Genomic DNA, 70,347 nt, shown 5'->3' on the forward strand with positions numbered 1-70,347 from the left:
CCTTCTCTTCCTCTTACTTTTTTTTCACGTTTTTTTACGTTTTTCTCCTTTTCGCCTCTTTTCTGGGCGTATTATTCTTCTTTTTCTTCTTTTTTTTCGTCTAATGCATACCCCATCAGTGCAGCAATGCTTATTCAATACCGCCAGCAGATGGAGACACTGGGGGATAATTTTCTAAGGATTTATACTGATTTTTCCTGTCTGAATTTGTCGCACAGAAAGTTGCAGGCCAAATATGTGTGACATTTCTGCGACTTTAGCTTCTAGAGCATTTTTACAACATTATACATAGGTGCTGAATACATAAAAAGCGACTGTTCAGCGACAGACAAGTCGCATCGGCTGAAAGTAGGCCAGAATGTCAGTCCATGTTGGAGCAGGTTTAGATACAGTCTAAAGTATAGATCTCAAAGTCTGTGCACAGAATTTAGCAAGGGCCTCGCACCTTCTGATGCATCAGGTAGGTGCACAATAGCATAGCCTAACCCTCTGTACTTTGGTCTATATTGATGCGGGACATAGACAGCCAGCTGATGACCAATCCATTAGTGCAATGGATGGCTGGAAGCATTTGTCTTTGCCTTTGCAATACCACAGAAGCAATGCATGGTCAATGTACAGCAATGACACACCTGTGTGAACAGCCAGGAGACCCCCCCCCCCCCCCCCCATGTTATGTTACATAGTTACATAGTTAGTACGGTCGAAAAAAGACATATGTCCATCAAGTTCAACCAGGGAATTAAGGGGTAGGGGTGTGGCGCGATATTGGGGAAGGGATGAGATTTTATATTTCTTCATAAGCATTAATCTTATTTTGTCAATTAGGAACATTCAGCACCCACCCGCTATCAAGGCAGCTGCCTATCATGTCATGCCCTACCTGCACAGGTGTGCTGGCTACTCAAATGATCCAATTAAGGAGGCCATTTAGTCAGCAGCAGCAGAAGTCCTGTGCCTGGACGCTCCAACAGCGGCCAGACACAAGCAGAAGCAGAAGCAGCAGAAGCAGCAGCAGCACCACCTTTTGTTTTTTGGCTGCAGCAGCAGCAAGGCCCACAGGGCTGGCTAGCTGGCTAGCCAGCAAGCAGGTAGCAATGAAAGTAGGAATCTTTCTTTTTAACCCTGTAAGGGGGTGGTGCACTGTACCCGAAGATACTGCCATATCGGGTCAATGCATAGGGCGACGGAAGCAAGCTTCGAAATCGGCCCCCGTTCTCAAAAATCCATTTAATATATGGTCCCCAGATAGGGGACGTATCAGATATTAAACTGATAAGAACAGATTTTTTTTTTTTTTTTTTTTCCTCAGTTACAGACTATTGTTCAAGCGATCATCAGGTCACCTACCAAAACTCATCACTTCTAAACAAAGTCTGAAAAAACATCATGCGGAAAAATATCTCAATAAGAAAACTATAAGAGAAGCACAAATTCAAAACCTTGATCAGGATACTTACAACTTTCTCCATTCCTTGTATCTCCAAATCTTTTCAGCCTCTTCCTCTCCCATTCTCTTCTTGTCAAATAGAAAAATAATAAACAACCTTCCAAAAAAAAGTCTCTTCAACTCCCTTGGAGAAATACACACATTTTTAAAAACAAGCAGGTTTCTAGAATCCCATAAAACTTCTTTAAAAACAGAAAATACAATCCAGCTTTCACGTGTGTCCTCTCTCCTGCTAAAATCCTGACCAATAAAAATCTTCTCAAAATTAAAATCAACATATCCCGTGATTGCAGAAAAAAACCTCTGTAGAAGCATAAAAAATTCTCTTGCATAAAAACAGTTCCAAAATAAGTGCACTGTATCCTCCCTGCCTCCACAACCCTCTCTTGGACATTTCTCACTCACTCTTATTCCTCGTCCATTCAGGAAAGCTCTGGTTGGGAGGCAGCCATGAAAAGTCATCCAGTTTACATCTCTCTGTCTATTCGATAATCCTCTAACATTAAAAAGATTCCAGATCTTCACAGACTGAGCAGTAGTGCAGAATGGTACTTCATATAATCTCTCATTTTTTCTTATTTCATTTTCAATTTTCTTTTTCTCAGGTTTTCCCAGGGAACTCAAACCAAATTGATCACTGAAAGACCTGAGAACCACATAGAAGGTAGGTATAACTTGCGCTATTGGTCTCCTCAGATCCTTCTCACACCAGCCCCATTTGGAAAACAACCATCCTGCCAAATACCTGCTCATGTCTGCCACCCAATTATTACACTGAGACACTTTATAAATTAAAAGAAAGTAATGAGTCTTTAAAAACAGATTAATATCCGGGAAATTATATCCGCCTTTCTTCACGCTCTTCATCACTTCCTCCCTCTTCATCTTTTCCATCTTTGAACCCCAGAAAAAAATAAACAACTTCCTTGTCATCCTTCTGGTCCATAATTTGCCGGGTGGGAAAACCATTGCAGTATATAATAGTAGTGGCAAAATTACTGCCTTTAAAATCAGAACTTTACCTTTAAGGGACAAGTTTCTCAATTTCCAAAAAGATAATTTCTTCTCTATCTTCTCCTCCAACTTCTCATAACTTTTCCCTCCTTTTAGATTTTTTTCAAAAACAACCCCTAACACTTCAATATCTTCCTTCTCATCCACGCCATCCACCACCACTTTTCCTTGCTTTCCAAAATTACTCAATTGGCACTTCCCCCAATTGACTTTCATACCAGCAATACAACAAAAAATCTTTACATGCAAATTCACTCTATTAAGATCAGCTTGGGAAGTGCAAGTAAAAACCACATCATCCATGTAACTTAAAACCTTCAAATTCCTTCCATTACTTCCCGGGATAAAAACACCACTCACACATTTGTCCTTCTGTACATTTTTGAGCAAGGCCTCAATGACACAAATGAATAAAATTGGGGAGAGTGGGCATCCCTGTCGTACTCCTGATAAAATATTAAAACCCGGCCCCACATGTCCATTGACTAAAATCTGACTTGTTGCCCCATAATAAAAACTTTTAATCACAAACAGTAGCTTCTCAGGAATACCCATATGCTTTAAAACCATAAACATAAAATCATGAGCAACTCTGTCATAAGCTTTTTCAAAATCAATGGATTCCACAAAAAGTGCATTCTTATTAAAATTACTATAATAAATAGAGTCTCTTAAAACTAATAAATTATCAGTTATTCTCCTATTTGGCACTGCACAAACTTGGTATTCTCCAACAAGGTGCTCAACTATGTCACTCATCCTGTTCGCCACAATCTTTGCAATGATCTTATAATCTGTATTCAATAATGTGATCGGCCTCCAGTTTTTCAAATCTCTTTCATCACCTTTCTTATGTATCAAGGTAATAACTCCTTTCTTCATAGACTCCGCTAAAATACCTGAGTTAAAAACATATTGCACCACCCGTGTAAAATCTTGCTTTAAAATATGCCAAAAAACTGAATAAAACTCAAAGGGGAGGCCATCACAGCCCGGTGTCTTCCCTTTCGCTGTCTTGTCCAGAGCCTGCTTGATCTCCCCTTCACAAACTTCCTCAATTAAAAATGCACTTTTTCCTTCAGGGACATTATTCTCTAAAATATTACAATAATCATTCATCTCCGTCTCACTGGCTCTGCTCTTATTACTAAAAAGTGTTTCATAAAATCTGCCAATCTCCTTCACCATCTCATCACCAACAACTTCCCCTGTAGGAGTTAAAACAGACTTAAAAACACCCCTAGCATTAAAACATTTTTTAAAGAAATATCTTGTACATTGTTCATTTTCCTCCAAATGTTGAACTTTGGATTTAAAAACAATATTTCTACCTCTTTCCAACAACCTGTTCTTCATCTCAATTTTCACCTTCTCAATTTCCTCCTCCACCTCCACACCAACATGTTTAAACTTAAAGAGAGTTTCTAAACGTGAGATAAGCCTTTCATAACCCCTCCTCTTTTCTTGTGCCCTCCTTATGCAAATGAACTTAAAATACTTAGCAAACTCACTTTTTGCCCAATCCCACCAAGCTAAAACATTACTAAAAACAGATTGTTTAGAAGTACAAGATAAAAAAAAATCTTTAAAACCGGCCATTACTTCTTCATCTTCTAATAGACTTACATTTAATTTCCAGAGCCCTCTACCAAAATGAAAGGACTCTGCAATACTTATTTCTGCCGACACCATCTTATGATCTGAGAAAGTTGACATCATTTGATTGCACCGGACCACCTTAATCCCCTCAGAGACAAGAATGTAATCAATCCGAGATTTACAGCGGCCACTATCTGATATATAGGTGTATCTTTCATCAGTGCTAACCATCAGTCCCACATCAGAATAATGTAAGTCTTGAATAATTTGGTTTAAAACATTTGAAGTAATATCAGTTCTAACCTTAGCAGAGCTCTCACGATCATTGACGGATCTAATGCAGTTAAAATCACCAACAATAATAGTACCATCACGACCAGGAATAAAAAGTTTAAGAGACTCTAAAAATAACACACGTGCCTGTTTTTCTGCTGGCGCATATACATTAAAAACTCTCATTCTCTGGCTTAAAACTCAAAATTTAAAACCATACAACGACCTGGTACTAAAACTTGGCAATTTAAAACTTTAATGTCCCTGTTACACAATAAAATCCCCACACCTTCATTTTTATTCTCTGTGCATGTAGACCAAAAAGACTGCCCTCTCTTCCATTCATCTACATAAGGTGCAGACTTAATTGCACACTCCTGTAAACAAAATATATCTCCCTTCACATTCTCCAAAAAATCAAAAACTGCTGCTCTTCTGATAGTTGTTCCTATACTCCGAACATTAAGAGTAGCCACAATCAATGCCATTAAAAAGGAAAGAAGGCAATCCATTTTCTTAACATCCATTTTAACTAGAAGTTAGTATTCTGACCTTCAACCTTCCTTAGCAGCATCCCATAGCAATCAGGCGACCCCACTTGAGAGTCCCTGTCCATCATTTTCTCACCTCCATACACAGGATCCGTCTGATCCCCTGACCAACTCCCTTTCTTACACCTTTTACTTTTACCTTGAAAGCCTCCATTTGCATCTTCATCTTCATCTTCCCCCTCCTCCTCCTCCTTCTCCTCCTCTTCAGATGTTACATTCTCCTCCCCACTAATCACCCTCTGCCCAGGTGTTAGGGATCTCTCACTCTCATTCTCCTGAAACTCCATCCCCTCCTCCTCCCCCACCACTGGGTTTGGGCATTCAAAATTCTCAATTGTTTCTTCACATGGGGGAACCTCCCTACACACAGTCTCCACACTCTCCACCACTTTCTCTTTTTTCCCTTTACGTGCTTTCTTCTTACTGACCTCAGTAAACTCTTCACCAACACCAGTCTCCTCACAATGCACACCAGTGGAGTCACCCTCCTCCCCTTTTCCAGATTTTTCCTGAGTATTCATGTGCTGCACTGTCACACCTGCTGCACTCCCTTTTACAGAGTTCTCGTCAATCACCTGAGTCACCTCAGCATTCACACCAAAAACACGTGGAAATGGCCTTTCTCCTCTTTCCTCTCTTCTATTTCCTGCTGCGTCAGCATAGCTCATTTTCTTTCTATACCATAAGCTGCATCCTCTAGCCAAATGCTCCTCACTACCACAGATATCACACGTTTTCTTCTCAGTACATTCACCCGAGTTGTGACCTGATTTCCCACAATTCCTGCAGCATACTCCTTGCTCAGGGCAAGACTCCTGTACATGTCCATAAGCGTGACAACGTCTACAGTACTGCAACTGTCCTTCATAAAAACAAAAACCTCTTTCTCCTCCAATAGAAAATACCTGTGGTATACTCTTCCTTCCCTCTTCCATTCCTTCGTCCTTTTTAAATTTTACAACAAATTTCCTTTTACAATTAAAGTACCCATGTCTGTTCTTGAGTCTTCCAAGAAATTTAACTTCATCACAATATCGGTACAAAAAATTGGTCACCATCTCATCCGAAACCTTCGGGTTGTACATATGGACTATAACAACCTTAGACATATTCATGAATAATGGCTCCACTTTCACCTTACTCATTATAGCTGGCTCATTCCTCCTCTTCATCACTTCTAAGTCCATGTAGACCCTCTGGCAAACCTCAGAATCATAAAAGGTTATATCGTAAATCCCTTGCCTAGGGAAGTCTTGCATAGCGATTACATGCCATACCTGAAGGTACTGGAGCTTGCGAAGAATCTCCAGCACAACTTGATCCAATCCAATCGTCCCCCGGTGTTCGCCAGGAACGTAAATTCGCACCGTATCCTCGAGTCCTCGAGTCCTCTCTCCGCTCATTTTTGCAGGTTAAGATACCCACTATCGCAACCCAGTAACAATCCAGGGCCCCCCGCAAAAGAGGGCCCCGATCACCACCCCTTCCGACTCCTACCCTGCCCGGTAAACCGCACAGGATCGAAGCCAAAAGGCCGAGAAGCGATAACCGTGAAAGGGGCGGGCCCAACAAGGTGCCCTTCATGGGCACTATCACTGCTTGCTGTCAGGGAGGCTGCCAGACAATTTTCCATGCACACTCTGGGCTGGGGGGCAGTCAACCACCAGTACACACAGCAGAACCTAAACCCATACCATTATTGCTAAGCAGCAAGACAGGGGCCCATTGCACTCCCACGGGGCCTTTTTAAATGCAATCCATAACCCGGATTTGCCAGGAACCCTTCTTACTCCCCCTACTTGCATGTGACACTGGGCTTAGGATCTGCATAGGAAACACACACACAAGCACACACCTACCTTTGTTGCCTGCAGATGCCTCCTTGGCTGTCCCCAAACGGTATCAAACCAACACCCACGGGAAGCTGTAAGCATAGAGGACATGCCTGCACCCCATTGGACTTACCTGTGTGGGTTAAATCCGGGTTATTTGACAACCTATGGCGGTGATGGTTCTGCTCAGGCAGAGCAGTGCTGATGCTCCTCATAAAGCTGTCGCTGCTGTGAAGGTTCTAGGTGACATCACAAATCCCTATGGTTACATACACAACAAAGCTGGGTTGTTGTTGTTTACACTCTGCAAGGCCTGTGGAAGTGAGTGACATCATAGCACTGTAGTTCTGAGGGTTCTAGATGGATGCAACAATCTCCTGTTGCTTCTATGAAGGCCATAATAGACGACATCACCAAACAGCTCCATAGTCACATACACAGCAAAGGAGAGATGTTGTTTACACCTAGTGATGTCAGTGGTATTGAGTGACATCACAGCACAGTGCTAAGGCTCCTGGGCCTGGACACAGCAGCGGCTGCAATATCTCAACGGAGAATACGTTTATATATATGTGTGTGTGTGCGCGTATATATATATATATATATATATATATATATATATATATATATTTCTCCGCCGAAATCACTTTTAAACCCATTTCCACCTTTTTTTCCCTTCTCTTCCTCTTACTTTTTTTTCACGTTTTTTTACGTTTTTCTCCTTTTCGCCTCTTTTCTGGGCGTATTATTCTTCTTTTTCTTCTTTTTTTTCGTCTAATGCATACCCCATCAGTGCAGCAATGCTTATTCAATACCGCCAGCAGATGGAGACACTGGGGGATAATTTTCTAAGGATTTATACTGATTTTTCCTGTCTGAATTTGTCGCACAGAAAGTTGCAGGCCAAATATGTGTGACATTTCTGCGACTTTAGCTTCTAGAGCATTTTTACAACATTATACATAGGTGCTGAATACATAAAAAGCGACTGTTCAGCGACAGACAAGTCGCATCGGCTGAAAGTAGGCCAGAATGTCAGTCCATGTTGGAGCAGGTTTAGATACAGTCTAAAGTATAGATCTCAAAGTCTGTGCACAGAATTTAGCAAGGGCCTCGCACCTTCTGATGCATCAGGTAGGTGCACAATAGCATAGCCTAACCCTCTGTACTTTGGTCTATATTGATGCGGGACATAGACAGCCAGCTGATGACCAATCCATTAGTGCAATGGATGGCTGGAAGCATTTGTCTTTGCCTTTGCAATACCACAGAAGCAATGCATGGTCAATGTACAGCAATGACACACCTGTGTGAACAGCCAGGAGACCCCCCCCCCCCCCCCATGTTATGTTACATAGTTACATAGTTAGTACGGTCGAAAAAAGACATATGTCCATCAAGTTCAACCAGGGAATTAAGGGGTAGGGGTGTGGCGCGATATTGGGGAAGGGATGAGATTTTATATTTCTTCATAAGCATTAATCTTATTTTGTCAATTAGGAACATTCAGCACCCACCCGCTATCAAGGCAGCTGCCTATCATGTCATGCCCTACCTGCACAGGTGTGCTGGCTACTCAAATGATCCAATTAAGGAGGCCATTTAGTCAGCAGCAGCAGAAGTCCTGTGCCTGGACGCTCCAACAGCGGCCAGACACAAGCAGAAGCAGAAGCAGCAGAAGCAGCAGCAGCACCACCTTTTGTTTTTTGGCTGCAGCAGCAGCAAGGCCCACAGGGCTGGCTAGCTGGCTAGCCAGCAAGCAGGTAGCAATGAAAGTAGGAATCTTTCTTTTTAACCCTGTAAGGGGGTGGTGCACTGTACCCGAAGATACTGCCATATCGGGTCAATGCATAGGGCGACGGAAGCAAGCTTCGAAATCGGCCCCCGTTCTCAAAAATCCATTTAATATATGGTCCCCAGATAGGGGACGTATCAGATATTAAACTGATAAGAACAGATACTACACTTGATCTTAGCCAAAAGGCCGAGAAGCGATAACCGTGAAAGGGGCGGGCCCAACAAGGTGCCCTTCATGGGCACTATCACTGCTTGCTGTCAGGGAGGCTGCCAGACAATTTTCCATGCACACTCTGGGCTGGGGGGCAGTCAACCACCAGTACACACAGCAGAACCTAAACCCATACCATTATTGCTAAGCAGCAAGACAGGGGCCCATTGCACTCCCACGGGGCCTTTTTAAATGCAATCCATAACCCGGATTTGCCAGGAACCCTTCTTACTCCTCCTACTTGCATGTGACACTGGGCTTAGGATCTGCATAGGAAACACACACACAAGCACACACCTACCTTTGTTGCCTGCAGATGCCTCCTTGGCTGTCCCCAAACGGTATCAAACCAACACCCACGGGAAGCTGTAAGCATAGAGGACATGCCTGCACCCCATTGGACTTACCTGTGTGGGTTAAATCCGGGTTATTTGACAACCTATGGCGGTGATGGTTCTGCTCAGGCAGAGCAGTGCTGATGCTCCTCATAAAGCTGTCGCTGCTGTGAAGGTTCTAGGTGACATCACAATCCCTATGGTTACATACACAACAAAGCTGGGTTGTTGTTGTTTACACTCTGCAAGGCCTGTGGAAGTGAGTGACATCATAGCACTGTAGTTCTGAGGGTTCTAGATGGATGCAACAATCTCCTGTTGCTTCTATGAAGGCCATAATAGACGACATCACCAAACAGCTCCATAGTCACATACACAGCAAAGGAGAGATGTTGTTTACACCTAGTGATGTCAGTGGTATTGAGTGACATCACAGCACAGTGCTAAGGCTCCTGGGCCTGGACACAGCAGCGGCTGCAATATCTCAACGGAGAATACGTTTATATATATGTGTGTGTGTGCGCGTATATATATATATATATATATATATATATATATATATATATATATTTCTCCGCCGAAATCACTTTTAAACCCATTTCCACCTTTTTTTCCCTTCTCTTCCTCTTACTTTTTTTTCAAGTTTTTTTACGTTTTTCTCCTTTTCGCCTCTTTTCTGGGCGTATTATTCTTCTTTTTCTTCTTTTTTTTCGTCTAATGCATACCCCATCAGTGCAGCAATGCTTATTCAATACCGCCAGCAGATGGAGACACTGGGGGATAATTTTCTAAGGATTTATACTGATTTTTCCTGTCTGAATTTGTCGCACAGAAAGTTGCAGGCCAAATATGTGTGACATTTCTGTGACTTTAGCTTCTAGAGCATTTTTACAACATTATACATAGGTGCTGAATACATAAAAAGCGACTGTTCAGCGACAGACAAGTCGCATCGGCTGAAAGTAGGCCAGAATGTCAGTCCATGTTGGAGCAGGTTTAGATACAGTCTAAAGTATAGATCTCAAAGTCTGTGCACAGAATTTAGCAAGGGCCTCGCACCTTCTGATGCATCAGGTAGGTGCACAATAGCATAGCCTAACCCTCTGTACTTTGGTCTATATTGATGCGGGACATAGACAGCCAGCTGATGACCAATCCATTAGTGCAATGGATGGCTGGAAGCATTTGTCTTTGCCTTTGCAATACCACAGAAGCAATGCATGGTCAATGTACAGCAATGACACACCTGTGTGAACAGCCAGGAGACCCCCCCCCCCCCCCCCATGTTATGTTACATAGTTACATAGTTAGTACGGTCGAAAAAAGACATATGTCCATCAAGTTCAACCAGGGAATTAAGGGGTAGGGGTGTGGCGCGATATTGGGGAAGGGATGAGATTTTATATTTCTTCATAAGCATTAATCTTATTTTGTCAATTAGGAACATTCAGCACCCACCCGCTATCAAGGCAGCTGCCTATCATGTCATGCCCTACCTGCACAGGTGTGCTGGCTACTCAAATGATCCAATTAAGGAGGCCATTTAGTCAGCAGCAGCAGAAGTCCTGTGCCTGGACGCTCCAACAGCGGCCAGACACAAGCAGAAGCAGAAGCAGCAGAAGCAGCAGCAGCACCACCTTTTGTTTTTTGGCTGCAGCAGCAGCAAGGCCCACAGGGCTGGCTAGCTGGCTAGCCAGCAAGCAGGTAGCAATGAAAGTAGGAATCTTTCTTTTTAACCCTGTAAGGGGGTGGTGCACTGTACCCGAAGATACTGCCATATCGGGTCAATGCATAGGGCGACGGAAGCAAGCTTCGAAATCGGCCCCCGTTCTCAAAAATCCATTTAATATATGGTCCCCAGATAGGGGACGTATCAGATATTAAACTGATAAGAACAGATACTACACTTGATCTTAGCCAAAAGGCCGAGAAGCGATAACCGTGAAAGGGGCGGGCCCAACAAGGTGCCCTTCATGGGCACTATCACTGCTTGCTGTCAGGGAGGCTGCCAGACAATTTTCCATGCACACTCTGGGCTGGGGGGCAGTCAACCACCAGTACACACAGCAGAACCTAAACCCATACCATTATTGCTAAGCAGCAAGACAGGGGCCCATTGCACTCCCACGGGGCCTTTTTAAATGCAATCCATAACCCGGATTTGCCAGGAACCCTTCTTACTCCTCCTACTTGCATGTGACACTGGGCTTAGGATCTGCATAGGAAACACACACACAAGCACACACCTACCTTTGTTGCCTGCAGATGCCTCCTTGGCTGTCCCCAAACGGTATCAAACCAACACCCACGGGAAGCTGTAAGCATAGAGGACATGCCTGCACCCCATTGGACTTACCTGTGTGGGTTAAATCCGGGTTATTTGACAACCTATGGCGGTGATGGTTCTGCTCAGGCAGAGCAGTGCTGATGCTCCTCATAAAGCTGTCGCTGCTGTGAAGGTTCTAGGTGACATCACAAATCCCTATGGTTACATACACAACAAAGCTGGGTTGTTGTTGTTTACACTCTGCAAGGCCTGTGGAAGTGAGTGACATCATAGCACTGTAGTTCTGAGGGTTCTAGATGGATGCAACAATCTCCTGTTGCTTCTATGAAGGCCATAATAGACGACATCACCAAACAGCTCCATAGTCACATACACAGCAAAGGAGAGATGTTGTTTACACCTAGTGATGTCAGTGGTATTGAGTGACATCACAGCACAGTGCTAAGGCTCCTGGGCCTGGACACAGCAGCGGCTGCAATATCTCAACGGAGAATACGTTTATATATATGTGTGTGTGTGCGCGTATATATATATATATATATATATATATATATATATATATATTTCTCCGCCGAAATCACTTTTAAACCCATTTCCACCTTTTTTTCCCTTCTCTTCCTCTTACTTTTTTTTCACGTTTTTTTACGTTTTTCTCCTTTTCGCCTCTTTTCTGGGCGTATTATTCTTCTTTTTCTTCTTTTTTTTCGTCTAATGCATACCCCATCAGTGCAGCAATGCTTATTCAATACCGCCAACAGATGGAGACACTGGGGGATAATTTTCTAAGGATTTATACTGATTTTTCCTGTCTGAATTTGTCGCACAGAAAGTTGCAGGCCAAATATGTGTGACATTTCTGCGACTTTAGCTTCTAGAGCATTTTTACAACATTATACATAGGTGCTGAATACATAAAAAGCGACTGTTCAGCGACAGACAAGTCGCATCGGCTGAAAGTAGGCCAGAATGTCAGTCCATGTTGGAGCAGGTTTAGATACAGTCTAAAGTATAGATCTCAAAGTCTGTGCACAGAATTTAGCAAGGGCCTCGCACCTTCTGATGCATCAGGTAGGTGCACAATAGCATAGCCTAACCCTCTGTACTTTGGTCTATATTGATGCGGGACATAGACAGCCAGCTGATGACCAATCCATTAGTGCAATGGATGGCTGGAAGCATTTGTCTTTGCCTTTGCAATACCACAGAAGCAATGCATGGTCAATGTACAGCAATGACACACCTGTGTGAACAGCCAGGAGACCCCCCCCCCCCCCCCATGTTATGTTACATAGTTACATAGTTAGTACGGTCGAAAAAAGACATATGTCCATCAAGTTCAACCAGGGAATTAAGGGGTAGGGGTGTGGCGCGATATTGGGGAAGGGATGAGATTTTATATTTCTTCATAAGCATTAATCTTATTTTGTCAATTAGGAACATTCAGCACCCACCCGCTATCAAGGCAGCTGCCTATCATGTCATGCCCTACCTGCACAGGTGTGCTGGCTACTCAAATGATCCAATTAAGGAGGCCATTTAGTCAGCAGCAGCAGAAGTCCTGTGCCTGGACGCTCCAACAGCGGCCAGACACAAGCAGAAGCAGAAGCAGCAGCAGCACCACCTTTTGTTTTTTGGCTGCAGCAGCAGCAAGGCCCACAGGGCTGGCTAGCTGGCTAGCCAGCAAGCAGGTAGCAATGAAAGTAGGAATCTTTCTTTTTAACCCTGTAAGGGGGTGGTGCACTGTACCCGAAGATACTGCCATATCGGGTCAATGCATAGGGCGACGGAAGCAAGCTTCGAAATCGGCCCCCGTTCTCAAAAATCCATTTAATATATGGTCCCCAGATAGGGGACGTATCAGATATTAAACTGATAAGAACAGATACTACACTTGATCTTAGCCAAAAGGCCGAGAAGCGATAACCGTGAAAGGGGCGGGCCCAACAAGGTGCCCTTCATGGGCACTATCACTGCTTGCTGTCAGGGAGGCTGCCAGACAATTTTCCATGCACACTCTGGGCTGGGGGGCAGTCAACCACCAGTACACACAGCAGAACCTAAACCCATACCATTATTGCTAAGCAGCAAGACAGGGGCCCATTGCACTCCCACGGGGCCTTTTTAAATGCAATCCATAACCCGGATTTGCCAGGAACCCTTCTTACTCCTCCTACTTGCATGTGACACTGGGCTTAGGATCTGCATAGGAAACACACACACAAGCACACACCTACCTTTGTTGCCTGCAGATGCCTCCTTGGCTGTCCCCAAACGGTATCAAACCAACACCCACGGGAAGCTGTAAGCATAGAGGACATGCCTGCACCCCATTGGACTTACCTGTGTGGGTTAAATCCGGGTTATTTGACAACCTATGGCGGTGATGGTTCTGCTCAGGCAGAGCAGTGCTGATGCTCCTCATAAAGCTGTCGCTGCTGTGAAGGTTCTAGGTGACATCACAAATCCCTATGGTTACATACACAACAAAGCTGGGTTGTTGTTGTTTACACTCTGCAAGGCCTGTGGAAGTGAGTGACATCATAGCACTGTAGTTCTGAGGGTTCTAGATGGATGCAACAATCTCCTGTTGCTTCTATGAAGGCCATAATAGACGACATCACCAAACAGCTCCATAGTCACATACACAGCAAAGGAGAGATGTTGTTTACACCTAGTAATGTCAGTGGTATTGAGTGACATCACAGCACAGTGCTAAGGCTCCTGGGCCTGGACACAGCAGCGGCTGCAATATCTCAACGGAGAATACGTTTATATATATGTGTGTGTGTGCGCGTATATATATATATATATATATATATATATATATATATATATATATTTCTCCGCCGAAATCACTTTTAAACCCATTTCCACCTTTTTTTCCCTTCTCTTCCTCTTACTTTTTTTTCACGTTTTTTTACGTTTTTCTCCTTTTCGCCTCTTTTCTGGGCGTATTATTCTTCTTTTTCTTCTTTTTTTTCGTCTAATGCATACCCCATCAGTGCAGCAATGCTTATTCAATACCGCCAGCAGATGGAGACACTGGGGGATAATTTTCTAAGGATTTATACTGATTTTTCCTGTCTGAATTTGTCGCACAGAAAGTTGCAGGCCAAATATGTGTGACATTTCTGCGACTTTAGCTTCTAGAGCATTTTTACAACATTATACATAGGTGCTGAATACATAAAAAGCGACTGTTCAGCGACAGACAAGTCGCATCGGCTGAAAGTAGGCCAGAATGTCAGTCCATGTTGGAGCAGGTTTAGATACAGTCTAAAGTATAGATCTCAAAGTCTGTGCACAGAATTTAGCAAGGGCCTCGCACCTTCTGATGCATCAGGTAGGTGCACAATAGCATAGCCTAACCCTCTGTACTTTGGTCTATATTGATGCGGGACATAGACAGCCAGCTGATGACCAATCCATTAGTGCAATGGATGGCTGGAAGCATTTGTCTTTGCCTTTGCAATACCACAGAAGCAATGCATGGTCAATGTACAGCAATGACACACCTGTGTGAACAGCCAGGAGACCCCCCCCCCCCCCCATGTTATGTTACATAGTTACATAGTTAGTACGGTCGAAAAAAGACATATGTCCATCAAGTTCAACCAGGGAATTAAGGGGTAGGGGTGTGGCGCGATATTGGGGAAGGGATGAGATTTTATATTTCTTCATAAGCATTAATCTTATTTTGTCAATTAGGAACATTCAGCACCCACCCGCTATCAAGGCAGCTGCCTATCATGTCATGCCCTACCTGCACAGGTGTGCTGGCTACTCAAATGATCCAATTAAGGAGGCCATTTAGTCAGCAGCAGCAGAAGTCCTGTGCCTGGACGCTCCAACAGCGGCCAGACACAAGCAGAAGCAGAAGCAGCAGAAGCAGCAGCAGCACCACCTTTTGTTTTTTGGCTGCAGCAGCAGCAAGGCCCACAGGGCTGGCTAGCTGGCTAGCCAGCAAGCAGGTAGCAATGAAAGTAGGAATCTTTCTTTTTAACCCTGTAAGGGGGTGGTGCACTGTACCCGAAGATACTGCCATATCGGGTCAATGCATAGGGCGACGGAAGCAAGCTTCGAAATCGGCCCCCGTTCTCAAAAATCCATTTAATATATGGTCCCCAGATAGGGGACGTATCAGATATTAAACTGATAAGAACAGATACTACACTTGATCTTAGCCAAAAGGCCGAGAAGCGATAACCGTGAAAGGGGCGGGCCCAACAAGGTGCCCTTCATGGGCACTATCACTGCTTGCTGTCAGGGAGGCTGCCAGACAATTTTCCATGCACACTCTGGGCTGGGGGGCAGTCAACCACCAGTACACACAGCAGAACCTAAACCCATACCATTATTGCTAAGCAGCAAGACAGGGGCCCATTGCACTCCCACGGGGCCTTTTTAAATGCAATCCATAACCCGGATTTGCCAGGAACCCTTCTTACTCCTCCTACTTGCATGTGACACTGGGCTTAGGATCTGCATAGGAAACACACACACAAGCACACACCTACCTTTGTTGCCTGCAGATGCCTCCTTGGCTGTCCCCAAACGGTATCAAACCAACACCCACGGGAAGCTGTAAGCATAGAGGACATGCCTGCACCCCATTGGACTTACCTGTGTGGGTTAAATCCGGGTTATTTGACAACCTATGGCGGTGATGGTTCTGCTCAGGCAGAGCAGTGCTGATGCTCCTCATAAAGCTGTCGCTGCTGTGAAGGTTCTAGGTGACATCACAAATCCCTATGGTTACATACACAACAAAGCTGGGTTGTTGTTGTTTACACTCTGCAAGGCCTGTGGAAGTGAGTGACATCATAGCACTGTAGTTCTGAGGGTTCTAGATGGATGCAACAATCTCCTGTTGCTTCTATGAAGGCCATAATAGACGACATCACCAAACAGCTCCATAGTCACATACACAGCAAAGGAGAGATGTTGTTTACACCTAGTGATGTCAGTGGTATTGAGTGACATCACAGCACAGTGCTAAGGCTCCTGGGCCTGGACACAGCAGCGGCTGCAATATCTCAACGGAGAATACGTTTATATATATGTGTGTGTGTGCGCGTATATATATATATATATATATATATATATATATATATATATATATATATTTCTCCGCCGAAATCACTTTTAAACCCATTTCCACCTTTTTTTCCCTTCTCTTCCTCTTACTTTTTTTTCACGTTTTTTTACGTTTTTCTCCTTTTCGCCTCTTTTCTGGGCGTATTATTCTTCTTTTTCTTCTTTTTTTTCGTCTAATGCATACCCCATCAGTGCAGCAATGCTTATTCAATACCGCCAGCAGATGGAGACACTGGGGGATAATTTTCTAAGGATTTATACTGATTTTTCCTGTCTGAATTTGTCGCACAGAAAGTTGCAGGCCAAATATGTGTGACATTTCTGCGACTTTAGCTTCTAGAGCATTTTTACAACATTATACATAGGTGCTGAATACATAAAAAGCGACTGTTCAGCGACAGACAAGTCGCATCGGCTGAAAGTAGGCCAGAATGTCAGTCCATGTTGGAGCAGGTTTAGATACAGTCTAAAGTATAGATCTCAAAGTCTGTGCACAGAATTTAGCAAGGGCCTCGCACCTTCTGATGCATCAGGTAGGTGCACAATAGCATAGCCTAACCCTCTGTACTTTGGTCTATATTGATGCGGGACATAGACAGCCAGCTGATGACCAATCCATTAGTGCAATGGATGGCTGGAAGCATTTGTCTTTGCCTTTGCAATACCACAGAAGCAATGCATGGTCAATGTACAGCAATGACACACCTGTGTGAACAGCCAGGAGACCCCCCCCCCCCCCCATGTTATGTTACATAGTTACATAGTTAGTACGGTCGAAAAAAGACATATGTCCATCAAGTTCAACCAGGGAATTAAGGGGTAGGGGTGTGGCGCGATATTGGGGAAGGGATGAGATTTTATATTTCTTCATATGCATTAATCTTATTTTGTCAATTAGGAACATTCAGCACCCACCCGCTATCAAGGCAGCTGCCTATCATGTCATGCCCTACCTGCACAGGTGTGCTGGCTACTCAAATGATCCAATTAAGGAGGCCATTTAGTCAGCAGCAGCAGAAGTCCTGTGCCTGGACGCTCCAACAGCGGCCAGACACAAGCAGAAGCAGAAGCAGCAGAAGCAGCAGCAGCACCACCTTTTGTTTTTTGGCTGCAGCAGCAGCAAGGCCCACAGGGCTGGCTAGCTGGCTAGCCAGCAAGCAGGTAGCAATGAAAGTAGGAATCTTTCTTTTTAACCCTGTAAGGGGGTGGTGCACTGTACCCAAAGATACTGCCATATCGGGTCAATGCATAGGGCGACGGAAGCAAGCTTCGAAATCGGCCCCCGTTCTCAAAAATCCATTTAATATATGGTCCCCAGATAGGGGACGTATCAGATATTAAACTGATAAGAACAGATACTACACTTGATCTTAGCCAAAAGGCCGAGAAGCGATAACCGTGAAAGGGGCGGGCCCAACAAGGTGCCCTTCATGGGCACTATCACTGCTTGCTGTCAGGGAGGCTGCCAGACAATTTTCCATGCACACTCTGGGCTGGGGGGCAGTCAACCACCAGTACACACAGCAGAACCTAAACCCATACCATTATTGCTAAGCAGCAAGACAGGGGCCCATTGCACTCCCACGGGGCCTTTTTAAATGCAATCCATAACCCGGATTTGCCAGGAACCCTTCTTACTCCTCCTACTTGCATGTGACACTGGGCTTAGGATCTGCATAGGAAACACACACACAAGCACACACCTACCTTTGTTGCCTGCAGATGCCTCCTTGGCTGTCCCCAAACGGTATCAAACCAACACCCACGGGAAGCTGTAAGCATAGAGGACATGCCTGCACCCCATTGGACTTACCTGTGTGGGTTAAATCCGGGTTATTTGACAACCTATGGCGGTGATGGTTCTGCTCAGGCAGAGCAGTGCTGATGCTCCTCATAAAGCTGTCGCTGCTGTGAAGGTTCTAGGTGACATCACAAATCCCTATGGTTACATACACAACAAAGCTGGGTTGTTGTTGTTTACACTCTGCAAGGCCTGTGGAAGTGAGTGACATCATAGCACTGTAGTTCTGAGGGTTCTAGATGGATGCAACAATCTCCTGTTGCTTCTATGAAGGCCATAATAGACGACATCACCAAACAGCTCCATAGTCACATACACAGCAAAGGAGAGATGTTGTTTACACCTAGTGATGTCAGTGGTATTGAGTGACATCACAGCACAGTGCTAAGGCTCCTGGGCCTGGACACAGCAGCGGCTGCAATATCTCAATGGAGAATACGTTTATATATATGTGTGTGTGTGCGCGTATATATATATATATATATATATATATATATATATATATATTTCTCCGCCGAAATCACTTTTAAACCCATTTCCACCTTTTTTTCCCTTCTCTTCCTCTTACTTTTTTTTCACGTTTTTTTACGTTTTTCTCCTTTTCGCCTCTTTTCTGGGCGTATTATTCTTCTTTTTCTTCTTTTTTTTCGTCTAATGCATACCCCATCAGTGCAGCAATGCGTATTCAATACCGCCAGCAGATGGAGACACTGGGGGATAATTTTCTAAGGATTTATAATGATTTTTCCTGTCTGAATTTGTCGCACAGAAAGTTGCAGGCCAAATATGTGTGACATTTCTGCGACTTTAGCTTCTAGAGCATTTTTACAACATTATACATAGGTGCTGAATACATAAAAAGCGACTGTTCAGCGACAGACAAGTCGCATCGGCTGAAAGTAGGCCAGAATGTCAGTCCATGTTGGAGCGGGTTTAGATACAGTCTAAAGTATAGATCTCAAAGTCTGTGCACAGAATTTAGCAAGGGCCTCGCACCTTCTGATGCATCAGGTAGGTGCACAATAGCATAGCCTAACCCTCTGTACTTTGGTCTATATTGATGCGGGACATAGACAGCCAGCTGATGACCAATCCATTAGTGCAATGGATGGCTGGAAGCATTTGTCTTTGCCTTTGCAATACCACAGAAGCAATGCATGGTCAATGTACAGCAATGACACACCTGTGTGAACAGCCAGGAGACCCCCCCCCCCCCCCCCCCCATGTTATGTTACATAGTTACATAGTTAGTACGGTCGAAAAAAGACATATGTCCATCAAGTTCAACCAGGGAATTAAGGGGTAGGGGTGTGGCGCGATATTGGGGAAGGGATGAGATTTTATATTTCTTCATAAGCATTAATCTTATTTTGTCAATTAGGAACATTCAGCACCCACCCGCTATCAAGGCAGCTGCCTATCATGTCATGCCCTACCTGCACAGGTGTGCTGGCTACTCAAATGATCCAATTAAGGAGGCCATTTAGTCAGCAGCAGCAGAAGTCCTGTGCCTGGACGCTCCAACAGCGGCCAGACACAAGCAGAAGCAGAAGCAGCAGAAGCAGCAGCAGCACCACCTTTTGTTTTTTGGCTGCAGCAGCAGCAAGGCCCACAGGGCTGGCTAGCTGGCTAGCCAGCAAGCAGGTAGCAATGAAAGTAGGAATCTTTCTTTTTAACCCTGTAAGGGGGTGGTGCACTGTACCCGAAGATACTGCCATATCGGGTCAATGCATAGGGCGACGGAAGCAAGCTTCGAAATCGGCCCCCGTTCTCAAAAATCCATTTAATATATGGTCCCCAGATAGGGGACATATCAGATATTAAACTGATAAGAACAGATAAGGTTTCAACAAAATTTTATTGAATAAATAAGAAACCATACAAAATTTAAAATGCAAAATAATAAAAGGTTCACAAAAGTTTTAAAATACAAATAATAAAACCAGTAATAAAAGGAGAAAAAATAAAAATGGCAGGATAAAACATTATACAAATGTCATAAAAACTGATTATACTGTTATTTCGTTCCATAGAGGCAGACACCACATGGATGCTGCCTCGCTGGCCCCCAACTGTTTCTTGTCTCTTAGGTAATAGATGTACATCTCACTCAGGGCCAGCTTTATACAGTTTTTAACATCAATAAAATCATGTTTAAAAAGTAAGATGTTCCTAACTTTCCAGATGGCATTTTTAAAACAATTAATAATCATCCAGCAGATCATCTGCTGTTTAAAATTGGGGCAGTTAAAAAGACCGTAAAAGACACATTCGTGATTAAAATCTTTTAGGCCGCAGGCCCACTTCAAAAGTGGGCCTACCTTCCTCCAAAGCTCCCGTGCAAAAGGGCAGTTCCAAAATATGTGCAGCACCGTTTCGTCCACTCCGCAGCCATCTCTCGGGCACTTGGCTCTCGCCACCAGTCCTCGCCTGTGCTGAAACTCACGAGTAGGGAGGCACTGGTGGACGATTGCCCAGGCAAGATCCCTGTGTACATTCGCCAGAAACTTCCCGTACACGTTCCGCCATACCTTTTTGGATCTTGCCTGTGTGAAATTGGACACTGCCAGGGTAACCTCACTCCGCCTGAGGACCTTTGATACCTTTCTCTGGTCCCCCAGTATGTCAGGCTCCAAATCTTGGAGACCTAGGAGCCTGACTGTCTTTTCCAACACCACATAATGTTTTGGGGGACACAGAAGCACCGGAGCGTTCAGAGGGATGCGCAACCATCTTTTAAAAACCATGCCCGCAGCGTACCTTAAAAAGCAGCTAAAAATGCCATCGGATTTAATAATTTTAAAACAGAAACAGAAATACTTTATGTAAAAGAAAGTAAAAAGGTTAGGAACATCTTTCCCGCCATTATCTTTACTTTTGTACATAAAATCACGCTTTAATTTCTCCATTTTTGAACCCCATAAAAAAGTAAAAACAATTCTAGTTACTTTTTTAATGTATAAAATAGATGGAGGAAATACCATGGCAATGTATAGCATAATAGGGAGTAAAACCATCTTTATTATTAAAATCTTCCCCTCCATGGTAAGGTTTCTAAGATTCCACATTAAAATCTTCTTCTCCATCTTAGCTATAGCTGAATCCCAGTTAGGGCTCCCATCATTGACCTGGTTAAAAACAATACCTAAAACTTTAATTTGATCCTGTTGCATTGTGACTCCTGGGGTGATGGATGAATCCCAGGAGCCAATATAAAAACAGTCACATTTATCTGTGTTTAGCTTAAAACCAGAGACCTCGCAGAAATAGCTGGTGTTCCTCAATGCCCCCCTCATGGATGGAGAGTCCGGGCACAGTATGGTGACATCATCCATGTACCCCAACACCTTTAGATGGGTCCCTCCTCCACCAGGTATCGGTACGCCTCTTACTACCCGGTCTTTTCTGAGGAGGGCCATCAGTGGTTCGATTGCGCAAATAAAAAGGAGTGGGGACAGGGGGCAGCCCTGTTTGACACCTGATAAAAGAGGAACACCGCTGGTTAAAAAGCCATTAACAGAGACTTGACTAAAACAGGATCGGTATAAAAGCATGATTCGGCTTAAAATCGTTTCAGGCACTGCCATCTTTTTAAGAACTAAAAACAGGTATTCATGGGAGACCCTATCAAAGGCTTTTTCAAAGTCTAAGGATAAAATTGCTACAGTTTGATTTCTATCCTTAAAATACCATAAAACATCTCTTAAAATATTTAGGGATTCAGCTATAGACCTTCCAGGTACCCCACAAACCTGATTTGGGTGAATTAATTTATGAATAAAAGGTTTAAAACGGACAGCTAATAACTTGGCTAAAACTTTATAATCAACATTTAAAAGTGTGATGGGGCGCCAATTTTTTAGCATATCCTTTTCACCCTTTTTAAAAAGTAATGATACAATCCCCCTCCTCCAGGAAGGGGGAAGTTCATTAACAATAAAAGTTTCTTTATACAATAAAACCATATCATCCTTTAAAATATCCCAAAAAGCTAAATAAAATTCGATGGGTAAACCATCTTCCCCAGGGGCCTTCCCACTAGAAAAACTTTTAAAAACAAATAAAAGTTCATCTAAGTTAAGATCACGGGATAAAACCTCCTGGTCTAAAACATCTAGCTTAAAATCAAGGGAATTAAGAACATGTTCTAAAAAGGATGGATTAAGATCTTTCTTATTAAAAAGAAGCTGGTAGAAGTTAAAAACTGCATCTAACATGCCTTTTGGAGTGGATTCACCCTCAAGGTTTTGGATGATATCCCTCCTATTCATCACTTTTTTAAAAAAGAAACGGGAACATTTCTCGCCCTCCTCCAGGTGCTGCACATGTGAGTTAAAAATGATTTGTTTCCCTTTCTTTTCTATGGCATGTTTTATTTCAGTTTTAAGGTTTAAAATATCATTTTCTACATCCATACCAGCTTCTTTCAATTTAAAAAGTACATTTAAACGCATGTTAAGAACATAAAACCACTGTTTTTCCATTTTTGCCTTCTTCTTACCTGCTTTGATAAAAAAAAATCTGATTTTAGATTTGGTGCCCTCCCACCAGTGCAGCATAGGCTCGTGGGGTTTTCTTTGTGATTGCCAGCATTGGTAGGTCCGCACAAACTCCTCTTTTATCTCAGGGTCCTCTAGGAGTGTGGTGTTTAATCTCCAGAGGCCCCTTTTTGCTTTTTGCTCCCCCTCTAGCTCCAGGCCCACCAAGAGGAGCTTATGATCAGAGAAGATATTCTGCTCGAGCGTGCATTTCAGGGGTTTAAAAGCTCTAGAGGAAAAAATAAAATCGATTCTGGAGCTCACTCTTCCATTGGACCATGTGGCGCCTGGGTCCTCCGGCAAGAGATCCTTCCAGCAATCTTTCAAATTAAAATCATCAATAAAATTTTTAAGCAGGTAAGAAGTGCGGTCTTTACGATTAATATCCCCACCCTGCCGGTGTTCCCCATCACGTATGCAGTTAAAATCACCTCCCACCAGCAGGGGGGAAGACCCAACACAAAACAGTGGTAAAATTTCAAATAGTTCTGCCCGCTCCTGTTTATCAGGAGGGGCATACACATTTAAAACACGAATTAAAAGTCCATTAAAATATAGATGAATTAAAAGAGCTCTGCCAGGCACAATCTCAGTTACTGTATGAATAGAAAAGGACTGGCCTCGGCAGAGCAGCCCAACACCCACAGAACGACAGTCATTTGCACCGGACCATATGGATGGGCCCAGCTTCCAGTCTTCTTTTAAGTCTTTATAGTCCATTTTACTAGGGATTCCACATTCTTGTAGCAGGCAAAGGTCAAAGTCACATGTCTCTAGATAAGAAAATAAAGCAGCCCTGCGATCAGGGCTCTTTAAGGACCTCACATTGAGTGAGGCAATTTTTACAGGGATAGGCATAGTTTATGGAGAGTCCGTGCTTGGAGAATCAAAGTCAATAATAAGCTGCGTACCGTCATCCCCCGCCTGCGGGGTCATCAGCTCCTTGATGTTCTGAGGGTCGGAGCTTGAGATCGATGATGCCCCGACCCTGAGCTCGCTCTCGTCCGAACTACGGCACGCCGCTTTCCTTTGAATGTCTTCCTCTTCTTCTTCTCTTTGTCTTTTAAATGTCACACTGCTGTCCATATCCTCTGTGTTGCTCTCACTCGATGTAATCTCTGGCCCCCGGCTGATGGATCTGCGTCTTCTTTCATCATTTGACGACTGGAACTGCTGCACAGGGGCCTGTGAGGCCTCTTTTCCGGAACCTTTGCCGCTACCTTGGGAAGTTTTCATCGCTTGTTCCCCAGCAAGCGTTGCTGAGGACTGTTGCTCCAACTTCCCCATCGATCGACGATGGCCAGTTTTACCCACCGGGTCCACTGCTGGCGGGGCAGCAAACCCTGGTTTGGCGCCACTTGTCTTCTTGGCCCTGTCCTGTATAGGCGGAGTAACAGGACCGGGCTCAGACCTGGCCACCTGGCTCCCCTTCCGGCGGGCTTTCACCGGGGCCTCTTCGTCCGGAGCAGGGCGACCCTGGGCCAAGCCAGTACCTGGCTTATGCTGCAATTTTGGGTCCACTTTTGCCCCCACCGAGGCCCGTCGGCTGCCACCCGCCACAGGTGAGCCCCCTTCAGAAGTTTCGGCGGGCTCTTGAGCCAGGTAGGAAGTCGATCGACGTCTTTCAATTTCCCGGGCAGTAAACTCGATCACCCGCCCGGGCTTCGTGGAATCCCCATGGCCTCCCCCTAGCACTACCACCGGTGGGCCCCCCGATGGAGCACCAGAGGTCTTGGGCCTGGACCCATCAGTACCTGCCATCTGGGGTTTGGGCATCTTAAAAAAGGACGTCTTTTGTCCTGTCCCCTCTTTGGGTGGGCCCAGCCTTGACCCACCCATCGTAGTTTTTGCTTTATGGGGACAGGAATTAAAATCGTGATTTTCCTCTCCGCAGAGGTTGCACCTTATCGTATGGCTACATCTTGAGGCTATGTGACCTTCTTGGCCACACCTATTGCAGCGAATCACACGCTCCGCGCCGCAGGTCTCCTGGGTGTGGCCAAACCTCAAGCAATTTCGGCAATACATAGGCATTTGAGGATAGAACAGGAAGCCCCGAACTCTCCCGATGGCAAAATTTGGGGGCGGATGGCAAAGACCCCCAATACCACCGGGATCCTTACGGAGCTTGACCCAGAACTTCCTCTTGCCGTTCCAGAACCGCACGGAGTTCAAGATTTTGTTTGCGAATCGCACCTCTTCGCAGTATCGCCGAAGAAAAGTGGCTATATCCTCCGTGGTCACATGAGGGCTGTGCATAGCCACCACCAACGGTATATGTTCCTCACCATAGAGGAACTGGAACGAAAGACCGTCGAGTCGATCGTCCCTCTGGTCCGCACCAGACAAGGTTGCATAGATGTTATCGCAACACGCCGTGGCCGTGAAAGTGACGGTATACAGGCCACGGCTTTCCTGGTCATTTAGACACAGGATGTCCTCCCTATTGAGGCGGAAGTAGTCAAGAAGAATCACCTCCGCAATGAAGCGGAGGTTCTTCAACTGACGATGGCTCTCCGACACCTCTATGCGGATGGTATTTCGCATCGACATTTCCCCAGAGGGGAAAGCCCAGGAGAACGGCATCTTCCACACCCAGGGACTAAGCCCCTTCCCCAATAGCAGCAGGGGCTCGGAATCCCGCTATAAAAGCGGAACCCTTACCCAAGGCAGAGGTCGGGGGTACCCTAGGTGCTTCCGAAGCTACAGGTAACGCTCAACGTACCGAAAATGCCTTCTGAGACACAAGGTCCCAGAGACAGAGGGATCGCAACCCGTTGTCCGTGGACTAAGCCCGCTCCCCAATAGCAGCAAGGGGGTGAAGTCCCTCCGTAAGGAGAGACAATCCCCCAAGGCCGAGAAGCGGGGTACCACAGACACCTTCCGACCAGACCAAATGCAGATACTACACTTGATCTTAGCCAAAAGGCCGAGAAGCGATAACCGTGAAAGGGGCGGGCCCAACAAGGTGCCCTTCATGGGCACTATCACTGCTTGCTGTCAGGGAGGCTGCCAGACAATTTTCCATGCACACTCTGGGCTGGGGGGCAGTCAACCACCAGTACACACAGCAGAACCTAAACCCATACCATTATTGCTAAGCAGCAAGACAGGGGCCCATTGCACTCCCACGGGGCCTTTTTAAATGCAATCCATAACCCGGATTTGCCAGGAACCCTTCTTACTCCTCCTACTTGCATGTGACACTGGGCTTAGGATCTGCATAGGAAACACACACACAAGCACACACCTACCTTTGTTGCCTGCAGATGCCTCCTTGGCTGTCCCCAAACGGTATCAAACCAACACCCACGGGAAGCTGTAAGCATAGAGGACATGCCTGCACCCCATTGGACTTACCTGTGTGGGTTAAATCCGGGTTATTTGACAACCTATGGCGGTGATGGTTCTGCTCAGGCAGAGCAGTGCTGATGCTCCTCATAAAGCTGTCGCTGCTGTGAAGGTTCTAGGTGACATCACAAATCCCTATGGTTACATACACAACAAAGCTGGGTTGTTGTTGTTTACACTCTGCAAGGCCTGTGGAAGTGAGTGACATCATAGCACTGTAGTTCTGAGGGTTCTAGATGGATGCAACAATCTCCTGTTGCTTCTATGAAGGCCATAATAGACGACATCACCAAACAGCTCCATAGTCACATACACAGCAAAGGAGAGATGTTGTTTACACCTAGTGATGTCAGTGGTATTGAGTGACATCACAGCACAGTGCTAAGGCTCCTGGGCCTGGACACAGCAGCGGCTGCAATATCTCAACGGAGAATACGTTTATATATATGTGTGTGTGTGCGCGTATATATATATATATATATATATATATATATATATATATATATATATATTTCTCCGCCGAAATCACTTTTAAACCCATTTCCACCTTTTTTTCCCTTCTCTTCCTCTTACTTTTTTTTCACGTTTTTTTACGTTTTTCTCCTTTTCGCCTCTTTTCTGGGCGTATTATTCTTCTTTTTCTTCTTTTTTTTCGTCTAATGCATACCCCATCAGTGCAGCAATGCTTAGTCAATACCGCCAGCAGATGGAGACACTGGGGGATAATTTTCTAAGGATTTATACTGATTTTTCCTGTCTGAATTTGTCGCACAGAAAGTTGCAGGCCAAATATGTGTGACATTTCTGCGACTTTAGCTTCTAGAGCATTTTTACAACATTATACATAGGTGCTGAATACATAAAAAGCGACTGTTCAGCGACAGACAAGTCGCATCGGCTGAAAGTAGGCCAGAATGTCAGTCCATGTTGGAGCAGGTTTAGATACAGTCTAAAGTATAGATCTCAAAGTCTGTGCACAGAATTTAGCAAGGGCCTCGCACCTTCTGATGCATCAGGTAGGTGCACAATAGCATAGCCTAACCCTCTGTACTTTGGTCTATATTGATGCGGGACATAGACAGCCAGCTGATGACCAATCCATTAGTGCAATGGATGGCTGGAAGCATTTGTCTTTGCCTTTGCAATACCACAGAAGCAATGCATGGTCAATGTACAGCAATGACACACCTGTGTGAACAGCCAGGAGACCCCCCCCCCCCCCCATGTTATGTTACATAGTTACATAGTTAGTACGGTCGAAAAAAGACATATGTCCATCAAGTTCAACCAGGGAATTAAGGGGTAGGGGTGTGGCGCGATATTGGGGAAGGGATGAGATTTTATATTTCTTCATAAGCATTAATCTTATTTTGTCAATTAGGAACATTCAGCACCCACCCGCTATCAAGGCAGCTGCCTATCATGTCATGCCCTACCTGCACAGGTGTGCTGGCTACTCAAATGATCCAATTAAGGAGGCCATTTAGTCAGCAGCAGCAGAAGTCCTGTGCCTGGACGCTCCAACAGCGGCCAGACACAAGCAGAAGCAGAAGCAGCAGAAGCAGCAGCAGCACCACCTTTTGTTTTTTGGCTGCAGCAGCAGCAAGGCCCACAGGGCTGGCTAGCTGGCTAGCCAGCAAGCAGGTAGCAATGAAAGTAGGAATCTTTCTTTTTAACCCTGTAAGGGGGTGGTGCACTGTACCCGAAGATACTGCCATATCGGGTCAATGCATAGGGCGACGGAAGCAAGCTTCGAAATCGGCCCCCGTTCTCAAAAATCCATTTAATATATGGTCCCCAGATAGGGGACGTATCAGATATTAAACTGATAAGAACAGATACTACACTTGATCTTAGCCAAAAGGCCGAGAAGCGATAACCGTGAAAGGGGCGGGCCCAACAAGGTGCCCTTCATGGGCACTATCACTGCTTGCTGTCAGGGAGGCTGCCAGACAATTTTCCATGCACACTCTGGGCTGGGGGGCAGTCAACCACCAGTACACACAGCAGAACCTAAACCCATACCATTATTGCTAAGCAGCAAGACAGGGGCCCATTGCACTCCCACGGGGCCTTTTTAAATGCAATCCATAACCCGGATTTGCCAGGAACCCTTCTTACTCCTCCTACTTGCATGTGACACTGGGCTTAGGATCTGCATAGGAAACACACACACAAGCACACACCTACCTTTGTTGCCTGCAGATGCCTCCTTGGCTGTCCCCAAACGGTATCAAACCAACACCCACGGGAAGCTGTAAGCATAGAGGACATGCCTGCACCCCATTGGACTTACCTGTGTGGGTTAAATCCGGGTTATTTGACAACCTATGGCGGTGATGGTTCTGCTCAGGCAGAGCAGTGCTGATGCTCCTCATAAAGCTGTCGCTGCTGTGAAGGTTCTAGGTGACATCACAAATCCCTATGGTTACATACACAACAAAGCTGGGTTGTTGTTGTTTACACTCTGCAAGGCCTGTGGAAGTGAGTGACATCATAGCACTGTAGTTCTGAGGGTTCTAGATGGATGCAACAATCTCCTGTTGCTTCTATGAAGGCCATAATAGACGACATCACCAAACAGCTCCATAGTCACATACACAGCAAAGGAGAGATGTTGTTTACACCTAGTGATGTCAGTGGTATTGAGTGACATCACAGCACAGTGCTAAGGCTCCTGGGCCTGGACACAGCAGCGGCTGCAATATCTCAACGGAGAATACGTTTATATATATGTGTGTGTGTGCGCGTATATATATATATATATATATATATATATATATATATATATATTTCTCCGCCGAAATCACTTTTAAACCCATTTCCACCTTTTTTTCCCTTCTCTTCCTCTTACTTTTTTTTCACGTTTTTTTACGTTTTTCTCCTTTTCGCCTCTTTTCTGGGCGTATTATTCTTCTTTTTCTTCTTTTTTTTCGTCTAATGCATACCCCATCAGTGCAGCAATGCTTATTCAATACCGCCAGCAGATGGAGACACTGGGGGATAATTTTCTAAGGATTTATACTGATTTTTCCTGTCTGAATTTGTCGCACAGAAAGTTGCAGGCCAAATATGTGTGACATTTCTGCGACTTTAGCTTCTAGAGCATTTTTACAACATTATACATAGGTGCTGAATACATAAAAAGCGACTGTTCAGCGACAGACAAGTCGCATCGGCTGAAAGTAGGCCAGAATGTCAGTCCATGTTGGAGCAGGTTTAGATACAGTCTAAAGTATAGATCTCAAAGTCTGTGCACAGAATTTAGCAAGGGCCTCGCACCTTCTGATGCATCAGGTAGGTGCACAATAGCATAGCCTAACCCTCTGTACTTTGGTCTATATTGATGCGGGACATAGACAGCCAGCTGATGACCAATCCATTAGTGCAATGGATGGCTGGAAGCATTTGTCTTTGCCTTTGCAATACCACAGAAGCAATGCATGGTCAATGTACAGCAATGACACACCTGTGTGAACAGCCAGGAGACCCCCCCCCCCCCCCCATGTTATGTTACATAGTTACATAGTTAGTACGGTCGAAAAAAGACATATGTCCATCAAGTTCAACCAGGGAATTAAGGGGTAGGGGTGTGGCGCGATATTGGGGAAGGGATGAGATTTTATATTTCTTCATAAGCATTAATCTTATTTTGTCAATTAGGAACATTCAGCACCCACCCGCTATCAAGGCAGCTGCCTATCATGTCATGCCCTACCTGCACAGGTGTGCTGGCTACTCAAATGATCCAATTAAGGAGGCCATTTAGTCAGCAGCAGCAGAAGTCCTGTGCCTGGACGCTCCAACAGCGGCCAGACACAAGCAGAAGCAGAAGCAGCAGAAGCAGCAGCAGCACCACCTTTTGTTTTTTGGCTGCAGCAGCAGCAAGGCCCACAGGGCTGGCTAGCTGGCTAGCCAGCAAGCAGGTAGCAATGAAAGTAGGAATCTTTCTTTTTAACCCTGTAAGGGGGTGGTGCACTGTACCCGAAGATACTGCCATATCGGGTCAATGCATAGGGCGACGGAAGCAAGCTTCGAAATCGGCCCCCGTTCTCAAAAATCCATTTAATATATGGTCCCCAGATAGGGGACGTATCAGATATTAAACTGATAAGAACAGATACTACACTTGATCTTAGCCAAAAGGCCGAGAAGCGATAACCGTGAAAGGGGCGGGCCCAACAAGGTGCCCTTCATGGGCACTATCACTGCTTGCTGTCAGGGAGGCTGCCAGACAATTTTCCATGCACACTCTGGGCTGGGGGGCAGTCAACCACCAGTACACACAGCAGAACCTAAACCCATACCATTATTGCTAAGCAGCAAGACAGGGGCCCATTGCACTCCCACGGGGCCTTTTTAAATGCAATCCATAACCCGGATTTGCCAGGAACCCTTCTTACTCCTCCTACTTGCATGTGACACTGGGCTTAGGATCTGCATAGGAAACACACACACAAGCACACACCTACCTTTGTTGCCTGCAGATGCCTCCTTGGCTGTCCCCAAACGGTATCAAACCAACACCCACGGGAAGCTGTAAGCATAGAGGACATGCCTGCACCCCATTGGACTTACCTGTGTGGGTTAAATCCGGGTTATTTGACAACCTATGGCGGTGATGGTTCTGCTCAGGCAGAGCAGTGCTGATGCTCCTCATAAAGCTGTCGCTGCTGTGAAGGTTCTAGGTGACATCACAAATCCCTATGGTTACATACACAACAAAGCTGGGTTGTTGTTGTTTACACTCTGCAAGGCCTGTGGAAGTGAGTGACATCATAGCACTGTAGTTCTGAGGGTTCTAGATGGATGCAACAATCTCCTGTTGCTTCTATGAAGGCCATAATAGACGACATCACCAAACAGCTCCATAGTCACATACACAGCAAAGGAGAGATGTTGTTTACACCTAGTGATGTCAGTGGTATTGAGTGACATCACAGCACAGTGCTAAGGCTCCTGGGCCTGGACACAGCAGCGGCTGCAATATCTCAACGGAGAATACGTTTATATATATGTGTGTGTGTGCGCGTATATATATATATATATATATATATATATATATATATATATATATTTCTCCGCCGAAATCACTTTTAAACCCATTTCCACCTTTTTTTCCCTTCTCTTCCTCTTACTTTTTTTTCACGTTTTTTTACGTTTTTCTCCTTTTCGCCTCTTTTCTGGGCGTATTATTCTTCTTTTTCTTCTTTTTTTTCGTCTAATGCATACCCCATCAGTGCAGCAATGCTTAGTCAATACCGCCAGCAGATGGAGACACTGGGGGATAATTTTCTAAGGATTTATACTGATTTTTCCTGTCTGAATTTGTCGCACAGAAAGTTGCAGGCCAAATATGTGTGACATTTCTGCGACTTTAGCTTCTAGAGCATTTTTACAACATTATACATAGGTGCTGAATACATAAAAAGCGACTGTTCAGCGACAGACAAGTCGCATCGGCTGAAAGTAGGCCAGAATGTCAGTCCATGTTGGAGCAGGTTTAGATACAGTCTAAAGTATAGATCTCAAAGTCTGTGCACAGAATTTAGCAAGGGCCTCGCACCTTCTGATGCATCAGGTAGGTGCACAATAGCATAGCCTAACCCTCTGTACTTTGGTCTATATTGATGCGGGACATAGACAGCCAGCTGATGACCAATCCATTAGTGCAATGGATGGCTGGAAGCATTTGTCTTTGCCTTTGCAATACCACAGAAGCAATGCATGGTCAATGTACAGCAATGACACACCTGTGTGAACAGCCAGGAGACCCCCCCCCCCCCCCATGTTATGTTACATAGTTACATAGTTAGTACGGTCGAAAAAAGACATATGTCCATCAAGTTCAACCAGGGAATTAAGGGGTAGGGGTGTGGCGCGATATTGGGGAAGGGATGAGATTTTATATTTCTTCATAAGCATTAATCTTATTTTGTCAATTAGGAACATTCAGCACCCACCCGCTATCAAGGCAGCTGCCTATCATGTCATGCCCTACCTGCACAGGTGTGCTGGCTACTCAAATGATCCAATTAAGGAGGCCATTTAGTCAGCAGCAGCAGAAGTCCTGTGCCTGGACGCTCCAACAGCGGCCAGACACAAGCAGAAGCAGCAGAAGCAGCAGCAGCAGCACCACCTTTTGTTTTTTGGCTGCAGCAGCAGCAAGGCCCACAGGGCTGGCTAGCTGGCTAGCCAGCAAGCAGGTAGCAATGAAAGTAGGAATCTTTCTTTTTAACCCTGTAAGGGGGTGGTGCACTGTACCCGAAGATACTGCCATATCGGGTCAATGCATAGGGCGACGGAAGCAAGCTTCGAAATCGGCCCCCGTTCTCAAAAATCCATTTAATATATGGTCCCCAGATAGGGGACGTATCAGATATTAAACTGATAAGAACAGATTTTTTGATTGAAAGAGCTTTATTTTCCGTTCAGTCATTACAAGTCGTACAATAAATTACAGTCACACAAAGCATGATAGTACAATACACAGCAAAGGTTCCCTAAGCTATACATCGCACACCATGCTACTCTAACATTCAGCTCAATCCTGCAATAGAAAAGCACAAGAGATCAAACAAAAACCAAATAATACAATCTGTGATCGGGGTAGGGGTGTGGGCGACTATGTGGGGGTAGGGAGGGGGCGGATCACAGGGCCAAACTGTTGGGCTGTATCTTCAGGGAGACATGGGAGAAGGAGAGGGGTCTTCACTCCTCTTCTTCCTCATCAACGGCCGAGCTGTCCAAGATGGAATAGTCTCTAAGCAGGTTCTTGATGAACCTGCGGCAGTCCCGGACGGACATGTTTTCCCTGTTGATCACGAGGCGGTTCCTGGCAAGCCACACTGCATCCTTAAAACAGTTCATAAGGCGCCAGGCCTCCTGGATGGCCTCCACGTCGTGGGTCCCAGGGAACAGGCCGTAAAGCACCGAATGGTACGATAGGCAGCTCCTGGGCACTGAGTCTCTGAGTTCCTGTTCTAGGGCGTCCAACAGACCCTGTGCAAAGGGGCACTGCCAAAACACGTGGAAAGAGGTTTCCTCCACGTAGGGGCAACGGGGGCAGTACCGGGTCTTGCACAGGTTGCGGGCATGCATGAATGACCTGAGAGAGAGACCTCCCATGACGGCCATCCACGACAAGTCCTTGTGTCCATTGGTAAGCCGCTTTGAGGCCACATTGTTCCAAACTGTCTCTGCAGTGGCTGCGGGGAGTCCCGGAACCAGCTCGGTCGAGTCCTTAGCTCGGATGAGCTTGTGGATTGTCTTTGGCTTCCATAGGTCTGGTTTCAGTCCTTCCAGCTGGTGCTCCCTCACAAACCGGACAACATCCCCATAGAACCAGGGAGTGTTCCAGTTGTAAGGGATGGAGCTGTCCCACTTGTCCCAGCCCAGCTGTCTCCAGAGGGGCATGAGAAGCAAGCGAGACATGGACCTGCCCGCTGAGCCAGTCTTTTCTACAAGAGTCCGCTGCACCGTGACGCATGCAAAGGAGGCCCTCAGCAGAGCGGGGATGTCGGGTATTCCCTTCCCACCCTTGCGGGGTTCCTTGTACATCACGGTCCTCTTGACTCTGTCCATTTTGCCCCAGACGAAGCCAAACACTGTCCGGGTGATGGCCTTGCAAACGGTGGTATGGGGAGGCCAGGCCTGTGCGGTATATTGGAGCACAGGCAAAACTTCACTCCGCAGGACAAGTGCCTTGCCTTCCATCGTGAGCTTTCTGGAGCTCCACAGTCCGATCTTCGAGTTTATCCTTCCTAGTCGGTCTTGCCAAGACTTAAGGGCCGCTCCTTCCTTCCCGAACCAGACTCCAAGAATTTGAATGAAGTCCGGCTTAATAGTAAAGGGGAAGGGGGCGGAAGAAGCCAGGTGCCATTCCCCGAAGAGCATGGCCTCCGACTTCCCGCAGTTGACTTTTGCCCCCGAAGCTCTGCCGAAGTCCTCGCAGGTCTGGACGAGTGCAGTCACCGAACGCTGGTCAGCGCAGAAGACGGTCACGTCGTCCATGTAGAGCGAGCACTTGACCTCGTGGCGATCTGGTCCTGGTGCGGTGATCCCTCTGATCTCTCCATTCTGCCGGATAGTCTCAGCGAAGAGCTCTATAACACAAACAAAAAGGAGAGGTGAAAGAGGGCAGCCTTGTCTAACCCCTGAAAGAATAGGAAAGGGGTCAGTCTTCCAGCCGTTCACCAACACCGTGCTGTAAATGTCAAAATACATAACGTTAACAAAAGAGCAAAACATCTTCCCCAGACCCAGCCTGCGCAAAACCTTGTCCATGAATGCGTGGGAGACACGGTCGAACGCCTTCTCCTGATCTAAGCTGACCAGGGCGGCGCGGCCCCCGCGGTCCTGGATGTAATGGACCGTGTCTCTCACAAGGGCAAGGCTGTCGGCAATCCTGCGGCCAGGAATGCTGCAGGTCTGGTCCGGATGGACGATCTGCCCCATGACAGGTTTCAGCCTGTTGGCCAGCACCTTGGCGAGGATCTTGTAGTCCACGTTCAGGAGAGAGATGGGACGCCAGTTTTTCAGGTCACATCTCTCCCCCTTCCGCTTATACAAGATCGTGATCATCCCTTCCCTCAACGACGGAGGCATTCTGCCCCCCACCACCATCTCCTCGTACACCTCCAACAGGTCCGGACAGATCAGGTCACCCAGCGCTACGTAGAGCTCGGCCGGGAGACCGTCACTGCCCGGGGTCCTGCCGGGCTTAAAGGATTTAGCGGCAGAGAGCAGCTCCCCCACCGTCAAGGGATCGTCCATAGCCGCCGCACCTGCGGGATCAACAACGTTAGTGACACCTGACAGGAACCTCTCGGCGGCTTCGGGGTCGGATGACTTGGGGGCGTAGAGGTTGCTGTAGAAGTCGTGGACGACCCCCATCACTTCCTCCTTGCCGCTCCTCATGTGTCCGGTCTCATCTCGTAGCTCAGTCAGGGGCGTGTGGCCGGCATGGAGCTTCCTGAAAAAGAAAGAGTTACATTTCTCACCCTTCTCCAGGTTCTCCACCTTGGAACGAAAGACGATTCGCTTGGATTCCTCCTCAAAGTGCCTTTTCAAGCTCTTTTTGGTCTCCTCCAGCTCCTCCCTGACGTCCCAGCCACACTGGAGCAGGTCCTGCAGGGACCGCAGCTCGCGCTGCAGTTTCCTCAAGTCCCACTTCTTCGCACACGCCTGTTGTCTGCCTTTTGCCTGAAAGAAACAACGGAATTCGACTTTAACATATTCCCACCAATCGCTGATGCACTTGAACAGACATTTGTCATTTCGCCATACAAGGTACGCATCCCTAAGTTCCTCCATGACCTCCCTCTGCTCCAACAGGGCACAATTCAACTTCCAGGAGCCCGGGCCAGGTGGGAATCCATGGCCCAGAGTCCCCCGGAATCGAATGGCCCTGTGGTCAGAGAAGAAGCAGGGGACCATAGAGTACGACACCTTTCTGACTGCTCTCGAAGTGAAGATGAAGTCTATCCGAGAACGGAGCGAGCCATCGGGGCGGCTCCACGTATAGTTTACGGAGCCGTTCCCGACGGACCCGACAACGTCCTGCAAGGATGCCTCCGTCACCATCTCAATCAGCAGTTTAGACGTCACGTCCAGGTTGGCGGATGTGCCAGAACTGCGCCCGTCCACCTCAATGGGGCAGTTGAAGTCACCACCCAACACTACTGCCCTAGTGGTGGCGAGTTCAGCCCGCAGGGCCTGGAGAACCTCCAGTCGGACATCCCTCTCAGGGGAGGCGTACACGTTGATGAGCCGCACGGGCTCACCCGCCCAGGAACCGTCTGCGACAAGAAGTCTGCCACAGACGAGCTCCCGGACGGAATCAAGTGCAAAGTTACCTCCCCTGATCAGGATGGCCACCCCCGCAGACCTATTGTCGCCCCCACCAGACCAGTAGGAAGGGCCGTGAGGCCACTGCCTGGCCAGATGGTTGTAAGACCTAGAAGCAGACAAAGCACATTCTTGCAACATGTAAACATCACACCTCTGGGAATCTAAGAACGTAAGAACAGTCTGAAATCTAAACCAAGCTCTAATACTCCTCACATTAATGCAGAAGATGTTGAGATCAGCCATGGGAATAAAAAGAGAGGTTAGTTCTGATACTAGTTACCAGTCTGGTCGGACGGGTCCTCTTCTCTGGCGCCTGTCGGCTCCTGTGGCTTCTCGTAGCGCCCTTCCAAGAACTCGTCGTAGACCGTGTTGGACGGAGTGTCCAGGATTTTCTTAACCTCTGGGTCCTGCAGCAGCTCTTCCATAGATTGAGCTTGGACTGGCTCTGCTTGGACCTGCTCCACTTGGGCCTGCTCCATCACCTCCTCTCCTTCTGAAGCTTCAAGGCTCTCGCAGACCTGCTCCATCTCCTCCTCCTCATCTGAAGCTTGAGGGGTCTCGCAGGTCTCGATTATCTTTCTTTTGTGGGACTCTTCTGATACGTTGTCCCTTCCTTTCCTCTTCCTCTGTATGGTACCTGGGGGAGGAAGCACAGGAAAGTCCTCCGAAGGGCGGGCACCAGCAGCTGGAGGGGGGGTTAGGTGCTGCTGGGCCAGGAGAGAAAGGAGGCTGGGTGGGGCGGGGGGCAGGAGAGAGTGCCCGGGCAGGGGAGGACGGGGCAGGGGTGGGCCGGGCAGGGGAGGACGGGGCAGGGGTGGGCCGGGCAGGGGAGGACGGGGCAGGGGTGGGCCGGGGTGGGGTACGGGGGGCAGGGGTGGGCCGGGGTGGGGTACGGGGGGCAGGGGTGGGGCGGGATGGGGCAGGAGGGGCGGGGGTGGGACGGGATGGGGCAGGAGGGGCAGGGGTGGGACGGGATGGGGCAGGAGGGGCAGGGGTGGGACGGGATGGGGCAGGGGTGGGACGGGATGGGGCAGGGGTGGGGCGGGATGGGGCAGGAGATGGGGCGGGAGGGGCAGGGGATGGGGCGGGAGGGGCAGGGGAGGGGCGGGACGGGGCAGGGGTGGTGGCTTTCGCCTTCTTACCCTCCTTGGTCGGCTTGGCCATCCGTGGTGTTGGCTCCGGAGCTGGGGCTGGCTTCGGTGCTCTCGCTGCCACAGATGCCCATGTTCTCTCCCTCTGGGGGCAGTCCTTGTAGCTGTGGGCTGCCAGTCCGCAGAGGTTGCAGGTCTTGCTCTTGGGGCAGTCCTTGGTCGTGTGACCTGTCACACGGCAATACCTGCAGGCATCCTCCGTACAGTCCTTGCCCTCGTGGCCCATCTTGCCACATCTCCTGCAGGTCTGCGGCATGTCCGGGTAGAAGATAAGTCCTGTGGAGTTGCCCAAGGAAAATGTCGTTGGCAGGTGCTGTAGTCCGTCTGGAGAAGCAGGGTTCTTGTTGAGTCTGACGACCACAGACCACTTGCAGGTCCAGTATCCGAGTGAGTTCAGGATGCGGGTGGGCTCCCTCACCACGGTGCAGAAGCGTTTCAGGAAGGTCGAGATGTCCGTGCCTGGGGTGTGTGGGTTCCGCATTGAGACCGTCACCCGCCTCTCCTCTCTTTGAATAAGGCAGTTGCCCACAAAGCGAGAGAAAGGGGATTCGGGACTCGCCGCTTTCACCACCTCCCAGTATCTTCTACAGGTCCCAATGGTGGCAAAGGTGATGTAGAAGATTCCCGAAAAGAAGGTTGCTATTCCCAGGGTGTCAGCCGTGGGGAAGCCTTGATCCGCCAGCATCTTCTTGCAGAACACGTCGTGGGACATGTCCGGCACCCTTCCGTCCACGGGCTTGAGCTTCAAGGCAACAGTCTGCCTCATCCAGGGCTCCAGGGTTGGAGCTTCCAGGTTAGGAATTCTGCCGCCCTTCTGCCTTGCCGTGGTGGAGGTTGAAGCTTGCTGTGGTTGGGGCTGGACCTCCAGGCCTTGCCCTGCAGCCTCCTGGGTGGACTTGCTGGTTGAGGCCATGGCTTCTTCCAGCAGGCTCTTTTCCGCTTCCTTGCTTGCTTGTGGAGAGAGGCTTCGCAAAGTCTTCTTTCCCGGGTGGGAGGAGCTATGCAGATCCGGTCCCGGTGGGAGGAGCTATGCAAATCCTTCTCCAGAGGCAGCGAGTTTCTTCGAAAAGATTCTGCGCCGCCTTCCTCTTCGCCGCTGTTCCGGAATTCACCGCCGATTCCCTTCTTCCAGGTTCTTCGTCGGCTTCTTCCGGAGCTGCAGTCTTCAAGATCTTCTCCTTCTTCAGATGTTCCGAGGCAGGCAGGAGACGATCTTCAGGTGGTATGCTCTAGAGAAATGCGGTTCTAATAAGAACGAAAAGTACTGCAATCGTACTACGCAAAATCTCTACCACAATGCTTGGAGTTCTTCAGACCGTAGCGATCATGGTATCTCCCCTGCCAGGTTTTTTTTTTTTTTTCTAAAGCCGAGGAACGTGCTTTCGATTCACCCAAAGTGCAAGAAAAAGTGCAAACGTGTTACACTAAAAAAAACGTGCACAAAGGATGCGGTCTATCGCAAGCCTTTCTCCGATAGGAGAGAGGCCCCCCAACAAACCTTACCCTTCGCCTCCGGACCAAAAGGTACCTGCGAGGTTCCAGGTTCGATGTCCCTTTTCGCCGAAGCTACTAGGGGACCACAAATGCTCCCGGCATCCCCCTTGGCGTTAGCCAAGGTATCTGCCCGCAGAGCCGATTACGGTAGGTACCCTGCCAAGCAGGAGTACCCGGGGTGTTTGCAGGGAGGTGCGGAACCTAATGGTCACACACACCTCCCCTAGACCGCCAGGAGGGACACCCAGAAGGGCTACCGCATCCTGACAAATCCTGTGAACACACAACACGCAAAAAGTGACACAGTGAGACAAAAAAGAAATAAATAAGTGAATGTGTGCAGATATACTGCCCGGGCATCCGGCCGGATCTATAAAAATTTCTCTGATCCTAGCCAGAAGGCCGGGAATCAAGAGGTGAGTGCCACAAGGTGAAGAGATTATGGTGCCCGTGCTTCAACTCAGTGAGTCTATCCTCCCAGTGAGTTTCGGCACCTCGGGGTCACCACTCCCCGAGGCACAAAAGTACCTCGGCTCTAGACCCTCTCAGCCTCATGGCGAGACCCGCCAGGTACTACACTTGATCTTAGCCAAAAGGCCGAGAAGCGATAACCGTGAAAGGGGCGGGCCCAACAAGGTCCCCTTCATGGGCACTATCACTGCTTGCTGTCAGGGAGGCTGCCAGACAATTTTCCATGCACACTCTGGGCTGGGGGGCAGTCAACCACCAGTACACACAGCAGAACCTAAACCCATACCATTATTGCTAAGCAGCAAGACAGGGGCCCATTGCACTCCCACGGGGCCTTTTTAAATGCAATCCATAACCCGGATTTGCCAGGAACCCTTCTTACTCCTCCTACTTGCATGTGACACTGGGCTTAGGATCTGCATAGGAAACACACACACAAGCACACACCTACCTTTGTTGCCTGCAGATGCCTCCTTGGCTGTCCCCAAACGGTATCAAACCAACACCCACGGGAAGCTGTAAGCATAGAGGACATGCCTGCACCCTATTGGACTTACCTGTGTGGGTTAAATCCGGGTTATTTGGCAACCTATGGCGGTGATGGTTCTGCTCAGGCAGAGCAGTGCTGATGCTCCTCATAAAGCTGTCGCTGCTGTGAAGGTTCTAGGTGACATCACAACCCCTATGGTTACATACACAACAAAGCTGGGTTGTTGTTGTTTACACTCTGCAAGGCCTGTGGAAGTGAGTGACATCATAGCACTGTAGTTCTGAGGGTTCTAGATGGATGCAACAATCTCCTGTTGCTTCTATGAAGGCCATAATAGACGACATCACCAAACAGCTCCATAGTCACATACACAGCAAAGGAGAGATGTTGTTTACACCTAGTGATGTCAGTGGTATTGAGTGACATCACAGCACAGTGCTAAGGCTCCTGGGCCTGGACACAGCAGCGGCTGCAATATCTCAACGGAGAATACGTTTATATATGTGTGTGTGTGTGCGCGTGTGTGTATATATATATATATATATATATATATATATATATATATATATATTTCTCCGCCGAAATCACTTTTCAACCCATTTCCACCTTTTTTTCCCTTCTCTTCCTCTTACTTTTTTTTCACGTTTTTTTACGTTTTTCTCCTTTTCGCCTCTTTCCTGGGCGTATTATTCTTCTTTTTCATCTTTTTTTTCGTCTAATGCATACCCCATCAGTGCAGCAACGCTTATTCAATACCGCCAGCAGATGGAGACACTGGGGGATAATTTTCTAAGGATTTATACTGATTTTTCCTGTCTGAATTTGTCGCACAGAAAGTTGCAGGCCAAATATGTGTGACATTTCTGCGACTCTAGCTTCTAGAGCATTTTTACAACATTATACATAGGTGCTGAATACATAAAAAGCGACTGTTCAGCGACAGACAAGTCGCATCGGCTGAAAGTAGGCCAGAATGTCAGTCCATGTTGGAGCAGGTTTAGATACAGTCTAAAGCATAGATCTCAAAGTCTGTGCACAGAATTTAGCAAGGGCCTCGCACCTTCTGATGCATCAGGTAGGTGCACAATAGCATAGCCTAACCCTCTGTACTTTGGTCTATATTGATGCGGGACATAGACAGCCAGCTGATGACCAATCCATTAGTGCAATGGATGGCTGGAAGCATTTGTCTTTGCCTTTGCAATACCACAGAAGCAATGCATGGTCAATGTACAGCAATGACACACCTGTGTGAACAGCCAGGAGACCCCCCCCCCCCCATGTTATGTTACATAGTTACATAGTTAGTACGGTCGAAAAAAGACATATGTCCATCAAGTTCAACCAGGGAATTAAGGGGTAGGGGTGTGGCGCGATATTGGGGAAGGGATGAGATTTTATATTTCTTCATAAGCATTAATCTTATTTTGTCAATTAGGAACATTCAGCACCCACCCGCTATCAAGGCAGCTGCCTATCATGTCAAGCCCTACCTGCACAGGTTTGCTGACTACTCAAATGATCCAATTAAGGAGGCCATTTAGTCAGCAGCAGCAGAAGTCCTGTGCCTGGACGCTCCAACAGTGGCCAGACACAAGCAGAAGCAGCAGCAGCACCACCTTTTGTTTTTTGGCTGCAGCAGCAGCAAGGCCCACAGGGCTGGCTAGCTGGCTAGCCAGCAAGCAGGTAGCAATGAAAGTAGGAATCTTTCTTTTTAACCCTGTAAGGGGGTGGTGCACTGTACCCGAAGATACTGCCATATCGGGTCAATGCATAGGGCGACGGAAGCAAGCTTCGAAATCGGCCCCCCGTTCTCAAAAATCCATTTAATATATGGTCGCCAGATAGGGGACGTATCAGATATTAAACTGATAAGAACAGATACTACACTTGATCTTAGCCAAAAGGCCGAGAAGCGATAACCGTGAAAGGGGCGGGCCCAACAAGGTCCCCTTCATGGGCACTATCACTGCTTGCTGTCAGGGAGGCTGCCAGACAATTTTCCATGCACACTCTGGGCTGGGGGGCAGTCAACCACCAGTACACACAGCAGAACCTAAACCCATACCATTATTGCTAAGCAGCAAGACAGGGGCCCATTGCACTCCCACGGGGCCTTTTTAAATGCAATCCATAACCCGGATTTGCCAGGAACCCTTCTTACTCCTCCTACTTGCATGTGACACTGGGCTTAGGATCTGCATAGGAAACACACACACAAGCACACACCTACCTTTGTTGCCTGCAGATGCCTCCTTGGCTGTCCCCAAACGGTATCAAACCAACACCCACGGGAAGCTGTAAGCATAGAGGACATGCCTGCACCCTATTGGACTTACCTGTGTGGGTTAAATCCGGGTTATTTGGCAACCTATGGCGGTGATGGTTCTGCTCAGGCAGAGCAGTGCTGATGCTCCTCATAAAGCTGTCGCTGCTGTGAAGGTTCTAGGTGACATCACAATCCCTATGGTTACATACACAACAAAGCTGGGTTGTTGTTGTTTACACTCTGCAAGGCCTGTGGAAGTGAGTGACATCATAGCACTGTAGTTCTGAGGGTTCTAGATGGATGCAACAATCTCCTGTTGCTTCTATGAAGGCCATAATAGACGACATCACCAAACAGCTCCATAGTCACATACACAGCAAAGGTGAGATGTTGTTTACACTTAGTGATGTCAGTGGTATTGAGTGACATCACAGCACAGTGCTAAGGCTCCTGGGCCTGGACACAGCAGCGGCTGCAATATCTCAACGGAGAATACATTTATATATATGTGTGTGTGTGCGCGTGTATATATATATATATATATATATATATATATATATATATATATATATTTCTCCGCCGAAATCACTTTTAAACCCATTTCCACCTTTTTTTCCCTTCTCTTCCTCTTACTTTTTTTTCACGTTTTTTTACGTTTTTCTCCTTTTCGCCTCTTTCCTGGGCGTATTATTCTTCTTTTTCTTCTTTTTTTTCGTCTAATGCATACCCCATCAGTGCAGCAACGCTTATTCAATACCGCCAGCAGATGGAGACACTGGGGGATAATTTTCTAAGGATTTATACTGATTTTTCCTGTCTGAATTTGTCGCACAGAAAGTTGCAGGCCAAATATGTGTGACATTTCTGCGACTTTAGCTTCTAGAGCATTTTTACAACATTATACATAGGTGCTGAATACATAAAAAGCGACTGTTCAGCGACAGACAAGTCGCATCGGCTGAAAGTAGGCCAGAATGTCAGTCCATGTTGGAGCAGGTTTAGATACAGTCTAAAGTATAGATCTCAAAGTCTGTGCACAGAATTTAGCAAGGGCCTCGCACCTTCTGATGCATCAGGTAGGTGCACAATAGCATAGCCTAACCCTCTGTACTTTGGTCTATATTGATGCGGGACATAGACAGCCAGCTGATGACCAATCCATTAGTGCAATGGATGGCTGGAAGCATTTGTCTTTGCCTTTGCAATACCACAGAAGCAATGCATGGTCAATGTACAGCAATGACACACCTGTGTGAACAGCCAGGAGACCCCCCCCCCCCCCCCCCATGTTATGTTACATAGTTACATAGTTAGTACGGTCGAAAAAAGACATATGTCCATCAAGTTCAACCAGGGAATTAAGGGGTAGGGGTGTGGCACGATATTGGGGAAGGGATGAGATTTTATATTTCTTCATAAGCATTAATCTTATTTTGTCAATTAGGAACATTCAGCACCCACCCGCTATCAAGGCAGCTGCCAATCATGTCATGCCCTACCTGCACAGGTGTGCTGGCTACTCAAATGATCCAATTAAGGAGGCCATTTAGTCAGCAGCAGCAGAAGTCCTGTGCCTGGACGCTCCAACAGCGGCCAGACACAAGCAGAAGCAGAAGCAGCAGAAGCAGCAGCAGCACCACCTTTTGTTTTTTGGCTGCAGCAGCAGCAAGGCCCACAGGGCTGGCTAGCTGGCTAGCCAGCAAGCAGGTAGCAATGAAAGTAGGAATCTTTCTTTTTAACCCTGTAAGGGGGTGGTGCACTGTACCCGAAGATACTGCCATATCGGGTCAATGCATAGGGCGACGGAAGCAAGCTTCGAAATCGGCCCCCGTTCTCAAAAATCCATTTAATATATGGTCCCCAGATAGGGGACGTATCAGATATTAAACTGATAAGAACAGATACTACACTTGATCTTAGCCAAAAGGCCGAGAAGCGATAACCGTGAAAGGGGCGGGCCCAACAAGGTGCCCTTCATGGGCACTATCACTGCTTGCTGTCAGGGAGGCTGCCAGACAATTTTCCATGCACACTCTGGGCTGGGGGGCAGTCAACCACCAGTACACACAGCAGAACCTAAACCCATACCATTATTGCTAAGCAGCAAGACAGGGGCCCATTGCACTCCCACGGGGCCTTTTTAAATGCAATCCATAACCCGGATTTGCCAGGAACCCTTCTTACTCCTCCTACTTGCATGTGACACTGGGCTTAGGATCTGCATAGGAAACACACACACAAGCACACACCTACCTTTGTTGCCTGCAGATGCCTCCTTGGCTGTCCCCAAACGGTATCAAACCAACACCCACGGGAAGCTGTAAGCATAGAGGACATGCCTGCACCCCATTGGACTTACCTGTGTGGGTTAAACCCGGGTTATTTGACAACCTATGGCGGTGATGGTTCTGCTCAGGCAGAGCAGTGCTGATGCTCCTCATAAAGCTGTCGCTGCTGTGAAGGTTCTAGGTGACATCACAAATCCCTATGGTTACATACACAACAAAGCTGGGTTGTTGTTGTTTACACTCTGCAAGGCCTGTGGAAGTGAGTGACATCATAGCACTGTAGTTCTGAGGGTTCTAGATGGATGCAACAATCTCCTGTTGCTTCTATGAAGGCCATAATAGACGACATCACCAAACAGCTCCATAGTCACATACACAGCAAAGGAGAGATGTTGTTTACACCTAGTGATGTCAGTGGTATTGAGTGACATCACAGCACAGTGCTAAGGCTCCTGGGCCTGGACACAGCAGCGGCTGCAATATCTCAACGGAGAATACGTTTATATATATGTGTGTGTGTGCGCATATATATATATATATATATATATATATATATATATATATATATATATTTCTCCGCCGAAATCACTTTTAAACCCATTTCCACCTTTTTTTCCCTTCTCTTCCTCTTACTTTTTTTTCACGTTTTTTTACGTTTTTCTCCTTTTCGCCTCTTTTCTGGGCGTATTATTCTTCTTTTTCTTCTTTTTTTTCGTCTAATGCATACCCCATCAGTGCAGCAATGCTTATTCAATACCGCCAGCAGATGGAGACACTGGGGGATAATTTTCTAAGGATTTATACTGATTTTTCCTGTCTGAATTTGTCGCACAGAAAGTTGCAGGCCAAATATGTGTGACATTTCTGCGACTTTAGCTTCTAGAGCATTTTTACAACATTATACATAGGTGCTGAATACATAAAAAGCGACTGTTCAGCGACAGACAAGTCGCATCGGCTGAAAGTAGGCCAGAATGTCAGTCCATGTTGGAGCAGGTTTAGATACAGTCTAAAGTATAGATCTCAAAGTCTGTGCACAGAATTTAGCAAGGGCCTCGCACCTTCTGATGCATCAGGTAGGTGCACAATAGCATAGCCTAACCCTCTGTACTTTGGTCTATATTGATGCGGGACATAGACAGCCAGCTGATGACCAATCCATTAGTGCAATGGATGGCTGGAAGCATTTGTCTTTGCCTTTGCAATACCACAGAAGCAATGCATGGTCAATGTACAGCAATGACACACCTGTGTGAACAGCCAGGAGACCCCCCCCCCCCCCCCCCCATGTTATGTTACATAGTTACATAGTTAGTACGGTCGAAAAAAGACATATGTCCATCAAGTTCAACCAGGGAATTAAGGGGTAGGGGTGTGGCGCGATATTGGGGAAGGGATGAGATTTTATATTTCTTCATAAGCATTAATCTTATTTTGTCAATTAGGAACATTCAGCACCCACCCGCTATCAAGGCAGCTGCCTATCATGTCATGCCCTACCTGCACAGGTGTGCTGGCTACTCAAATGATCCAATTAAGGAGGCCATTTAGTCAGCAGCAGAAGTCCTGTGCCTGGACGCTCCAACAGCGGCCAGACACAAGCAGAAGCAGAAGCAGCAGCAGCACCACCTTTTGTTTTTTGGCTGCAGCAGCAGCAAGGCCCACAGGGCTGGCTAGCTGGCTAGCCAGCAAGCAGGTAGCAATGAAAGTAGGAATCTTTCTTTTTAACCCTGTAAGGGGGTGGTGCACTGTACCCGAAGATACTGCCATATCGGGTCAATGCATAGGGCGACGGAAGCAAGCTTCGAAATCGGCCCCCGTTCTCAAAAATCCATTTAATATATGGTCCCCAGATAGGGGACGTATCAGATATTAAACTGATAAGAACAGATACTACACTTGATCTTAGCCAAAAGGCCGAGAAGCGATAACCGTGAAAGGGGCGGGCCCAACAAGGTGCCCTTCATGGGCACTATCACTGCTTGCTGTCAGGGAGGCTGCCAGACAATTTTCCATGCACACTCTGGGCTGGGGGGCAGTCAACCACCAGTACACACAGCAGAACCTAAACCCATACCATTATTGCTAAGCAGCAAGACAGGGGCCCATTGCACTCCCACGGGGCCTTTTTAAATGCAATCCATAACCCGGATTTGCCAGGAACCCTTCTTACTCCTCCTACTTGCATGTGACACTGGGCTTAGGATCTGCATAGGAAACACACACACAAGCACACACCTACCTTTGTTGCCTGCAGATGCCTCCTTGGCTGTCCCCAAACGGTATCAAACCAACACCCACGGGAAGCTGTAAGCATAGAGGACATGCCTGCACCCCATTGGACTTACCTGTGTGGGTTAAATCCGGGTTATTTGACAACCTATGGCGGTGATGGTTCTGCTCAGGCAGAGCAGTGCTGATGCTCCTCATAAAGCTGTCGCTGCTGTGAAGGTTCTAGGTGACATCACAAATCCCTATGGTTACATACACAACAAAGCTGGGTTGTTGTTGTTTACACTCTGCAAGGCCTGTGGAAGTGAGTGACATCATAGCACTGTAGTTCTGAGGGTTCTAGATGGATGCAACAATCTCCTGTTGCTTCTATGAAGGCCATAATAGACGACATCACCAAACAGCTCCATAGTCACATACACAGCAAAGGAGAGATGTTGTTTACACCTAGTGATGTCAGTGGTATTGAGTGACATCACAGCACAGTGCTAAGGCTCCTGGGCCTGGACACAGCAGCGGCTGCAATATCTCAACGGAGAATACGTTTATATATATGTGTGTGTGTGCGCGTATATATATATATATATATATATATATATATATATATATATATATATATTTCTCCGCCGAAATCACTTTTAAACCCATTTCCACCTTTTTTTCCCTTCTCTTCCTCTTACTTTTTTTTCACGTTTTTTTACGTTTTTCTCCTTTTCGCCTCTTTTCTGGGCGTATTATTCTTCTTTTTCTTCTTTTTTTTCGTCTAATGCATACCCCATCAGTGCAGCAATGCTTATTCAATACCGCCAGCAGATGGAGACACTGGGGGATAATTTTCTAAGGATTTATACTGATTTTTCCTGTCTGAATTTGTCGCACAGAAAGTTGCAGGCCAAATATGTGTGACATTTCTGCGACTTTAGCTTCTAGAGCATTTTTACAACATTATACATAGGTGCTGAATACATAAAAAGCGACTGTTCAGCGACAGACAAGTCGCATCGGCTGAAAGTAGGCCAGAATGTCAGTCCATGTTGGAGCAGGTTTAGATACAGTCTAAAGTATAGATCTCAAAGTCTGTGCACAGAATTTAGCAAGGGCCTCGCACCTTCTGATGCATCAGGTAGGTGCACAATAGCATAGCCTAACCCTCTGTACTTTGGTCTATATTGATGCGGGACATAGACAGCCAGCTGATGACCAATCCATTAGTGCAATGGATGGCTGGAAGCATTTGTCTTTGCCTTTGCAATACCACAGAAGCAATGCATGGTCAATGTACAGCAATGACACACCTGTGTGAACAGCCAGGAGACCCCCCCCCCCCCCCCCATGTTATGTTACATAGTTACATAGTTAGTACGGTCGAAAAAAGACATATGTCCATCAAGTTCAACCAGGGAATTAAGGGGTAGGGGTGTGGCGCGATATTGGGGAAGGGATGAGATTTTATATTTCTTCATAAGCATTAATCTTATTTTGTCAATTAGGAACATTCAGCACCCACCCGCTATCAAGGCAGCTGCCTATCATGTCATGCCCTACCTGCACAGGTGTGCTGGCTACTCAAATGATCCAATTAAGGAGGCCATTTAGTCAGCAGCAGCAGAAGTCCTGTGCCTGGACGCTCCAACAGCGGCCAGACACAAGCAGAAGCAGAAGCAGCAGAAGCAGCAGCAGCACCACCTTTTGTTTTTTGGCTGCAGCAGCAGCAAGGCCCACAGGGCTGGCTAGCTGGCTAGCCAGCAAGCAGGTAGCAATGAAAGTAGGAATCTTTCTTTTTAACCCTGTAAGGGGGTGGTGCACTGTACCCGAAGATACTGCCATATCGGGTCAATGCATAGGGCGACGGAAGCAAGCTTCGAAATCGGCCCCCGTTCTCAAAAATCCATTTAATATATGGTCCCCAGATAGGGGACGTATCAGATATTAAACTGATAAGAACAGATACTACACTTGATCTTAGCCAAAAGGCCGAGAAGCGATAACCGTGAAAGGGGCAGGCCCAACAAGGTGCCCTTCATGGGCACTATCACTGCTTGCTGTCAGGGAGGCTGCCAGACAATTTTCCATGCACACTCTGGGCTGGGGGGCAGTCAACCACCAGTACACACAGCAGAACCTAAACCCATACCATTATTGCTAAGCAGCAAGACAGGGGCCCATTGCACTCCCACGGGGCCTTTTTAAATGCAATCCATAACCCGGATTTGCCAGGAACCCTTCTTACTCCTCCTACTTGCATGTGACACTGGGCTTAGGATCTGCATAGGAAACACACACACAAGCACACACCTACCTTTGTTGCCTGCAGATGCCTCCTTGGCTGTCCCCAAACGGTATCAAACCAACACCCACGGGAAGCTGTAAGCATAGAGGACATGCCTGCACCCCATTGGACTTACCTGTGTGGGTTAAATCCGGGTTATTTGACAACCTATGGCGGTGATGGTTCTGCTCAGGCAGAGCAGTGCTGATGCTCCTCATAAAGCTGTCGCTGCTGTGAAGGTTCTAGGTGACATCACAAATCCCTATGGTTACATACACAACAAAGCTGGGTTGTTGTTGTTTACACTCTGCAAGGCCTGTGGAAGTGAGTGACATCATAGCACTGTAGTTCTGAGGGTTCTAGATGGATGCAACAATCTCCTGTTGCTTCTATGAAGGCCATAATAGACGACATCACCAAACAGCTCCATAGTCACATACACAGCAAAGGAGAGATGTTGTTTACACCTAGTGATGTCAGTGGTATTGAGTGACATCACAGCACAGTGCTAAGGCTCCTGGGCCTGGACACAGCAGCGGCTGCAATATCTCAACGGAGAATACGTTTATATATATGTGTGTGTGTGCGCGTATATATATATATATATATATATATATATATATATATATATATTTCTCCGCCGAAATCACTTTTAAACCCATTTCCACCTTTTTTTCCCTTCTCTTCCTCTTACTTTTTTTTCACGTTTTTTTACGTTTTTCTCCTTTTCGCCTCTTTTCTGGGCGTATTATTCTTCTTTTTCTTCTTTTTTTTCGTCTAATGCATACCCCATCAGTGCAGCAATGCTTATTCAATACCGCCAGCAGATGGAGACACTGGGGGATAATTTTCTAAGGATTTATACTGATTTTTCCTGTCTGAATTTGTCGCACAGAAAGTTGCAGGCCAAATATGTGTGACATTTCTGCGACTTTAGCTTCTAGAGCATTTTTACAACATTATACATAGGTGCTGAATACATAAAAAGCGACTGTTCAGCGACAGACAAGTCGCATCGGCTGAAAGTAGGCCAGAATGTCAGTCCATGTTGGAGCAGGTTTAGATACAGTCTAAAGTATAGATCTCAAAGTCTGTGCACAGAATTTAGCAAGGGCCTCGCACCTTCTGATGCATCAGGTAGGTGCACAATAGCATAGCCTAACCCTCTGTACTTTGGTCTATATTGATGCGGGACATAGACAGCCAGCTGATGACCAATCCATTAGTGCAATGGATGGCTGGAAGCATTTGTCTTTGCCTTTGCAATACCACAGAAGCAATGCATGGTCAATGTACAGCAATGACACACCTGTGTGAACAGCCAGGAGACCCCCCCCCCCCCCCATGTTATGTTACATAGTTACATAGTTAGTACGGTCGAAAAAAGACATATGTCCATCAAGTTCAACCAGGGAATTAAGGGGTAGGGGTGTGGCGCGATATTGGGGAAGGGATGAGATTTTATATTTCTTCATAAGCATTAATCTTATTTTGTCAATTAGGAACATTCAGCACCCACCCGCTATCAAGGCAGCTGCCTATCATGTCATGCCCTACCTGCACAGGTGTGCTGGCTACTCAAATGATCCAATTAAGGAGGCCATTTAGTCAGCAGCAGCAGAAGTCCTGTGCCTGGACGCTCCAACAGCGGCCAGACACAAGCAGAAGCAGAAGCAGCAGAAGCAGCAGCAGCACCACCTTTTGTTTTTTGGCTGCAGCAGCAGCAAGGCCCACAGGGCTGGCTAGCTGGCTAGCCAGCAAGCAGGTAGCAATGAAAGTAGGAATCTTTCTTTTTAACCCTGTAAGGGGGTGGTGCACTGTACCCGAAGATACTGCCATATCGGGTCAATGCATAGGGCGACGGAAGCAAGCTTCGAAATCGGCCCCCGTTCTCAAAAATCCATTTAATATATGGTCCCCAGATAGGGGACGTATCAGATATTAAACTGATAAGAACAGATACTACACTTGATCTTAGCCAAAAGGCCGAGAAGCGATAACCGTGAAAGGGGCAGGCCCAACAAGGTGCCCTTCATGGGCACTATCACTGCTTGCTGTCAGGGAGGCTGCCAGACAATTTTCCATGCACACTCTGGGCTGGGGGGCAGTCAACCACCAGTACACACAGCAGAACCTAAACCCATACCATTATTGCTAAGCAGCAAGACAGGGGCCCATTGCACTCCCACGGGGCCTTTTTAAATGCAATCCATAACCCGGATTTGCCAGGAACCCTTCTTACTCCTCCTACTTGCATGTGACACTGGGCTTAGGATCTGCATAGGAAACACACACACAAGCACACACCTACCTTTGTTGCCTGCAGATGCCTCCTTGGCTGTCCCCAAACGGTATCAAACCAACACCCACGGGAAGCTGTAAGCATAGAGGACATGCCTGCACCCCATTGGACTTACCTGTGTGGGTTAAATCCGGGTTATTTGACAACCTATGGCGGTCATGGTTCTGCTCAGGCAGAGCAGTGCTGATGCTCCTCATAAAGCTGTCGCTGCTGTGAAGGTTCTAGGTGACATCACAAATCCCTATGGTTACATACACAACAAAGCTGGGTTGTTGTTGTTTACACTCTGCAAGGCCTGTGGAAGTGAGTGACATCATAGCACTGTAGTTCTGAGGGTTGTAGATGGATGCAACAATCTCCTGTTGCTTCTATGAAGGCCATAATAGACGACATCACCAAACAGCTCCATAGTCACATACACAGCAAAGGAGAGATGTTGTTTACACCTAGTGATGTCAGTGGTATTGAGTGACATCACAGCACAGTGCTAAGGCTCCTGGGCCTGGACACAGCAGCGGCTGCAATATCTCAACGGAGAATACGTTTATATATATGTGTGTGTGTGCGCGTATATATATATATATATATATATATATATATATATATATATATATTTCTCCGCCGAAATCACTTTTAAACCCATTTCCACCTTTTTTTCCCTTCTCTTCCTCTTACTTTTTTTTCACGTTTTTTTACGTTTTTCTCCTTTTCGCCTCTTTTCTGGGCGTATTATTCTTCTTTTTCTTCTTTTTTTTCGTCTAATGCATACCCCATCAGTGCAGCAATGCTTATTCAATACCGCCAGCAGATGGAGACACTGGGGGATAATTTTCTAAGGATTTATACTGATTTTTCCTGTCTGAATTTGTCGCACAGAAAGTTGCAGGCCAAATATGTGTGACATTTCTGCGACTTTAGCTTCTAGAGCATTTTTACAACATTATACATAGGTGCTGAATACATAAAAAGCGACTGTTCAGCGACAGACAAGTCGCATCGGCTGAAAGTAGGCCAGAATGTCAGTCCATGTTGGAGCAGGTTTAGATACAGTCTAAAGTATAGATCTCAAAGTCTGTGCACAGAATTTAGCAAGGGCCTCGCACCTTCTGATGCATCAGGTAGGTGCACAATAGCATAGCCTAACCCTCTGTACTTTGGTCTATATTGATGCGGGACATAGACAGCCAGCTGATGACCAATCCATTAGTGCAATGGATGGCTGGAAGCATTTGTCTTTGCCTTTGCAATACCACAGAAGCAATGCATGGTCAATGTACAGCAATGACACACCTGTGTGAACAGCCAGGAGACCCCCCCCCCCCCCCCATGTTATGTTACATAGTTACATAGTTAGTACGGTCGAAAAAAGACATATGTCCATCAAGTTCAACCAGGGAATTAAGGGGTAGGGGTGTGGCGCGATATTGGGGAAGGGATGAGATTTTATATTTCTTCATAAGCATTAATCTTATTTTGTCAATTGGGAACATTCAGCACCCACCCGCTATCAAGGCAGCTGCCTATCATGTCATGCCCTACCTGCACAGGTGTGCTGGCTACTCAAATGATCCAATTAAGGAGGCCATTTAGTCAGCAGCAGCAGAAGTCCTGTGCCTGGACGCTCCAACAGCGGCCAGACACAAGCAGAAGCAGAAGCAGCAGAAGCAGCAGCAGCACCACCTTTTGTTTTTTGGCTGCAGCAGCAGCAAGGCCCACAGGGCTGGCTAGCTGGCTAGCCAGCAAGCAGGTAGCAATGAAAGTAGGAATCTTTCTTTTTAACCCTGTAAGGGGGTGGTGCACTGTACCCGAAGATACTGCCATATCGGGTCAATGCATAGGGCGACGGAAGCAAGCTTCGAAATCGGCCCCCGTTCTCAAAAATCCATTTAATATATGGTCCCCAGATAGGGGACGTATCAGATATTAAACTGATAAGAACAGATACTACACTTGATCTTAGCCAAAAGGCCGAGAAGCGATAACCGTGAAAGGGGCGGGCCCAACAAGGTGCCCTTCATGGGCACTATCACTGCTTGCTGTCAGGGAGGCTGCCAGACAATTTTCCATGCACACTCTGGGCTGGGGGGCAGTCAACCACCAGTACACACAGCAGAACCTAAACCCATACCATTATTGCTAAGCAGCAAGACAGGGGCCCATTGCACTCCCACGGGGCCTTTTTAAATGCAATCCATAACCCGGATTTGCCAGGAACCCTTCTTACTCCTCCTACTTGCATGTGACACTGGGCTTAGGATCTGCATAGGAAACACACACACACAAGCACACACCTACCTTTGTTGCCTGCAGATGCCTCCTTGGCTGTCCCCAAACGGTATCAAACCAACACCCACGGGAAGCTGTAAGCATAGAGGACATGCCTGCACCCCATTGGACTTACCTGTGTGGGTTAAATCCGGGTTATTTGACAACCTATGGCGTTGATGGTTCTGCTCAGGCAGAGCAGTGCTGATGCTCCTCATAAAGCTGTCGCTGCTGTGAAGGTTCTAGGTGACATCACAAATCCCTATGGTTACATACACAACAAAGCTGGGTTGTTGTTGTTTACACTCTGCAAGGCCTGTGGAAGTGAGTGACATCATAGCACTGTAGTTCTGAGGGTTCTAGATGGATGCAACAATCTCCTGTTGCTTCTATGAAGGCCATAATAGACGACATCACCAAACAGCTCCATAGTCACATACACAGCAAAGGAGAGATGTTGTTTACACCTAGTGATGTCAGTGGTATTGAGTGACATCACAGCACAGTGCTAAGGCTCCTGGGCCTGGACACAGCAGCGGCTGCAATATCTCAACGGAGAATACGTTTATATATATGTGTGTGTGTGCGCGTATATATATATATATATATATATATATATATATATATATTTCTCCGCCGAAATCACTTTTAAACCCATTTCCACCTTTTTTTCCCTTCTCTTCCTCTTACTTTTTTTTCACGTTTTTTTACGTTTTTCTCCTTTTCGCCTCTTTTCTGGGCGTATTATTCTTCTTTTTCTTCTTTTTTTTCGTCTAATGCATACCCCATCAGTGCAGCAATGCTTATTCAATACCGCCAGCAGATGGAGACACTGGGGGATAATTTTCTAAGGATTTATACTGATTTTTCCTGTCTGAATTTGTCGCACAGAAAGTTGCAGGCCAAATATGTGTGACATTTCTGCGACTTTAGCTTCTAGAGCATTTTTACAACATTATACATAGGTGCTGAATACATAAAAAGCGACTGTTCAGCGACAGACAAGTCGCATCGGCTGAAAGTAGGCCAGAATGTCAGTCCATGTTGGAGCAGGTTTAGATACAGTCTAAAGTATAGATCTCAAAGTCTGTGCACAGAATTTAGCAAGGGCCTCGCACCTTCTGATGCATCAGGTAGGTGCACAATAGCATAGCCTAACCCTCTGTACTTTGGTCTATATTGATGCGGGACATAGACAGCCAGCTGATGACCAATCCATTAGTGCAATGGATGGCTGGAAGCATTTGTCTTTGCCTTTGCAATACCACAGAAGCAATGCATGGTCAATGTACAGCAATGACACACCTGTGTGAACAGCCAGGAGACCCCCCCCCCCCCCCATGTTATGTTACATAGTTACATAGTTAGTACGGTCGAAAAAAGACATATGTCCATCAAGTTCAACCAGGGAATTAAGGGGTAGGGGTGTGGCGCGATATTGGGGAAGGGATGAGATTTTATATTTCTTCATAAGCATTAATCTTATTTTGTCAATTAGGAACATTCAGCACCCACCCGCTATCAAGGCAGCTGCCTATCATGTCATGCCCTACCTGCACAGGTGTGCTGGCTACTCAAATGATCCAATTAAGGAGGCCATTTAGTCAGCAGCAGCAGAAGTCCTGTGCCTGGACGCTCCAACAGCGGCCAGACACAAGCAGAAGCAGAAGCAGCAGAAGCAGCAGCAGCACCACCTTTTGTTTTTTGGCTGCAGCAGCAGCAAGGCCCACAGGGCTGGCTAGCTGGCTAGCCAGCAAGCAGGTAGCAATGAAAGTAGGAATCTTTCTTTTTAACCCTGTAAGGGGGTGGTGCACTGTACCCGAAGATACTGCCATATCGGGTCAATGCATAGGGCGACGGAAGCAAGCTTCGAAATCGGCCCCCGTTCTCAAAAATCCATTTAATATATGGTCCCCAGATAGGGAACGTATCAGATATTAAACTGATAAGAACAGATACTACACTTGATCTTAGCCAAAAGGCCGAGAAGCGATAACCGTGAAAGGGGCGGGCCCAACAAGGTGCCCTTCATGGGCACTATCACTGCTTGCTGTCAGGGAGGCTGCCAGACAATTTTCCATGCACACTCTGGGCTGGGGGGCAGTCAACCACCAGTACACACAGCAGAACCTAAACCCATACCATTATTGCTAAGCAGCAAGACAGGGGCCCATTGCACTCCCACGGGGCCTTTTTAAATGCAATCCATAACCCGGATTTGCCAGGAACCCTTCTTACTCCTCCTACTTGCATGTGACACTGGGCTTAGGATCTGCATAGGAAACACACACACAAGCACACACCTACCTTTGTTGCCTGCAGATGCCTCCTTGGCTGTCCCCAAACGGTATCAAACCAACACCCACGGGAAGCTGTAAGCATAGAGGACATGCCTGCACCCCATTGGACTTACCTGTGTGGGTTAAATCCGGGTTATTTGACAACCTATGGCGGTGATGGTTCTGCTCAGGCAGAGCAGTGCTGATGCTCCTCATAAAGCTGTCGCTGCTGTGAAGGTTCTAGGTGACATCACAAATCCCTATGGTTACATACACAACAAAGCTGGGTTGTTGTTGTTTACACTCTGCAAGGCCTGTGGAAGTGAGTGACATCATAGCACTGTAGTTCTGAGGGTTCTAGATGGATGCAACAATCTCCTGTTGCTTCTATGAAGGCCATAATAGACGACATCACCAAACAGCTCCATAGTCACATACACAGCAAAGGAGAGATGTTGTTTACACCTAGTGATGTCAGTGGTATTGAGTGACATCACAGCACAGTGCTAAGGCTCCTGGGCCTGGACACAGCAGCGGCTGCAATATCTCAACGGAGAATACGTTTATATATATGTGTGTGTGTGCGCGTATATATATATATATATATATATATATATATATATATATATATATATTTCTCCGCCGAAATCACTTTTAAACCCATTTCCACCTTTTTTTCCCTTCTCTTCCTCTTACTTTTTTTTCACGTTTTTTTACGTTTTTCTCCTTTTCGCCTCTTTTCTGGGCGTATTATTCTTCTTTTTCTTCTTTTTTTTCGTCTAATGCATACCCCATCAGTGCAGCAATGCTTATTCAATACCGCCAGCAGATGGAGACACTGGGGGATAATTTTCTAAGGATTTATACTGATTTTTCCTGTCTGAATTTGTCGCACAGAAAGTTGCAGGCCAAATATGTGTGACATTTCTGCGACTTTAGCTTCTAGAGCATTTTTACAACATTATACATAGGTGCTGAATACATAAAAAGCGACTGTTCAGCGACAGACAAGTCGCATCGGCTGAAAGTAGGCCAGAATGTCAGTCCATGTTGGAGCAGGTTTAGATACAGTCTAAAGTATAGATCTCAAAGTCTGTGCACAGAATTTAGCAAGGGCCTCGCACCTTCTGATGCATCAGGTAGGTGCACAATAGCATAGCCTAACCCTCTGTACTTTGGTCTATATTGATGCGGGACATAGACAGCCAGCTGATGACCAATCCATTAGTGCAATGGATGGCTGGAAGCATTTGTCTTTGCCTTTGCAATACCACAGAAGCAATGCATGGTCAATGTACAGCAATGACACACCTGTGTGAACAGCCAGGAGACCCCCCCCCCCCCCCCCCATGTTATGTTACATAGTTACATAGTTAGTACGGTCGAAAAAAGACATATGTCCATCAAGTTCAACCAGGGAATTAAGGGGTAGGGGTGTGGCGCGAAATTGGGGAAGGGATGAGATTTTATATTTCTTCATAAGCATTAATCTTATTTTGTCAATTAGGAACATTCAGCACCCACCCGCTATCAAGGCAGCTGCCTATCATGTCATGCCCTACCTGCACAGGTGTGCTGGCTACTCAAATGATCCAATTAAGGAGGCCATTTAGTCAGCAGCAGCAGAAGTCCTGTGCCTGGACGCTCCAACAGCGGCCAGACACAAGCAGAAGCAGAAGCAGCAGAAGCAGCAGCAGCACCACCTTTTGTTTTTTGGCTGCAGCAGCAGCAAGGCCCACAGGGCTGGCTAGCTGGCTAGCCAGCAAGCAGGTAGCAATGAAAGTAGGAATCTTTCTTTTTAACCCTGTAAGGGGGTGGTGCACTGTACCCGAAGATACTGCCATATCGGGTCAATGCATAGGGCGACGGAAGCAAGCTTCGAAATCGGCCCCCGTTCTCAAAAATCCATTTAATATATGGTCCCCAGATAGGGGACGTATCAGATATTAAACTGATAAGAACAGATACTACACTTGATCTTAGCCAAAAGGCCGAGAAGCGATAACCGTGAAAGGGGCGGGCCCAACAAGGTGCCCTTCATGGGCACTATCACTGCTTGCTGTCAGGGAGGCTGCCAGACAATTTTCCATGCACACTCTGGGCTGGGGGGCAGTCAACCACCAGTACACACAGCAGAACCTAAACCCATACCATTATTGCTAAGCAGCAAGACAGGGGCCCATTGCACTCCCACGGGGCCTTTTTAAATGCAATCCATAACCCGGATTTGCCAGGAACCCTTCTTACTCCTCCTACTTGCATGTGACACTGGGCTTAGGATCTGCATAGGAAACACACACACAAGCACACACCTACCTTTGTTGCCTGCAGATGCCTCCTTGGCTGTCCCCAAACGGTATCAAACCAACACCCACGGGAAGCTGTAAGCATAGAGGACATGCCTGCACCCCATTGGACTTACCTGTGTGGGTTAAATCCGGGTTATTTGACAACCTATGGCGGTGATGGTTCTGCTCAGGCAGAGCAGTGCTGATGCTCCTCATAAAGCTGTCGCTGCTGTGAAGGTTCTAGGTGACATCACAAATCCCTATGGTTACATACACAACAAAGCTGGGTTGTTGTTGTTTACACTCTGCAAGGCCTGTGGAAGTGAGTGACATCATAGCACTGTAGTTCTGAGGGTTCTAGATGGATGCAACAATCTCCTGTTGCTTCTATGAAGGCCATAATAGACGACATCACCAAACAGCTCCATAGTCACATACACAGCAAAGGAGAGATGTTGTTTACACCTAGTGATGTCAGTGGTATTGAGTGACATCACAGCACAGTGCTAAGGCTCCTGGGCCTGGACACAGCAGCGGCTGCAATATCTCAACGGAGAATACGTTTATATATATGTGTGTGTGTGCGCGTATATATATATATATATATATATATATATATATATATATATATATATTTCTCCGCCGAAATCACTTTTAAACCCATTTCCACCTTTTTTTCCCTTCTCTTCCTCTTACTTTTTTTTCACGTTTTTTTACGTTTTTCTCCTTTTCACCTCTTTTCTGGGCGTATTATTCTTCTTTTTCTTCTTTTTTTTCGTCTAATGCATACCCCATCAGTGCAGCAATGCTTATTCAATACCGCCAGCAGATGGAGACACTGGGGGATAATTTTCTAAGGATTTATACTGATTTTTCCTGTCTGAATTTGTCGCACAGAAAGTTGCAGGCCAAATATGTGTGACATTTCTGCGACTTTAGCTTCTAGAGCATTTTTACAACATTATACATAGGTGCTGAATACATAAAAAGCGACTGTTCAGCGACAGACAAGTCGCATCGGCTGAAAGTAGGCCAGAATGTCAGTCCATGTTGGAGCAGGTTTAGATACAGTCTAAAGTATAGATCTCAAAGTCTGTGCACAGAATTTAGCAAGGGCCTCGCACCTTCTGATGCATCAGGTAGGTGCACAATAGCATAGCCTAACCCTCTGTACTTTGGTCTATATTGATGCGGGACATAGACAGCCAGCTGATGACCAATCCATTAGTGCAATGGATGGCTGGAAGCATTTGTCTTTGCCTTTGCAATACCACAGAAGCAATGCATGGTCAATGTACAGCAATGACACACCTGTGTGAACAGCCAGGAGACCCCCCCCCCCCCCCATGTTATGTTACATAGTTACATAGTTAGTACGGTCGAAAAAAGACATATGTCCATCAAGTTCAACCAGGGAATTAAGGGGTAGGGGTGTGGCGCGATATTGGGGAAGGGATGAGATTTTATATTTCTTCATAAGCATTAATCTTATTTTGTCAATTAGGAACATTCAGCACCCACCCGCTATCAAGGCAGCTGCCTATCATGTCATGCCCTACCTGCACAGGTGCGCTGGCTACTCAAATGATCCAATTAAGGAGGCCATTTAGTCAGCAGCAGCAGAAGTCCTGTGCCTGGACGCTCCAACAGCGGCCAGACACAAGCAGAAGCAGAAGCAGCAGAAGCAGCAGCAGCACCACCTTTTGTTTTTTGGCTGCAGCAGCAGCAAGGCCCACAGGGCTGGCTAGCTGGCTAGCCAGCAAGCAGGTAGCAATGAAAGTAGGAATCTTTCTTTTTAACCCTGTAAGGGGGTGGTGCACTGTACCCGAAGATACTGCCATATCGGGTCAATGCATAGGGCGACGGAAGCAAGCTTCGAAATCGGCCCCCGTTCTCAAAAATCCATTTAATATATGGTCCCCAGATAGGGGACGTATCAGATATTAAACTGATAAGAACAGATACTACACTTGATCTTAGCCAAAAGGCCGAGAAGCGATAACCGTGAAAGGGGCGGGCCCAACAAGGTGCCCTTCATGGGCACTATCACTGCTTGCTGTCAGGGAGGCTGCCAGACAATTTTCCATGCACACTCTGGGCTGGGGGGCAGTCAACCACCAGTACACACAGCAGAACCTAAACCCATACCATTATTGCTAAGCAGCAAGACAGGGGCCCATTGCACTCCCACGGGGCCTTTTTAAATGCAATCCATAACCCGGATTTGCCAGGAACCCTTCTTACTCCTCCTACTTGCATGTGACACTGGGCTTAGGATCTGCATAGGAAACACACACACAAGCACACACCTACCTTTGTTGCCTGCAGATGCCTCCTTGGCTGTCCCCAAACGGTATCAAACCAACACCCACGGGAAGCTGTAAGCATAGAGGACATGCCTGCACCCCATTGGACTTACCTGTGTGGGTTAAATCCGGGTTATTTGACAACCTATGGCGGTGATGGTTCTGCTCAGGCAGAGCAGTGCTGATGCTCCTCATAAAGCTGTCGCTGCTGTGAAGGTTCTAGGTGACATCACAAATCCCTATGGTTACATACACAACAAAGCTGGGTTGTTGTTGTTTACACTCTGCAAGGCCTGTGGAAGTGAGTGACATCATAGCACTGTAGTTCTGAGGGTTCTAGATGGATGCAACAATCTCCTGTTGCTTCTATGAAGGCCATAATAGACGACATCACCAAACAGCTCCATAGTCACATACACAGCAAAGGAGAGATGTTGTTTACACCTAGTGATGTCAGTGGTATTGAGTGACATCACAGCACAGTGCTAAGGCTCCTGGGCCTGGACACAGCAGCGGCTGCAATATCTCAACGGAGAATACGTTTATATATATGTGTGTGTGTGCGCGTATATATATATATATATATATATATATATATATATATATATATATATTTCTCCGCCGAAATCACTTTTAAACCCATTTCCACCTTTTTTTCCCTTCTCTTCCTCTTACTTTTTTTTCACGTTTTTTTACGTTTTTCTCCTTTTCGCCTCTTTTCTGGGCGTATTATTCTTCTTTTTCTTCTTTTTTTTCGTCTAATGCATACCCCATCAGTGCAGCAATGCTTATTCAATACCGCCAGCAGATGGAGACACTGGGGGATAATTTTCTAAGGATTTATACTGATTTTTCCTGTCTGAATTTGTCGCACAGAAAGTTGCAGGCCAAATATGTGTGACATTTCTGCGACTTTAGCTTCTAGAGCATTTTTACAACATTATACATAGGTGCTGAATACATAAAAAGCGACTGTTCAGCGACAGACAAGTCGCATCGGCTGAAAGTAGGCCAGAATGTCAGTCCATGTTGGAGCAGGTTTAGATACAGTCTAAAGTATAGATCTCAAAGTCTGTGCACAGAATTTAGCAAGGGCCTCGCACCTTCTGATGCATCAGGTAGGTGCACAATAGCATAGCCTAACCCTCTGTACTTTGGTCTATATTGATGCGGGACATAGACAGCCAGCTGATGACCAATCCATTAGTGCAATGGATGGCTGGAAGCATTTGTCTTTGCCTTTGCAATACCACAGAAGCAATGCATGGTCAATGTACAGCAATGACACACCTGTGTGAACAGCCAGGAGACCCCCCCCCCATGTTATGTTACATAGTTACATAGTTAGTACGGTCGAAAAAAGACATATGTCCATCAAGTTCAACCAGGGAATTAAGGGGTAGGGGTGTGGCGCGATATTGGGGAAGGGATGAGATTTTATATTTCTTCATAAGCATTAATCTTATTTTGTCAATTAGGAACATTCAGCACCCACCCGCTATCAAGGCAGCTGCCTATCATGTCATGCCCTACCTGCACAGGTGTGCTGGCTACTCAAATGATCCAATTAAGGAGGCCATTTAGTCAGCAGCAGCAGAAGTCCTGTGCCTGGACGCTCCAACAGCGGCCAGACACAAGCAGAAGCAGAAGCAGCAGAAGCAGCAGCAGCACCACCTTTTGTTTTTTGGCTGCAGCAGCAGCAAGGCCCACAGGGCTGGCTAGCTGGCTAGCCAGCAAGCAGGTAGCAATGAAAGTAGGAATCTTTCTTTTTAACCCTGTAAGGGGGTGGTGCACTGTACCCGAAGATACTGCCATATCGGGTCAATGCATAGGGCGACGGAAGCAAGCTTCGAAATCGGCCCCCGTTCTCAAAAATCCATTTAATATATGGTCCCCAGATAGGGGACGTATCAGATATTAAACTGATAAGAACAGATACTACACTTGATCTTAGCCAAAAGGCCGAGAAGCGATAACCGTGAAAGGGGCGGGCCCAACAAGGTGCCCTTCATGGGCACTATCACTGCTTGCTGTCAGGGAGGCTGCCAGACAATTTTCCATGCACACTCTGGGCTGGGGGGCAGTCAACCACCAGTACACACAGCAGAACCTAAACCCATACCATTATTGCTAAGCAGCAAGACAGGGGCCCATTGCACTCCCACGGGGCCTTTTTAAATGCAATCCATAACCCGGATTTGCCAGGAACCCTTCTTACTCCTCCTACTTGCATGTGACACTGGGCTTAGGATCTGCATAGGAAACACACACACAAGCACACACCTACCTTTGTTGCCTGCAGATGCCTCCTTGGCTGTCCCCAAACGGTATCAAACCAACACCCACGGGAAGCTGTAAGCATAGAGGACATGCCTGCACCCCATTGGACTTACCTGTGTGGGTTAAATCCGGGTTATTTGACAACCTATGGCGGTGATGGTTCTGCTCAGGCAGAGCAGTGCTGATGCTCCTCATAAAGCTGTCGCTGCTGTGAAGGTTCTAGGTGACATCACAAATCCCTATGGTTACATACACAACAAAGCTGGGTTGTTGTTGTTTACACTCTGCAAGGCCTGTGGAAGTGAGTGACATCATAGCACTGTAGTTCTGAGGGTTCTAGATGGATGCAACAATCTCCTGTTGCTTCTATGAAGGCCATAATAGACGACATCACCAAACAGCTCCATAGTCACATACACAGCAAAGGAGAGATGTTGTTTACACCTAGTGATGTCAGTGGTATTGAGTGACATCACAGCACAGTGCTAAGGCTCCTGGGCCTGGACACAGCAGCGGCTGCAATATCTCAACGGAGAATACGTTTATATATATGTGTGTGTGTGCGCGTATATATATATATATATATATATATATATATATATATATATATATATTTCTCCGCCGAAATCACTTTTAAACCCATTTCCACCTTTTTTTCCCTTCTCTTCCTCTTACTTTTTTTTCACGTTTTTTTACGTTTTTCTCCTTTTCGCCTCTTTTCTGGGCGTATTATTCTTCTTTTTCTTCTTTTTTTTCGTCTAATGCATACCCCATCAGTGCAGCAATGCTTATTCAATACCGCCAGCAGATGGAGACACTGGGGGATAATTTTCTAAGGATTTATACTGATTTTTCCTGTCTGAATTTGTCGCACAGAAAGTTGCAGGCCAAATATGTGTGACATTTCTGCGACTTTAGCTTCTAGAGCATTTTTACAACATTATACATAGGTGCTGAATACATAAAAAGCGACTGTTCAGCGACAGACAAGTCGCATCGGCTGAAAGTAGGCCAGAATGTCAGTCCATGTTGGAGCAGGTTTAGATACAGTCTAAAGTATAGATCTCAAAGTCTGTGCACAGAATTTAGCAAGGGCCTCGCACCTTCTGATGCATCAGGTAGGTGCACAATAGCATAGCCTAACCCTCTGTACTTTGGTCTATATTGATGCGGGACATAGACAGCCAGCTGATGACCAATCCATTAGTGCAATGGATGGCTGGAAGCATTTGTCTTTGCCTTTGCAATACCACAGAAGCAATGCATGGTCAATGTACAGCAATGACACACCTGTGTGAACAGCCAGGAGACCCCCCCCCCCCCCCATGTTATGTTACATAGTTACATAGTTAGTACGGTCGAAAAAAGACATATGTCCATCAAGTTCAACCAGGGAATTAAGGGGTAGGGGTGTGGCGCGATATTGGGGAAGGGATGAGATTTTATATTTCTTCATAAGCATTAATCTTATTTTGTCAATTAGGAACATTCAGCACCCACCCGCTATCAAGGCAGCTGCCTATCATGTCATGCCCTACCTGCACAGGTGTGCTGGCTACTCAAATGATCCAATTAAGGAGGCCATTTAGTCAGCAGCAGCAGAAGTCCTGTGCCTGGACGCTCCAACAGCGGCCAGACACAAGCAGAAGCAGAAGCAGCAGAAGCAGCAGCAGCACCACCTTTTGTTTTTTGGCTGCAGCAGCAGCAAGGCCCACAGGGCTGGCTAGCTGGCTAGCCAGCAAGCAGGTAGCAATGAAAGTAGGAATCTTTCTTTTTAACCCTGTAAGGGGGTGGTGCACTGTACCCGAAGATACTGCCATATCGGGTCAATGCATAGGGCGACGGAAGCAAGCTTCGAAATCGGCCCCCGTTCTCAAAAATCCATTTAATATATGGTCCCCAGATAGGGGACGTATCAGATATTAAACTGATAAGAACAGATACTACACTTGATCTTAGCCAAAAGGCCGAGAAGCGATAACCGTGAAAGGGGCGGGCCCAACAAGGTGCCCTTCATGGGCACTATCACTGCTTGCTGTCAGGGAGGCTGCCAGACAATTTTCCATGCACACTCTGGGCTGGGGGGCAGTCAACCACCAGTACACACAGCAGAACCTAAACCCATACCATTATTGCTAAGCAGCAAGACAGGGGCCCATTGCACTCCCACGGGGCCTTTTTAAATGCAATCCATAACCCGGATTTGCCAGGAACCCTTCTTACTCCTCCTACTTGCATGTGACACTGGGCTTAGGATCTGCATAGGAAACACACACACAAGCACACACCTACCTTTGTTGCCTGCAGATGCCTCCTTGGCTGTCCCCAAACGGTATCAAACCAACACCCACGGGAAGCTGTAAGCATAGAGGACATGCCTGCACCCCATTGGACTTACCTGTGTGGGTTAAATCCGGGTTATTTGACAACCTATGGCGGTGATGGTTCTGCTCAGGCAGAGCAGTGCTGATGCTCCTCATAAAGCTGTCGCTGCTGTGAAGGTTCTAGGTGACATCACAAATCCCTATGGTTACATACACAACAAAGCTGGGTTGTTGTTGTTTACACTCTGCAAGGCCTGTGGAAGTGAGTGACATCATAGCACTGTAGTTCTGAGGGTTCTAGATGGATGCAACAATCTCCTGTTGCTTCTATGAAGGCCATAATAGACGACATCACCAAACAGCTCCATAGTCACATACACAGCAAAGGAGAGATGTTGTTTACACCTAGTGATGTCAGTGGTATTGAGTGACATCACAGCACAGTGCTAAGGCTCCTGGGCCTGGACACAGCAGCGGCTGCAATATCTCAACGGAGAATACGTTTATATATATGTGTGTGTGTGCGCGTATATATATATATATATATATATATATATATATATATATATTTCTCCGCCGAAATCACTTTTAAACCCATTTCCACCTTTTTTTCCCTTCTCTTCCTCTTACTTTTTTTTCACGTTTTTTTACGTTTTTCTCCTTTTCGCCTCTTTTCTGGGCGTATTATTCTTCTTTTTCTTCTTTTTTTTCGTCTAATGCATACCCCATCAGTGCAGCAATGCTTATTCAATACCGCCAGCAGATGGAGACACTGGGGGATAATTTTCTAAGGATTTATACTGATTTTTCCTGTCTGAATTTGTCGCACAGAAAGTTGCAGGCCAAATATGTGTGACATTTCTGCGACTTTAGCTTCTAGAGCATTTTTACAACATTATACATAGGTGCTGAATACATAAAAAGCGACTGTTCAGCGACAGACAAGTCGCATCGGCTGAAAGTAGGCCAGAATGTCAGTCCATGTTGGAGCAGGTTTAGATACAGTCTAAAGTATAGATCTCAAAGTCTGTGCACAGAATTTAGCAAGGGCCTCGCACCTTCTGATGCATCAGGTAGGTGCACAATAGCATAGCCTAACCCTCTGTACTTTGGTCTATATTGATGCGGGACATAGACAGCCAGCTGATGACCAATCCATTAGTGCAATGGATGGCTGGAAGCATTTGTCTTTGCCTTTGCAATACCACAGAAGCAATGCATGGTCAATGTACAGCAATGACACACCTGTGTGAACAGCCAGGAGACCCCCCCCCCCCCCCCATGTTATGTTACATAGTTACATAGTTAGTACGGTCGAAAAAAGACATATGTCCATCAAGTTCAACCAGGGAATTAAGGGGTAGGGGTGTGGCGCGATATTGGGGAAGGGATGAGATTTTATATTTCTTCATAAGCATTAATCTTATTTTGTCAATTAGGAACATTCAGCACCCACCCGCTATCAAGGCAGCTGCCTATCATGTCATGCCCTACCTGCACAGGTGTGCTGGCTACTCAAATGATCCAATTAAGGAGGCCATTTAGTCAGCAGCAGCAGAAGTCCTGTGCCTGGACGCTCCAACAGCGGCCAGACACAAGCAGAAGCAGAAGCAGCAGAAGCAGCAGCAGCACCACCTTTTGTTTTTTGGCTGCAGCAGCAGCAAGGCCCACAGGGCTGGCTAGCTGGCTAGCCAGCAAGCAGGTAGCAATGAAAGTAGGAATCTTTCTTTTTAACCCTGTAAGGGGGTGGTGCACTGTACCCGAAGATACTGCCATATCGGGTCAATGCATAGGGCGACGGAAGCAAGCTTCGAAATCGGCCCCCGTTCTCAAAAATCCATTTAATATATGGTCCCCAGATAGGGGACGTATCAGATATTAAACTGATAAGAACAGATACTACACTTGATCTTAGCCAAAAGGCCGAGAAGCGATAACCGTGAAAGGGGCGGGCCCAACAAGGTGCCCTTCATGGGCACTATCACTGCTTGCTGTCAGGGATCATGGGCACTATCACTGCTTGCTGTCAGGGAGGCTGCCAGACAATTTTCCATGCACACTCTGGGCTGGGGGGCAGTCAACCACCAGTACACACAGCAGAACCTAAACCCATACCATTATTGCTAAGCAGCAAGACAGGGGCCCATTGCACTCCCACGGGGCCTTTTTAAATGCAATCCATAACCCGGATTTGCCAGGAACCCTTCTTACTCCTCCTACTTGCATGTGACACTGGGCTTAGGATCTGCATAGGAAACACACACACAAGCACACACCTACCTTTGTTGCCTGCAGATGCCTCCTTGGCTGTCCCCCAAACGGTATCAAACCAACACCCACGGGAAGCTGTAAGCATAGAGGACATGCCTGCACCCCATTGGACTTACCTGTGTGGGTTAAATCCGGGTTATTTGACAACCTATGGCGGTCATGGTTCTGCTCAGGCAGAGCAGTGCTGATGCTCCTCATAAAGCTGTCGCTGCTGTGAAGGTTCTAGGTGACATCACAAATCCCTATGGTTACATACACAACAAAGCTGGTTGTTGTTGTTTACACTCTGCAAGGCCTGTGGAAGTGAGTGACATCATAGCACTGTAGTTCTGAGGGTTCTAGATGGATGCAACAATCTCCTGTTGCTTCTATGAAGGCCATAATAGACGACATCACCAAACAGCTCCATAGTCACATACACAGCAAAGGAGAGATGTTGTTTACACCTAGTGATGTCAGTGGTATTGAGTGACATCACAGCCACAGTGCTAAGGCTCCTGGGCCTGGACACAGCAGCGGCTGCAATATCTCAACGGAGAATACGTTTTATATATATGTGTGTGTGTGCGCGTATATATATATATATATATATATATATATATATATATTTCTCTCCGCCGAAATCACTTTTAAAACCCATTTCCACCTTTTTTTCCCTTCTCTTCCTCTTACTTTTTTTTCACGTTTTTTTTACGTTTTTCTCCTTTTCGCCTCTTTCTGGGCGTATTATTCTTCTTTTTCTTCTTTTTTTTCGTCTAATGCATACCCCATCAGTGCAGCAATGCGTATTCAATACCGCCAGCAGATGGAGACACTGGGGGATAATTTTCTAAGGATTTATACTGATTTTTCCTGTCTGAATTTGTCGCACAGAAAGTTGCAGGCAAATATGTGTGACATTTCTGCGACTTTAGCTTCTAGAGCATTTTTACAACATTATACATAGGTGCTGAATACATAAAAAGCGACTGTTCAGCGACAGACAAGTCGCATCGGCTGAAAGTAGGCCAGAATGTCAGTCCATGTTGGAGCAGGTTTAGATACAGTCTAAAGTATAGATCTCAAAGTCTGTGCACAGAATTTAGCAAGGCCTCGCACCTTCTGATGCATCAGGTAGGTGCACAATAGCATAGCCTAACCCTCTGTACTTTGGTCTATATTGATGCGGGACATAGACAGCCAGCTGATGACCAATCCATTAGTGCAATGGATGGCTGGAAGCATTTGTCTTTGCCTTTGCAATACCACAGAAGCAATGCATGGTCAATGTACAGCAATGACACACCTGTGTGAACAGCCAGGAGACGTCCCCCCCCCCCCCCCCCCAAATTATGTTACATAGTTACATAGTTAGTACGGTCGAAAAAAGACATATGTCCATCAAGTTCAACCAGGGAATTAAGGGGTAGGGGTGTGGGCGCGATATTGGGGAAGGGATGAGATTTTATATTTCTTCATAAGCATTAATCTTATTTTGTCAATTAGGAACATTCAGCACCCACCCGCTATCAAGGCAGCTGCCTATCATGTCATGCCCTACCTGCACAAGGTGTGCTGGCTACTCAAATGATCCAATTAAGGAGGCCATTTAGTCAGCAGCAGCAGAAGTCCTGTGCCTGGACGCTCCAACAGCGGCCAGACACAAGCAGAAGCAGAAGCAGCAGAAGCAGCAGCAGCACCACCTTTTGTTTTTTTGGCTGCAGCAGCAGCAAGGCCCACAGGGCTGGCTAGCTGGCTAGCCAGCAAGCAGGTAGCAATGAAAGTAGGAATCTTTCTTTTTAACCCTGTAAGGGGGTGGTGCACTGTACCCGAAGATACTGCCATATCGGGTCAATGCATAGGGCGACGGAAGCAAGCTTCGAAATCGGCCCCCGTTCTCAAAAATCCATTTAATATATGGTCCCCAGATAGGGGACGTATCAGATATTAAACTGATAAGAACAGATACTACACTTGATCTTAGCCAAAAGGCCGAGAAGCGATAACCGTGAAAGGGGCGGGCCCAACAAGGTGCCCTTCATGGGCACTATCACTGCTTGCTGTCAGGGAGGCTGCCAGACAATTTTCCATGCACACTCTGGGCTGGGGGGCAGTCAACCACCAGTACACACAGCAGAACCTAAACCCATACCATTATTGCTAAGCAGCAAGACAGGGGCCCATTGCACTCCCACGGGGCCTTTTTAAATGCAATCCATAACCCGGATTTGCCAGGAACCCTTCTTACTCCTCCTACTTGCATGTGACACTGGGCTTAGGATCTGCATAGGAAACACACACACAAGCACACACCTACCTTTGTTGCCTGCAGATGCCTCCTTGGCTGTCCCCAAACGGTATCAAACCAACACCCACGGGAAGCTGTAAGCATAGAGGACATGCCTGCACCCCATTGGACTTACCTGTGTGGGTTAAATCCGGGTTATTTGACAACCTATGGCGGTGATGGTTCTGCTCAGGCAGAGCAGTGCTGATGCTCCTCATAAAGCTGTCGCTGCTGTGAAGGTTCTAGGTGACATCACAAATCCCTATGGTTACATACACAACAAAGCTGGGTTGTTGTTGTTTACACTCTGCAAGGCCTGTGGAAGTGAGTGACATCATAGCACTGTAGTTCTGAGGGTTCTAGATGGATGCAACAATCTCCTGTTGCTTCTACGAAGGCCATAATAGACGACATCACCAAACAGCTCCATAGTCACATACACAGCAAAGGAGAGATGTTGTTTACACCTAGTGATGTCAGTGGTATTGAGTGACATCACAGCACAGTGCTAAGGCTCCTGGGCCTGGACACAGCAGCGGCTGCAATATCTCAACGGAGAATACGTTTATATATATGTGTGTGTGTGCGCGTATATATATATATATATATATATAATATATATATATATATATTTCTCCGCCGAAATCACTTTTAAACCCATTTCCACCTTTTTTTTCCCTTCTCTTCCTTACTTTTTTTTCACGTTTTTTTACGTTTTTCTCCTTTTCGCCTCTTTTCTGGGCGTATTATTCTTCTTTTTCTTCTTTTTTTTCGTCTAATGCATACCCCATCAGTGCAGCAATGCTTATTCAATACCGCCAGCAGATGGAGACACTGGGGGATAATTTTCTAAGGATTTATACTGATTTTTCCTGTCTGAATTTGTCGCACAGAAAGTTGCAGGCCAAATATGTGTGACATTTCTGCGACTTTAGCTTCTAGAGCATTTTTACAACATTATACATAGGTGCTGAATACATAAAAAGCGACTGTTCAGCGACAGACAAGTCGCATCGGCTGAAAGTAGGCCAGAATGTCAGTCCATGTTGGAGCAGGTTTAGATACAGTCTAAAGTATAGATCTCAAAGTCTGTGCACAGAATTTAGCAAGGGCC

The 70,347-nt window shown here is 46.5% G+C and overlaps 21 non-coding genes and 3 pseudogenes across 21 annotated transcripts; all 24 read right to left on the reverse strand.

Annotated features, from left to right (window-relative positions):
- Positions 1 to 1,133: 1,133 nt before the first annotated feature.
- Positions 1,134 to 1,335, reverse strand: LOC130335741 (U2 spliceosomal RNA; annotated as a pseudogene).
- A 7,189-nt stretch (positions 1,336 to 8,524) lies between these two features.
- LOC130335780 (U2 spliceosomal RNA) lies at positions 8,525 to 8,715 on the reverse strand. The gene has a single exon (XR_008877333.1). It is a non-coding gene; the product is annotated as a U2 spliceosomal RNA (small nuclear RNA).
- A 2,093-nt stretch (positions 8,716 to 10,808) lies between these two features.
- Positions 10,809 to 10,999, reverse strand: LOC130335792 (U2 spliceosomal RNA). Its single transcript, XR_008877344.1, has one exon. It is a non-coding gene; the product is annotated as a U2 spliceosomal RNA (small nuclear RNA).
- Positions 11,000 to 13,079: 2,080 nt separating this feature from the next.
- On the reverse strand, positions 13,080 to 13,270 carry LOC130335804 (U2 spliceosomal RNA). Its single transcript, XR_008877355.1, has one exon. It is a non-coding gene; the product is annotated as a U2 spliceosomal RNA (small nuclear RNA).
- Positions 13,271 to 15,362: 2,092 nt separating this feature from the next.
- On the reverse strand, positions 15,363 to 15,553 carry LOC130335710 (U2 spliceosomal RNA). Its single transcript, XR_008877284.1, has one exon. It is a non-coding gene; the product is annotated as a U2 spliceosomal RNA (small nuclear RNA).
- Positions 15,554 to 17,649: 2,096 nt separating this feature from the next.
- LOC130335723 (U2 spliceosomal RNA) lies at positions 17,650 to 17,840 on the reverse strand. The gene has a single exon (XR_008877296.1). It is a non-coding gene; the product is annotated as a U2 spliceosomal RNA (small nuclear RNA).
- A 2,093-nt stretch (positions 17,841 to 19,933) lies between these two features.
- LOC130335733 (U2 spliceosomal RNA) lies at positions 19,934 to 20,119 on the reverse strand. Its single transcript, XR_008877305.1, has one exon. It is a non-coding gene; the product is annotated as a U2 spliceosomal RNA (small nuclear RNA).
- A 5,389-nt stretch (positions 20,120 to 25,508) lies between these two features.
- LOC130335757 (U2 spliceosomal RNA) lies at positions 25,509 to 25,726 on the reverse strand (annotated as a pseudogene).
- A 2,096-nt stretch (positions 25,727 to 27,822) lies between these two features.
- Positions 27,823 to 28,013, reverse strand: LOC130335722 (U2 spliceosomal RNA). The gene has a single exon (XR_008877295.1). It is a non-coding gene; the product is annotated as a U2 spliceosomal RNA (small nuclear RNA).
- A 2,091-nt stretch (positions 28,014 to 30,104) lies between these two features.
- LOC130335734 (U2 spliceosomal RNA) lies at positions 30,105 to 30,295 on the reverse strand. The gene has a single exon (XR_008877306.1). It is a non-coding gene; the product is annotated as a U2 spliceosomal RNA (small nuclear RNA).
- Positions 30,296 to 32,384: 2,089 nt separating this feature from the next.
- On the reverse strand, positions 32,385 to 32,558 carry LOC130335735 (U2 spliceosomal RNA; annotated as a pseudogene).
- Positions 32,559 to 41,322: 8,764 nt separating this feature from the next.
- On the reverse strand, positions 41,323 to 41,514 carry LOC130335729 (U2 spliceosomal RNA). Its single transcript, XR_008877301.1, has one exon. It is a non-coding gene; the product is annotated as a U2 spliceosomal RNA (small nuclear RNA).
- A 2,098-nt stretch (positions 41,515 to 43,612) lies between these two features.
- On the reverse strand, positions 43,613 to 43,803 carry LOC130335746 (U2 spliceosomal RNA). Its single transcript, XR_008877313.1, has one exon. It is a non-coding gene; the product is annotated as a U2 spliceosomal RNA (small nuclear RNA).
- Positions 43,804 to 45,889: 2,086 nt separating this feature from the next.
- LOC130335759 (U2 spliceosomal RNA) lies at positions 45,890 to 46,080 on the reverse strand. Its single transcript, XR_008877316.1, has one exon. It is a non-coding gene; the product is annotated as a U2 spliceosomal RNA (small nuclear RNA).
- Positions 46,081 to 48,178: 2,098 nt separating this feature from the next.
- Positions 48,179 to 48,369, reverse strand: LOC130335763 (U2 spliceosomal RNA). Its single transcript, XR_008877317.1, has one exon. It is a non-coding gene; the product is annotated as a U2 spliceosomal RNA (small nuclear RNA).
- Positions 48,370 to 50,459: 2,090 nt separating this feature from the next.
- LOC130335764 (U2 spliceosomal RNA) lies at positions 50,460 to 50,650 on the reverse strand. The gene has a single exon (XR_008877318.1). It is a non-coding gene; the product is annotated as a U2 spliceosomal RNA (small nuclear RNA).
- A 2,093-nt stretch (positions 50,651 to 52,743) lies between these two features.
- On the reverse strand, positions 52,744 to 52,934 carry LOC130335765 (U2 spliceosomal RNA). The gene has a single exon (XR_008877319.1). It is a non-coding gene; the product is annotated as a U2 spliceosomal RNA (small nuclear RNA).
- A 2,088-nt stretch (positions 52,935 to 55,022) lies between these two features.
- LOC130335721 (U2 spliceosomal RNA) lies at positions 55,023 to 55,213 on the reverse strand. The gene has a single exon (XR_008877294.1). It is a non-coding gene; the product is annotated as a U2 spliceosomal RNA (small nuclear RNA).
- A 2,097-nt stretch (positions 55,214 to 57,310) lies between these two features.
- LOC130335766 (U2 spliceosomal RNA) lies at positions 57,311 to 57,501 on the reverse strand. Its single transcript, XR_008877320.1, has one exon. It is a non-coding gene; the product is annotated as a U2 spliceosomal RNA (small nuclear RNA).
- Positions 57,502 to 59,595: 2,094 nt separating this feature from the next.
- On the reverse strand, positions 59,596 to 59,786 carry LOC130335767 (U2 spliceosomal RNA). Its single transcript, XR_008877321.1, has one exon. It is a non-coding gene; the product is annotated as a U2 spliceosomal RNA (small nuclear RNA).
- Positions 59,787 to 61,875: 2,089 nt separating this feature from the next.
- Positions 61,876 to 62,066, reverse strand: LOC130335769 (U2 spliceosomal RNA). Its single transcript, XR_008877323.1, has one exon. It is a non-coding gene; the product is annotated as a U2 spliceosomal RNA (small nuclear RNA).
- Positions 62,067 to 64,160: 2,094 nt separating this feature from the next.
- On the reverse strand, positions 64,161 to 64,351 carry LOC130335770 (U2 spliceosomal RNA). Its single transcript, XR_008877324.1, has one exon. It is a non-coding gene; the product is annotated as a U2 spliceosomal RNA (small nuclear RNA).
- Positions 64,352 to 66,440: 2,089 nt separating this feature from the next.
- On the reverse strand, positions 66,441 to 66,631 carry LOC130335771 (U2 spliceosomal RNA). The gene has a single exon (XR_008877325.1). It is a non-coding gene; the product is annotated as a U2 spliceosomal RNA (small nuclear RNA).
- Positions 66,632 to 68,759: 2,128 nt separating this feature from the next.
- Positions 68,760 to 68,950, reverse strand: LOC130335772 (U2 spliceosomal RNA). The gene has a single exon (XR_008877326.1). It is a non-coding gene; the product is annotated as a U2 spliceosomal RNA (small nuclear RNA).
- Between the last annotated feature and the right edge of the window lie 1,397 nt (positions 68,951 to 70,347).

Source organism: Hyla sarda, unplaced genomic scaffold, assembly GCF_029499605.1.
Source record: "Hyla sarda isolate aHylSar1 unplaced genomic scaffold, aHylSar1.hap1 scaffold_456, whole genome shotgun sequence".
Classification (NCBI taxonomy): Eukaryota; Metazoa; Chordata; class Amphibia; order Anura; family Hylidae; genus Hyla; species Hyla sarda.